The 60,964-nt window shown below is 43.8% G+C and overlaps 5 protein-coding genes across 5 annotated transcripts; 3 read left to right on the top strand and 2 right to left on the bottom strand.

Moving 5' to 3' along the window:
- Positions 1–1,513: 1,513 nt before the first annotated feature.
- Positions 1,514–8,013, bottom strand: LG14H1orf162 (linkage group 14 C1orf162 homolog). The gene is made up of 7 exons (XM_019730553.2): positions 7,892–8,013; positions 7,420–7,547; positions 6,667–6,745; positions 5,854–5,923; positions 2,632–2,729; positions 2,291–2,340; positions 1,514–2,044 (listed from the first exon to the last, which is right to left on the bottom strand). Exons 3-7 carry the CDS (start codon positions 6,701–6,703, stop codon positions 1,889–1,891), a joined length of 411 nt encoding a protein of 136 aa, XP_019586112.2. The 5' UTR covers positions 6,704–6,745; positions 7,420–7,547; positions 7,892–8,013; the 3' UTR covers positions 1,514–1,888.
- A 6,819-nt stretch (positions 8,014–14,832) lies between these two features.
- ATP5PB (ATP synthase peripheral stalk-membrane subunit b) lies at positions 14,833–27,993 on the bottom strand. The gene is made up of 7 exons (XM_019730440.2): positions 27,838–27,993; positions 27,526–27,562; positions 23,632–23,777; positions 21,410–21,573; positions 20,837–20,962; positions 16,233–16,412; positions 14,833–15,250 (listed from the first exon to the last, which is right to left on the bottom strand). The coding sequence occupies exons 1-7, from the start codon at positions 27,875–27,877 to the stop codon at positions 15,173–15,175; spliced, it is 771 nt and encodes a 256-aa protein (XP_019585999.1). The 5' UTR covers positions 27,878–27,993; the 3' UTR covers positions 14,833–15,172.
- Positions 27,994–28,136: 143 nt separating this feature from the next.
- WDR77 (WD repeat domain 77) lies at positions 28,137–36,306 on the top strand. The gene is made up of 10 exons (XM_019730439.2): positions 28,137–28,363; positions 28,582–28,767; positions 29,772–29,913; positions 30,156–30,205; positions 32,396–32,466; positions 32,606–32,660; positions 33,127–33,198; positions 33,896–34,004; positions 34,533–34,601; positions 35,192–36,306. Exons 1-10 carry the CDS (start codon positions 28,249–28,251, stop codon positions 35,349–35,351), a joined length of 1,029 nt encoding a protein of 342 aa, XP_019585998.2. The 5' UTR covers positions 28,137–28,248; the 3' UTR covers positions 35,352–36,306.
- A 3,759-nt stretch (positions 36,307–40,065) lies between these two features.
- Positions 40,066–47,640, top strand: OVGP1 (oviductal glycoprotein 1). The gene is given in 10 exon segments (XM_074318632.1): positions 40,066–40,239; positions 40,852–40,967; positions 41,469–41,606; positions 42,819–42,927; positions 43,025–43,210; positions 45,674–45,811; positions 46,100–46,205; positions 46,208–46,237; positions 47,205–47,399; positions 47,402–47,640. Coding segments are annotated over 10 exon segments (1,431 nt in total).
- Positions 47,641–52,069: 4,429 nt separating this feature from the next.
- Positions 52,070–60,071, top strand: LOC109446812 (pepsin B). Its single transcript, XM_019730573.2, has 9 exons — positions 52,070–52,125; positions 52,614–52,770; positions 53,919–54,036; positions 54,550–54,668; positions 55,558–55,757; positions 57,259–57,381; positions 58,601–58,748; positions 59,615–59,713; positions 59,919–60,071. The coding sequence occupies exons 1-9, from the start codon at positions 52,070–52,072 to the stop codon at positions 60,069–60,071; spliced, it is 1,173 nt and encodes a 390-aa protein (XP_019586132.2).
- The last annotated feature ends 893 nt before the right edge of the window (positions 60,072–60,964 follow it).

Genomic DNA, 60,964 nt, shown 5'->3' with positions numbered 1-60,964 from the left:
GGGGTAAGGGGTGCCTGTTATGAACCCCACTCATAGGTGACCTTCCACATGTTTAAGTAGGATAAATTCTTACAAAGAGAATTTAAAACGTTAGCTATTGCCAAATTGCCTTCCACAGTAGTTGTACCAACTTACTCTCCCACCAGTAGTTATATGTGTGTCTTGGTTCCCCACAATTTTGCCCAGTTTATTAGCAAACCTTACGAATTTTGCTAATCTTATTGATGGAAAGCATTATCTCATTATAGTTCTAATCACTATTTCTCTCATGATGAAATAATTAGTTGAGTATCTCTTCATATGTGTAAAAGCCATGTTGATTTTCTTTTCTGTGAATCTCCCAACCTTACTCTTTGTACTTTTTAAAAATTGTGTTCTTGAGTGTTCTATTGAGTTGTTGAGGAGCTCTTAATATACTAAGAAAATCAGCCCTTTGTCTATGAGATGCTTTGCAAATATTTTCCAAGCTTGCAATTTGTCTTTTGAATGGTATTTCTTAAGTGAAGTCAGCCAATTTTTCTGGTGTCTGGGCTGTGTCATGCATTCAAAAGCATGCTCCATGCTGAGATTATTTTTTTTAATTCTATTTTTTCTTCTAGTACTTTCATTATTTTTTAGAGTTAAATTTTTGATATATCTGGAATTTATTTTGATATAAGGAGTGAGAGATGGATCCAATTTTATTTTCATCTACATGGCTACATGTCTCAACACCATTTATTGAATAAACCATTTCCCCCCCAAGTAATCTGATATGCCGTCTGCCGTCTTCCTCATAGTCTAAATTTCCTTATGAATTGTGGTCTATTTCTGGTCTTTTTATTCTATTCTGCTGATTTTCTTATTCATGAACTATTCACATATTGTTTTAACTAGTGATGCTTAATAAAACAGTACTTTTAGTTAACGTGAGGGCTAGCCTTCCCATTTTGCTTTTATTAATTTGCTCATTTTTATGAATTTTCCTGGATTTTCTTTTTTTGCTTATTGTTAACATAGGAACTTTAGCATAATCTTGCTGAGTAAGAAATAATCTTATTGGTATTTTTTACTGGGGTCAAGTATGGAATTCTACATTGGGATTTGGGAGTGGGGAGAGATTGTTTAGATTAGTCGTTAGTTTCCATATAATGTTATTCACATCACGCTATTGCAAGGAGATGGGCATCCAACTCTGGTGAACACTTTTCACCACAGGGACCTTGTATTTGTGTAAAAACACTTCGACATGTGCAGAGGGCTTCGCTTTATGTTATCTCATTTATTCTCACAATAAGAGGTAAGTGTTATTAGTTCTATTTTCAAGATGAAGCAATTAAAGTTTTAAAAGTTTAGTGAACTTGCCCAAATGAATGTAGCTGGTTAGTGGCAGTGGTTGAGACCTGCGCCTGCATCGATCCTGAACTTGAGTACCACCACCTCCGTTAGTCTTTTCTGGCTGTGGATGAGCTCTGGAACTTTGGCCCTGATATCAGGAGGTGACAGGGACAGACAAATGATGAAGGAGCCAAGATTACAGAGGGTTTGCTTTTATTTGTAATTCTTGCTAGATTGTGCATTTGGTTGACTCCTTTCAAGTTGATCAACGCCACTGGGTGAACAGTCTTGATGCACTGAGCTTGCACCACACATTTTGGAAGGGAACAAAGAGGGGCAGTCTTGGCCCTCAGGGGGCTAACAGGCTGTTGGTCCAAGTGGGAGGGCCAGCAATCTTTTCCTGGGCCAGGAAAAAGACTGGTCCTTGGTCTTCAAAACTGCTGGCTAACATTGTCAAATCACACCCAAACAGCTTCGTTTGCAGTTTCACACAGGTTGTGGTCCAAAATATGTAAAAAGGGAAAGTGATGTGTGAAGATAGAGCTGAGATGAGAGGAACTGGGTTCAAACCTTACTGGAAACAGGGTGAGTCTGTCAGTTTAATTTGAGCATAGACAATGGAGTCAGTGTCTGCAGAATGCTTTGCAGTCAAATAATCTCTCTTTTCATTTGAGATTTTGGAAGTCATGCTGGCCGAGGTAAGTGCCTCATCTGGGACGGATGGAAACTAAACAGGAAAGAAGGAGGAACAGCCAGTTCAATGAGAAGGAATGTGTCTCTTTAGGAGCAAGTGCCTCTTCAGAAGCAACCTGAAAGCTTTGGTCAGAGAAGAGATCAGAAGAACTCTTCAAAGACTCATTTGCCAATGTGTCCCAAAAGCAATACCACTATTCTAGCAGATAGGGCATAGCAGAGAGGGAAATTCCAATGGCAGCAGGCCTCCAGAGCTGCAGAAACAGCGTGGTCTTCTTACCTTAGACAGAGGATCTGAGTGAAGATCCAGGGCTTGGGGACTGCTGTGACCTGCCACAAGTGTCAAGGAGAAAAGGGACAAGTCTCACCAATGGGGTCTGGAAGAATCAGAAGACTCTCCCTTCAATCTTGGGCAAAGGGGTGGGGTGTGAATAGGTGTTGCAGGTGGGAAAGGTGGAGGGTCTGGAGGGCAGGGAGAGAAGTACAGGGATTCGAATCCTCGGCTGCAGAAAGGGTGGCCCGAGCGGGTTTTATCCCCTCCTTCCCGTTAGTCACTCAAGGCTAATTCTGTTCTCAATGGCAGAGAAAGAAGAGCTGCTCCATTTATTGGAGGCCACTTACGTTTTCTGTAGCTCCTTATGATAAGGTAGACAAGACTCGTCAGCAGCAGAGTCAGTAGAATCCCAGCAACAAAGGCTAAGGCCAAATGACGTTCTTTGCTATGGTGGCAAAGAAAGGGAGCAGATGATGTGCTGGGCTTTTTGAAGGCCTTTCCTAAAGACCAGAGTATAACGTTGTCCACCTATGGGTAAACCTCTGAAATAGCTTTCACATTGTTTTTTAACTTTCATTCTCACCCACTTATTTTCAATGTTTTACTTTCGAGTTCCAGATCCATTGGAGGCCTCAATGAAAGCTGTGGGCTCTCTTCCCCCTCAAGAAATGTTGATAATTTTCAAACTATTCAAAAAAACTGAAGAGGAGGGAAGGCTCCTAAACTCATTTTACAAGGCCGCAATTACCCAGATGCCAAAACCAGGCAAAGGTGCTACAAAACAAAACAAAACAAAACAAAACAAAAAAAAGAAGAAGAAGAAGAAAATTATAGGCCAATATCCCTGATGAACATAGATGCAGAAATCCTCAACAATATATTAGCAAACTAAATTCAGCAATATATTAAAAAGATCATACACCATGATCAAGTGGGATTCCTGGGATGCAAGGCTGGTTCAATATCCAAAAATCAATTAATGTGATACACCACATACACAAAATGAAGGATAAAATCAAATGATTGTATCAATAGATGCAGAAAAAGCATTTGACAAAACCCAACATCCATTTATGATAAAAACTCTCAGCAAAGTGGAGATAGAGGGACCACACCTCAACATAATAAAGGCCATCTATGATGAACCCACAACTAATGTCATAATGGTGAAAAGATGAAAGCATTTTTAAAGATCAGAAAAAAGATAAGACGTGCACTTTCAACACTTTTACTCAACATAGTATTGGAAGTCTTAGCTACAGCAATCATACAAGAAAAAGACATGAAAGGCATCTGAATTGGAAAGGAAAAAGTAAAACTGTCATTATTTGCAGATGACATGATACTATATATACAGAACCCTAAAGAATCCACCAAAAAACTATTAGAACTAACAAATGAACCCAGAAAGTAGCAGGATACAAAATTAATATTTAAAACTTGGTTGCATTTTTATATATCAAAAACAAATCATCAGAAAGAGAAATTAAGAAAACAATCCCATTTACAATTGCATCTAAAAGAATGAAATATCTAGGAATAAATTGAACCAAAGAGGCAAAAGACCTGTACTCTGAAAACTAAGACATTTAAGAAATGAACTAAAGAAGATACAAACAAATGGAAGTATATACCATGCTCATGGATAGGAAGAATTAACATCGTTAAAATGTCCATACTCTCCAAAGCAATCTATAGATTCAATGCAATCCCTTTCAAAATATCAATGGCATTTTTCACAGAACTAAAACAAATAATTCAAAAATTTATGTAGAACCATAAAAGACTCTGAATAGCCTAAGCAATCTTCAAAAAGAAGAACAAAGTTGGAGGTATCATGTTACCTGATATGAAACTATAGTACAAGGCTATAGTAATCAAAACAGCATGGTAGTGGCACAAAAACAGATACATAGATCAATAGAACAGACTAGAGACCCCAGAAAAAAACCCATGCCTATATGGTCACTTGATCTTCAACAAAGGAGGCAAGACTATAGAACGGGGCAAAGATAGTACAGTCTCTTTAATAAACGGTGTTGGGAAAGCAGAACAGACACATGCAAAAGAATGAAACTGCGTCACTTTCTTCACCATATATAAGAAGAATAGATGAAAAGGATGGATTAAAAATTTAAATATGTTAATAAGACCCGAAACCATAAAACACCTAGAAGAAAACACAGGCAGTGAAGTCTTTCACATGACTCATAGTAATAATTTTTTGGGCTATGTCTCCTTGGGCAAAGGAAACAATAGAAAAAATAAACAAATGGGACTACATCAAACTAAAGACTTTTTGCACAGCAAAGGAAACCATCAACAAAACAAAAAGATAGCCTATTGAATGATAGAAGATATCTACCAATGATACATCTGATAAGGGGTTAATATCCAAAACACATAAGGAACTCATATAATTTAACACCAAAAAAAAACCACAATCTAATTAAAAAATGGCCAGAGAACCTGAATAGACATTTCTCCAAAGAGGACATACAGATGGCCAATAGACATATGAAAAAATGCTCAACATCACTAATCACCAGAGAACTGTAAATAAAAACCACATTGAGATACCACCTCATTCCTGTAGAATAGCCATCATCAATAAATCAACAAACAAGAAGTATTGGTGAGGATGTGGAGAAAACGGAGCCCTCATACACTGTTGTTGGGATTGCAAATTGGAGTAGCCACTCTGGAAAACAGTATGGAAGTACCTCAAAAAATTAAAAATGTAACTACCATATGACCTAACAATCCCACTTCTGGGTATTTATCCAAAGAAATCCAAAACACTAATTCAAAAAATATGCACCCCTATGTTCATTGTAGCATTATTTACAATAGCCAAGATATGGAAGCAACCTAAGTGTCCATTGATAAACGACTGGATAAGGAAGAGGCGGTACAGATACACAATGGAATATTACTCGGCCATAAAAAAGAATGGAATCTTACCATTTGAAACAACATGGATGAACCTAGAGGGTATATGCCAAGTGAAATTAGTCAGACAGAGAAAAACAGATATATAGGTACTGAGAACAAACTGATGGTTGCCAGATGGGAGGAGGGTTAGGGGGCTGGGTGGAAAAGGTGAAAGGGTTAAGAAGTACAAATTGCCAGTTATAAAAACAGTCATGGGGATGTAAAGTACAGCTTAGGGAATATAGTCAAGAATATTGTAATAACTTCATGGTGTCAGATGGGTACTACATTTACCGGGGTGATCACTGAGTAAGTAATATAAATGACTAGTCACCATGTAGCACATCTGAAACTAATATAATATGGTATGTCAACTATAATTGATAAAATAATGTTCACAGTTGCCCCACACTGCAAATTTTATCTATAAACTTAGGGGATTCATGCATCTCTTGAGGCTTGGGGGTTCCCCAGGTTAAGAGAAACACCATGAAGATAAAACACCGATTTAGTTATTCCACTGTTTTCTGGCCTCTTCCCCAGACTTCCCTCTCCAAGTCCGCAAGGCAAAACTGTCAACACAAAATCAAATGCCACGTGAAACAAGATAGATGGGTGGGAGAACGCTTACTTACATGGGATAGTTGGAGAAACAGGGTACAGGGGTAACTGTTGGGGCTATTGTGGTTTGGATGCTCTGTGCGTCTATGAGAGAACATGAAGGCGGTTAGTGCATCTGCCACTTCTCATGAATCTTTACAGCTTAAGTGTCCCCAGGTGCCCCACTCTCTCCAAGCAACCAGTGGAGATTGATGCTGGGGGCTACAACTCTGCAAACGGACGGAACGCTGTTCCTTAGATCGTGGATCCTTTAACATGAAAATTAGAACTGAAACTTAACAAACCACCAGTGACACAAATAAAAGAAGAGCCTAGTGTTTCTGTAGCCCCCTATGTCCCTTTGACAAAGACATCTCCTGTCTCGCCCTCATAGATTTTAACAGGACTTCGAGGGAGAGACACTCTCCCTTGGATTTAAGCAGAGAATCTCAGAACTAGTGTTTCCCAAGGGCTTTGGGAATCTGACCTTGGAAACTGCTGCGTTTTGGGGGTTTGTTCATTTGTTTGCCAAAGGCAGCCTTGGTTTTTCCCAATGCCCACACCACAGATGGTTGGGGGTAGCAAGGGAAGTGAACTAGATCCCCATAAATTACCAAGGCTGGTCTAATACCGAGCACAGAGCCACCTTTATTCAAGTGTGGAGGGTCAGACAGTTCTCTCTGGTCTCCTTTTTCACTCTTCTTGGCATTAGATTCTGCATCATGGTAAAATCTGATTCTTCCAACTTTGGAAATGTGGTCCCATGACAACCCTCCAGCAGTTTCCAGTTATTTCAGTTCATTTTAACTCAGCAGCAAGTCAGGTGATGGTTTCTGCCCTGAACTTACCGGTGCTGGATTTAGGTTTGGATTGTCCTCCTCCCATGCTGTCTTCTTTTCAGAATACAGAAGTTACTTCTTAGAAAGCCTGGAAAGGAGAGGCAGTGAAGGGGCCAACTGTATCTCTATATAGGAGCAGTAACAGTGAGAGGCGAGTAATGGGTGGGTGCTTTAGTGAGGTCAGCGGTGACAGACTTTCCGTGGTGTGGTTACCGCAGCTCAGCAGCCAGTCCACGGCTTTGCAAATTCAGAAATTTGATCTTATCAGGGCCCCACGAAGTGACTGAGTGTCCCAGAACTAACTCCCACCAACTCACAGGAGACTGATGTATGAACCGGAATGACATAAGGAAATGTTGGTGTAACGAGTAGCATGCTATCTATCAGAACATATAAGAAGCCAGTTAAAACCGTAATTTTGCTTCGTAAGCATTGAATTGAAGTAAGGATGGGAGATGAACGGATGTTTTTAATACTGAGCGTGGCCTAGGTCCGAAGCACCTGCCTGACTCTCCCCTGGCAGTCCTGAGCAAACTCTGACAAACTCGCCGTTGGAGAACCTTCCTCTAGGCTAACACCAGACTCTTCTATTCTGTTCACTTATTGTCTTTTTGAGTAAGCCAATATCTTTCTCTAGGCTATGGTCCTATTTGTTATGGTAAGCTTTCAATATTTTCTGTCTTTTACGTATTCACTTGTACCAAAAAATATAAAGTATTGAAAAGCAGAAAAATAAAACCACCTAAACTCCCACTACCTTACCCGTGGGGAAGTGAAGGCAGAGAGCTTTTCTGTAACATCTGAACCTTCACATCAGTGGCTCTGAACTTACAACCGTGCCAGAGAAATGTCACCACAGCCACCTCGAAAAAAAGTTTGGCCACTCTGCCCTGAAAGACAAAACCATCACACAATGCCACAGGGAAACAGCTACTTACAGAACCCAGCTGAGAAAAGCAGTAAATACATTACCTTTTTTAGAAAACCCACATATTTGACAGAAGCATAAATTAAAATAGAAAACAGTGCTATATATTTTTCCACATTTTCTCCAGCAACGGAGACTCTTCCAGGATTGCCATGAAATCCACTAACTAAATGCAAACTTTCAAACACGACCAAATAAAGAAAAAAAAAAAAAAAAAAAGATAGACATCATAACAATTGGATGACATTTTTCTTTCAGTGAATGATTATTTCATCTAGCTTAAAAGTATGGGGTAAATACATTTACCTTTTAAGAGAAAGTCTGGTCATAAGACGCCATGATCTGAAACTAAAGTTTTCACTTGCTTCCGCGGCTACTCCCACTTTTCAGAAATGATGAAATGCTTACTGCTACCATCAAGCTATGTCGCAAATCTTAACTAAACTCGAGGGCAGACTTCCTCTTTGCGGCCAATACTTACTGTATTTTTAATCCCATAAACTGAGAGCTTCCTTTTTTATCTTTTGACACATGAACACCAGGGCACAAGGGGATAAGACAAGTTTATTTCTAATAAAGTATATGTTAAGTATTTAACCACCATGCCAGATACTGTGGAGGGCACAACAGCAGTATGACATTATCATTGTCACTGAGCATTTTATCGTGTCATTTATTCCTACCATGGAGATGAGGTTGCTAAAGAAAACCAAAGAAGTGTTAAGAGGTAAGCGCCCTTTGTGCAGACTTTCAGTGTGTTAAGAACACGGAAAGTCCCTCAAAAAGAAGGCGAATCATGTAAAAACATTTTTTCATAACACAATATGCATCACCATACTTACAAAATAAACACGATAGGCCATACAGTGGGCTAGGTGCTGTGGGTATTTCAGAAAGCGAGTCAGGAAACTTCCTCATGGAGCCTACTGTCTAATTGAGAAAAGACACGATAAACAAGTGAACAACAGATTAATCACAGGTCCTGTTACAGGCCAAAGGAAAGAAGCAGAATGCCGTTTCCGAGACAGAGTATCTGGTGGAAGAATGTCTTTAGATAAAATGGGTGACCGCGGAAGGCTTGTCCAAGGAGCAGACAGGTACACTGAAAACCACAGGACGGGACAGAGCTGGCCAGGCCGAGAGCCTCGGGAAGACCGACTCTGGCAGAGGGCAGAGCACCTCACAGGCCTTGAGGAAGGGAAGAGCCAGCAGAGCTAGCGCGATGAGGTGAGGCTGTGCAAATAGACCTGTGACTGGGGCCTGGGCCTGGCGCTCAGCGGGGGCCCCTCTGGATGGAGGGAGAGAGTGACTGGGACGAGAGCCTCCAGCCCAACACTGGCTGCTGGGATTCAAGTGATGTATTTCTGAGATACCAGCATGTTTCTAGAACGGGAGTGGGAAGTAGCAAGTAGCTACATAGATGGATTTTAGCCAGATTGTGGAGGTCTTTAAATCCAAGCAAAAAATATATTTTAAGTATAATAAGGAACCGCTAAAGGTTTTTGAATTGGGGTATAACAAACATGGCCTTTAAGGAAGATTCTACCACATCATATGAGATAAATTGTGGGTAGAGAAAGAAACAAGAAAATAAGCTAGGAGAGTGGGGCAATATTTCAGGCATTGAATAAGAGCTTGAGAAGTGTGACTGGGCAGGAACCGACAGGAAACCTGTCACAAGACTGGAAGTCATTAGACTTGGGACCTAGATACAGAGAATGGCACAGCAGGATGAGTCAACGATTACATCAAGTTTTCAACCTCGGTGGCTGACGGAATTCATTTTTCCATTCATTCCAAAATGATTTAGTTAACGTTTACTACGTGCCCTTTTCGAGTCTAAATTCTGAGGATGCGTGTGACGGCCTTTTCCTTCTTTCAAACTGGTCAAGGAGCCTGTTACCACCCAAAGAAATGGTAAATGGCAGCAATTACATGAACTATGAAGGAGCAGGAACCCTCCCCCCGCCCCCGCCTATGACACAGGGAACCAAGAAAGGCTTCCTGGAGGAAAACAAGCCACAATTTGATGTGTAAGTTGGACCAGTAGACCTAGAACACGGGTGGGTGGGGCGGGGAAACGATCAGAGGTAACAGGACCTTAAAATTCAAAAGACTGTGCCAGAAAGGAAGGTAGAAAGTGCAAACAAACAAACTAACAAAAAGCGAAGTGTGGCAATAGCTGAAAGAACAAGGAAGTGGGTGAGAGTGACGCTGGCGTGTTGGGGGGCGATGGATGGAGCACGGTGGGGATGAAGCCGAAGAAACAGAAGGGGCTAGTTCCCCCTGAGCTTTTGCCTTTATTATAAGTGGGTTTATCTATATGAAGGTATTGAAACAAGGTGGCATGATCAGACTTGCATTCTGGAAGAATCACTAAAACTGGGGGGAGAGAGGACACATTGGAAGGCAGGGGAATAGACAGGAAAAGGCTGACTGAGAGCTTGCTGCAGTGACCCAGTGGAGGGATTAACAGTGACGCGGACCAGGCTGCAAATGCATTTGAGACATTCAGGAGAGTGGTAGCAAAAACAAGGGAGGATAAAAAGTCAAAGACAGTGATCAAAGACATCACCAAAGGGCAGAAGGCAGAAGAGCAGCCAGAGAAGGAAACAGCAGTAGCTCAAGATTTAGAGTGAGGATTGACAGGATCGATGACTTATTCAGACATTTACTGAGCACCTACTCTGTCCCAAACACACTGCTACACTCTGTGGTACAGAAGTGTGATGAAACGTTCTAGATGCTACGTTGGGCATCTGTACAGGAAGGAGTGGGACCCAAAACGGAAAGGGCTCAGGTGACACAATAAGAAGGGAAAGTGTCACGAAAAGCATCCTGGAGGAGATGATGTTTGAGTGGCCTTGAAAGATGAGTCACATTTTCTAGGCAGATAGAGGAAGGAAGAGTATTCTAGGCAGAGGGACTGCGTGAGCAAAGGCATGCTTTGTCACGTTCAGGAAAATGCTAATACTTCATTGCTGGTACTCTGGGGAATGAGGGTGGGGTGGGGATGGGGAGGGGCCAGCAAGCGGGTGGGGGGTCCTTCAGTGTTGCCGTGTTCCAGACAAGAAACAGGCAATGATCTGAGGCAATGGCCATGGGGAAGAGGAGGAGGGCAGATGGGTGATGGGTCCAAACTCCCTCTATTTGCTGGACAGATTCATTTCCTTTCAGCTGACAGCCCCAGCTTCTTACTGGCTTTCCGCTGGAGCCTATCTATCCACAGGCCCTAAAAGTCACCTTCATTTTTGTCCTTCTCTTTACAGCCACACTTCTGAACAAAATGCTCTCAGTCAGAGAAGCAACAGCCCTGCGGTTGTTGAGTCAAATGGGTACATCTTGTCCTTATCTTTACTTGACCGCTTAGCATCAGTTTCCAACTCAGACTTTCCTCCTTTGTCTGCCTGGTCTCTATCTAATCTGAGACAGCCTTCTCTCCTCACTTGATACTATTTTCCTAGGATAGAAAGCTGTTCCCTGTTTTACGATTTCTATACCACTGATGCCTTAATTTATGTTTCTAGACATAACTTTTACCAGAACTTAAGCGCATTTCCTACATGTCACCACATGGCCATCTAATTCACTCATTTTCACATATTCAATACGTACTCAATTCAAAAATAAAACTGAATATAGTACCTTCTCCCTTGAAACTTGCTTCTTTCCATCTATTCTCTCAATTAACAGTACGACCACAGCCAGAAACCTCGCAATTTACACGCTTCTCTCAACCTCGTACTCCACTCTCCTCCTGTCTAATAAGCAAGCCCTGACAATTCAGACTGTAAAATCTGTCAAATCTGCTTCTTTCTCATGATCGCCATTCTCTCAAGCCCCCACCAGCTCCCACCTCGACTAATCTGATCGCTTCCTGACTGCTTTTGCCACCCATTCTTACTGTCTTCTACTGTCTTCCATGGATCAGAGTTGTAAAACATAAAACACACACACACAACAGAACATAAAGACAAATATGCAACAGAGACGTATGTGGCTTGCAGAGTCTAAACTATTACTATCTGGCCCTTTAGAGAAATAGTTTGGGGACTGCTACTTTAACACATTACCCATCCCTTCCTCCACTTAAAATCTTTTTACTGGCTTCCTCTTATTTTAAAGAACATAAAATTCTCTAATGTGGCCAGAAAGGTCATAAACCTGCATGATCTGGGCAATGTATTTCTCCAGCATTATTCTCTGCCACCTCCCTTCCTTTTCTATGCTCCAGTGGTGTTTTTCAAGGTACCATGCGCTTTCTCATCTCAGGGTCTTTGTACAAGCTGTTCCCTGTATTACCATCTCCCCACGCTTCCGATATCAATTTAAATATAATTTGCTCCAGAAGGCCTTTCATGATCTCCTAAATTCACTTATTATACTGGGGGTGCCAAAAAAATACACACATTTTAAGAGATGTTATCTATGTATTATTTTTTGAAGTTAAATTGAATTACATAGCAGTGTGTAATATGATGTTCGCTCAAAAGATGGCGCTCATCAAACGAACGCTAGCGTCATCCATTGTATTACAATTTTAAGTTTTTTCCTTTCTTAAAATATGTATACATTTTTTTGGCACCCTCCGTATGTGCCCCTATCGCTCCAGTTTTAACATTAGGAACAAACATTGTTCAATGTCTAGATAGCTAGGCTGTGAGTTCTCTGGACAGATACTGTATTGTGTTACTAACCCTAGTTTTGAGCAGTGACTGACACATACTGTGCTTTTTATGATTGTTGAATGAGCTCCCTGTTTCCCCACTGAAAAACCTCGTTCTTTCGAAGTCCATCTTTCCCTTTCCAGTTTCAATGGGAGAAGTTTCCCTTTAGGTGGAGGCTAATTCTTCCACTTGTCACCTGAACATCCTTCTGCAGCTCAAGGATTTTACTACATCTGTCTTCTTTCACGTTATCTTTTTGTCAGCTTCGTTTTATTGGCTTTTACTTCTCTGCTATTATTTGTTCAAGCCTCTCATCTTAAAACAACCTTCCCTTGAGTCAACCTTTGGCTCCCTCCAGTTTACTATCCCATATCTACTGGGGTGAGGAGTGTTCTGGAAATTATTCTGCATACTCTACTCAAATCTATCTTCTGTCCCTGCCATTCCACCAAAATTACACGAGGAAGGGCCACCCAAGCCCTCCCAGCTACAAGAATGAACTCTAAATGGGTACTCAGTCCTCTTTATCTCCCTAAAACCGGCTCCTCTGACAGGAAACTCCACTATCTTGATTTCATGACACTCCTCTCTCCCGGTTTTCCTCCTCCGACTGGCCAGTCCCTCTTTTGTAAAATCCTGTCATTCCTCCAACACTGATGTTCTTTCACGGCTCTATACTTAGCTCTCTTCTTTTTCCTGAAACACAGTTCCTCCTATATTGTAAATCATGGTGAATGGCACCTCCCTTTGTTTTCTCTCAAGCCAGAAACCTGTGACTCAACTTAATGCATCCCTTGTTCCATATTCTCAGCACCCCTCCTACTATTGCCTTTAGCATTTCTCATCATTCCTTCCTTTCCATCCACACGCCAAGGCGTTTAATTGAGGCCTTCAATGCCCGTTAGCCAACATCCTCTCTCCAAACCACCCTCTATTGTTGCTAGTGATTTTTCTGAAACAAGCATCTCATTCCTCTGCTTAAGGCCTTTTTCATTGGCGTTCTTGTCCTTAGAACAAAATCTAACTTCTAAGCATAGCATTTAGGGACCCTAACATTATGTAACTCCTTATGATTTGTATTTCACTCTTCTTGAGAATTTAAAAATGTGACTCTCCTACATTGGCTCTACAATCACAAACGCTGCTCCATCTGCTGGGCTCTAACCCCCCCATTCTTTGGATTAACTGCCTTTCAAATACCAGCTCAGCCACGACTTTTCTGACCTGTCGCCTTTCTGCTCGCTCCATATTTTACTGGATGCTTTTATTGACTTCTTGGGACTAGGATTAAGTTACTCAGTCAGCTTAACATTTGATAGGATTGCCATGGTTCGTAATATTGTCAACTTGGTTAGGCTGAACTACTTTCCAGAATTCTCTTCCGATGTTCTAGTAAGAGTGAGCCACAAGAAATTCTTGAGCAATTGTAGAGGGCAGATGTGAAGGAGCAACTATTTTGTAGCTCATGCATGTTGTTGGGATGTTGGCTCACCAGCTGTGGCTGGGCCTGCAACTTCCCAGCCTTTCTCTGGATCGGCCTTCAGCTTCTCTGAACCTTTGGTGTCGGTGTGTGTGATAAAGAGCCTGGGGTTTTGCAGGACAATCAAGGTCAGAGGTAATAAAAACTGACAAGGGTTTGTGCTTGTGATTTCCTCATTCCTACCCTCTCCCACTTTACATCCATTTTCCCTTAACTGCCTGTTCTGTGGACTTCCCACTCCTGTATCAGAAACAAAGATAACAGCCTTAGACTGCTTAATCAGCTCCCACAATAACATAAAGTGAAATCCCTTATACGTAAACATGTATCTATGAATAGCAGTTGTTCCTCTGATTGAATGCTGATAGTTATTTGTCCTATTGTCAAAGCTCACCTTTGTCATCCCAAGTCTGTATTGTATCATGCATCCTTACGGCCTTGCCAGCAGATTTTTAGCTCTTTGAGGTAGGGACTTTTCTCTCCATATGATCAGCGCAGGATGGTGCTTAGTATGAACGAGGTGTTTACAATTGTTAAATGAATAATGTGGTGACCCCTGCTGTCCCTGTCAAACTCTGTTAAGTAACAATGAAGATGCCAATCTGATTTCTGTAGGTGAATACACAGCCATCAATAAATATTTACCCAAATGATTGTTACCTAAGTTAAAATCCTAGGAAATCAATGAAAATAGCAATTACCCATGATACATATTTTCAAATATTTCCTACCATGTAAGTTGTCCACTTGTATACAGGTAAATAAATCCTTAAAGTATGGGAGAATTAAATGTAGACAAACCTAAGGGCGGGCAGAATTTTCCCATTTATCGGCTGGATTCTTAAGAGTAATTTTACGACACGTTGAGTCCATATTTTCTATAGACATACTACTAAAATGACGATAAAGTCAATGATAATTTGATATACAATATTTCCTTATTTTAATACTAAAAAGCTTTAAATGTCCCATAATCAGTTAGCCAGAAATAGCTTACCACTAAGAGTCTCATAAACAAGGTTATCAGTTCAATGACATCTTTAATTTTTACCCACGTGACAAAGGTTGAAATATTTGAGAAAACTATACAATTTGAAAAATCTTGTTTCAACTGTCAGTTTATTGCAAGATGGTAAAATTAATTACAAATTTAAACCATAACTTGGTAGTCTTTAGTCAGGTACCAAATTTTATTAAGAGCAAACTGCTTATTCAAAAGTGATTATGAACACCTCAAAATACAGAGCAAGAAGGACAAGAAACATCTCACTGGCCAATAGATTGTTTGTTTTAATTCTTTCACTATGTGAAACTCAAGCATTTCATTTTTAAGTAGGGTAAAGTGTAACTTCAGTAGGCCGCAATACAGAAAGACTTTGTCACATAGTTTCCATTTAGTCAGTCAACTGTTTCTAGCTGTCTCAATCGGCATAGCTGCATTTACATAACTGGCTGTGCTTGGGCCTTCTTTGCAAGCAGCTTTAGATCTGCAATGCACTTGGCAATTGTCTCCTTTTCCTGTGATAAGGAAAGAGAAATCTGGTTAGATCTTTCCAAATCACAGACGGGTATAAACACCATAATTCTAAAGGATCCATCCTACAAGACCTTGAAGTTCCTACACAATCTCAAGATGAGTTACTAGCTTAATATGATAGACTAGTAGGAATTATTTAACTATTTAACAAGGAGAGATGCAACTTATTTTAAGCAAATCCAAGGAATTAATTAAAATCCCCTGGCTCATAGCTTTTATGAGTGAAACGTACAGAGTTCAAAGCCAGATACTCCTGTAACCATGTACCATCGATGTTAGCTTGTACAGCTAACAGCTGCTTGAAAAATACCAACCTAACAAATATCATAATACAGAAACGTTAAGAATGAAAAGAACTTTTAAACTCTTTTTTGTATTTTCCAAGTTTTTTAAATAAGCATATTTATGTAAAAGATAGTTTATTAAAAATAATTTATTAAGTATATTGTATATCCGGGAAAGAAAAAATGACATAAATAGAAAACACCAATTTTTAAAAAAGAAAATAAAGTTTAGGTAAATAATAGAAAACATTTCTTTTCTGTTCAAGACCAATAAATCAGGCAGCTGGGAAGAAGAAATGGAATGAAAATCACAGAATTAGGAATGGAATGGGCTCAAATACAGCCTTGTCCAGTCTCTGTTTTACAGAGAAATTAAGTATGCTGGTTAACGTTTCTCCCAAATGATGGAACTGGACAACAAGTCTGCCACAAACAGTGTTTTGAACCATCTTTCCACCCTTTTAACCTACGAGGTCAGAGACCCTTAACGAAACTTGGAGGAGGAAAGCCACCATGGCAGTAATGCAGCCTTTTCTAGGTTACCACTAGCCAGAAAAAGGAACCAGGGCCACCCCACTGTCTCTAGCTAGGGAATCCTTGCCTATTCGTATTCTAACAGAGTTATCAGCAGATGCTTGCCAGACCCGAGCCAGCTCCAGAAGCTTTAAACACCCCGTACCTGCTGTGCAGAGATGCTCTGTACCACATGCTTCTCCACCCAGTTTATCATGTGCTCTTGTTCCTTTCGCCGCATCATGTTCTGCACAGAGATCTGATAGTCCAGGCGATTCTTTACCTCCCTGTATACTCTATGCAGCCGTTCCCGGTAAGTGACCTCCAAGGCCATCGCAATGTTATTCTGAAGCAAAATTAAGAACGATGAAAAGTATTTGCATAGTTGATGGATCACTTCCACGCTGAGGATTCTGCCAGTTAGAATACCCCACCTTTCTTGCATTTTATGCAAAATTCTTTTTAAATATACACAGCAGCAAGTCTCCTCCGGCCCCACCCCCCATAGGCCACCAACGTCCTGTTTCTTGTATACCTTCCCAGAAATATTTGATAAACAAAATATAGGTATATGCACACATACATCACTGTTACTAATTATGCCATGTAGACCCACCTCAATTTTAAGTTACATTGGATTCTACAACATCGGTGTCCCATAATCCATACTTTATTTAACTAAGCTCTATTAATAAGTTAGGTTACTTACAATTTTTTCTGCTATAAATAATGCTGTATATATTGTATGTCTTTGCACTTACATGTGAGTATTTGCTGGGTCAAATAATAGCTCCCATCTGCTGAGTACCTACTGTGTTCTAAACACTATGTGTCCATTCAACTAGGTCTCGTATCACACCATGGGATAGTTACTATTATTACATGCGTTTTACAGTGAAGAAACTGAGGTAGAAGCTAAGGAACTTGTCCAAGGTTAAAGAGCTAATCTTGTGAAGTCAAGCTCTGAATACAAGAACTTCAGGCTACAAAGCCTATGTTCTTAAAGACCCATTTTAAATTATGATTAACGTTTCCAAAGTCCTCAGAAAAGCTGTACCACTTCATTCTCCTACTAGCAACACAAATGTGTTACTTCGAACCCTGACCTTCGTTTACAAAACTTTTTACTCCCCACTATTCTAAGCAGGGAAAAAAAATCACTTTTAATTGTCATTCTCTATGGAGAAAGTTTACATATTTAGAAGCCATTTACATTTTCTTATGTCTTTATGAATTGTCCATCTCCTATGCCTAGTTTTCTATTGGGATGTTGGGCTCTCTTCAGGAAACTACCCTTTTGTGTCACATGGAATGCATGTATTCCTCCCAGCCTGTCATTTAACTTTGTTTCTGGTAATTTTACATGTAAAATTTTAAAATTTTTATGAGATCAATCCAACAACTTTTCCTCCTGTAGTTTCCACATTTTTATTTTTGAGATATAATTAACATACATCATATTAATTGCAGGTATAAAACATAATGATTTGATATTTGTATATACTGTGAAATAATTACCACAATGAGTCTAGTTAGCATCTGTCACCACACATAAGTTTCTGGATATTGTTGTCTTTATTAGAAAGGTCTCGTCAACTCCAAGGGTATTGTATTTCTTTTCACGTTCTCTTTTTCTATTTGTTATGGTTTCAGTTCTTAGTTAAGATCTTTAATTCATTTGAACTTTATTTTAGTATGAGGTAGATGGTAGGAAACAAACGTTATACTATCTACAGAAGTACTCGTTTATCTTTCCTCCGCTAAGATGAAAATGCCATCCGTCTCAATTGCCTTCCACGTGTAGGTCTCTCGACCTCTGCATCTGTTGTGTCAATCTGACTTTCTATTCACATACTGTACCACACTACTTAAAGTTCCTTACAGTTTTATGGGTGTTAGTATTTGATAGGACTGTTCCTCATGACTTCATTTTTTTCAGAATACTCCTGGATATTCTTTTTTACTTTTTCTATTAATAAGCAGTTTGGCCAATAATCACCACCCCCATCTCTTAGTATTTTCTTTCCAGGAATGTTGTTACATTTAGAGATTAAAGGAGGGAGAATCGCTATCTTTATAATGTGTAGTCTTCCATTCTAAGAACAGGGTTCTTAGAACCTTATACCTCACAAATATTTTACAAAGTAAAAAAATTATACATTTCTAGTTAAGTTTATTTCTAGGCATCTTTTCCTAAAAGGTGCATCTTCTTCCAGTACATTTTCTAATTGACTATTTGTAACAGAATGCTACTGATTTTGATTTTGTTTACTTGATATTAATTTTATATCTAAACACCTTGCTGAATTTGCTTATTGTTTTAAGTTATGTTGACTCTCTTAGGTTTTCTAGGTATATAACCAGGTGATCTATAAGAGCAAGAGTAAGTTTGTCCTTTCTAATTTTTAATACCTCTTATTTCTTCCTCTTCTCTAATAACATCAGCTCCTACATCCAGTTCACCATCATCTTAATGGTGACAGGGACACTGTCATCTTCTAATTCTGCAATGAGATTCCTTACAGGTCTGTTAAATACAAAGGCTTGAGATACTAATCTCAAGTAGGCCCTTAATACTTCTAAGTACATTTCTTTAGTTCACTCACTCTCCTGCTCCTCATTTTCCTCAAATCTCCAATATATCCTTGACTATTTTCATTCAGCAAATGACCTTCCTCCCTTTTCACGGAGAAAAGGAAGCAATAAAAGAATTTCCACAAACTTCCACCAGCACACAAATCAATCTGCCTGAACCCTTGGCCTTCCTTTCTGTATCTATGACTGAACTGCCTACGCTTTTGACGGCAACTCGTGCCCTTGTGAGTTCTCTTCTAAGCCCTCTGGCCTATGAAGGACATCACACCAGCACATTCCCCCCACCCCTTCCTTGCATTCATTTCTCTCTCTACTAACTTCTATCAGATGCTAACATACTTCTCATTTTAAAAAAAAACTCTCTCAATTCCTACATCCTCCCATCCTAGCTACTAATTTCTTTGCCCACCATTACAATACAACTCCTAGACAATTTTGACAGCTGTCTGTACGGACTCCAATGTCTTTCCTTCCATTTTTTTCTTCAACCTACTCCTATTACTTCACGAAAACAGCCCTCACCTAGGTCACCAAGAACCTCCATGTTGCTAAATCCAATGGCAAATTCTTAGGCCCTCTACTCCTTGAACATAAACAGGGCAACTACAAATTGAAATAGTCCTTGTTTTCACCTGTTTTTGCCCTCATGTTCCAGACTTGCAGCTTTAAGTGCCACCTGTAAGCTCATGAGTCCCAAATCTCCAGCCTGGAATTCTCCCCCATCAATTCCAGACACATATATTCAATGGTCTACCCAACTAATGTACTTTGCTAACTCACAGGCATTTCAAACCAATGCACACAAGACCAAAGGCTATTTGCAACAAAGCAATCAGAGTGACCTTTCAAAAGGTAGGTGAGATCCTATCACTCCTCTAAAGGCTTCAATGACTCGCATCAGAACACAAGTCCAAGTTTTTACAGAAGCCTGTAAAACGTCACATGATCTACGCCACAGGGCCACAGGAGCCCCTGGCCGCTCTCTGCCTTGCTTGCTTTTGTTGTTAACCTCACCCATTCCACTTGGACTAAACTGGCCTCCGTACTTTTCCTTGACTATACCAAGCAAGCTGCAATTGTTCTTCCTTCTGCCTAGAATACTATTTCCCCAGAAATCCACACAGCTTACCCCATTACTTCTTCAGGTCTCTGTTCAAATATCACTTTAGTGGCTTTTCTAGACTGTTCAATAAAAAGAGTAACTCCCTCCTAAAATCTCTTTTCCTTTCACACCAGTTTATGGTACATAGAGCACTTATTACCACGTCTGCTCATTTTTTTTTCTGTCCTTCTCTCAAACGTTGGCTAGCAGACTCCATGAAGACGGATTTGTTTTGTTCTCTCTATATTCCCAGTACCTGCCTTGACTGGTGTCTCCACACAGGAAGAACCAAATAAACATCTATTAAACAAATGTTTCATAAATAAATAAAAACTTAAACTATCATTTGATTCTTTTGAAAGAGCTACATCTTCAAAAGCCAGGTTTCGTTTGTGTGTACATATTATATATGAGGCAGAAAGCACTCTCTGGTTGTAACCTAAATATGCATGGAAACAAGTTTTAAAATTTTCTGAGGTTTTCAAACATTTAAGGGCTTAAGAATCTTTAGAGATCTTGTTTTTAAAAATACAGATTCTTGGGTAGCTCCCAGCAGAGGTTCTGACTGATTCCACAGTCTTGCAATGGGGCCAAAAACCTACACCAGACGACCCTGCGCATGTGGTACTGAGACCACACTAAGAAACACTGGCTTAGAGCCTTAATAGTTCAGATACTGACTTCACCTTAGCATCTCATTTTTCACTTAGAGGTGCTTCTATAACATAAAATTGCAATACAGGACATCTCATTTTAAATATCAGGCATAACATACTGGGCTCCAAGTGAATAACAACAAAATACTTGCATATATTCCTCAAGATGTTTGTGTGGATCCAAAATATGCTCTTTTATTCTTTCTAATTTTAGAATAATAATCTAATTATTTATCCACGTGATCGGTCTTAAACGTCTAAGTAGCTGTAACTGCCAACCACCATTCAAATCTTCTCTTTTCTAAATAAAATATGTTCAACCTACTCAACTATTCCTTATATAAGAAATTCTAAATTTTTGTTTTCAATGCACACAAGTGAGTAACTTCATTCTCCTTAGAAAGTTCTGATACCTACCCTCTGGACATCGAAAAGGTAGTGGCGCTTTTGAACCAGTGCCTGCTGTGACTTCTCCAGATTGATTGCATCCTGGATATATTTCATGGAAGCCTGCTTCGCCTCTTCTAGTTGGGCAATTTTTTGCTGCAATTATGATAATTATAACGAAGGTGAGTGAAAGCACCAAGGGTAATAAAAGCAAATTCATTTGCTTCTTCCTCAAAGTTATATCCCTCATTTACAAAAACAACCACATACGCACAAATAGGGAGACAAGAGGAATTGTCTGTAACAACTACACAATATATTGTTGAATGAACGAAACTAGAAAAGCTGGAGAAAGTTTGGTGAATTTTAAAAAATTGATCTCAACTTGTGATTTCAAATTAGTAGCGAACAATAACACCTATATAATGCATTCATTGTAATTAGATTCATTTCTACTTATATATATACTAATAGTATATATATAAATCATATATATATTAAATACACATGTGACTATATCTACATTCACACTAAAAACATCACTTGATGGGCTTGATGCTGTGGCTACAGTCTAAAATGGGAAATAAGATTTATGGCTCTTACCTCATTGAGTTTATCAGCAAATTCCCCAATAGAGGCACCATATTTTTTAATTACATAGACAAGCAACCCTATTGTTGATACGGCAGAGATGGTCTCTGGTGTAACCACATATATTTCTTTGGATAGAAAATATAAGATAAGCCCAGTTCCGAGCACATAGGGTCCTAAAAGAAGAAAAAGTTATTTTATGGTGGATACTTCTACATTTGATTAGCTGATGGCAAAGTTAAGTAATGATTTAAAATAATCAGATTCAAAGACAGATGCAGTATGGTAGAATTGAAAGAACAAGAATCTGGACTCAAGGAATCTGACTCTGCAACTTATAAGAAACTGAGCAATATAAATAATCTCTGAGAATAGTTTTCTTGTCTGTAAAATGGGAACAATATCTTTTTCACAGGGTTGATGAAATAGAGAAATAATGTCTGTAAAGTGACTGGCACAAATGCTCAACAAATAGCAACTATTCTATAACTTTCAGAAATGATTTGTGCAGCAAAATATACAATTTATTGAATGTGAACATTGGCCAGGATGACATTTATCTACTCTTGCCTATTTTTATTGAATAGGAACCTGACGCTGATCATAAGCCAAAAAAAACCCAACAAACAAAAAACTATAGTGTGTGTGTGTGTGTGTGTGTGTGTGTGTGTGTGTGTGTGTGTGTGTATGGAAGAATTAAACATCAGGACTCTCAATTCCTGTAGCATCTAATTCTAATGCTTCAAATATGGCTGCCTTTTTCTTTAACCAGCACGAGCTCGGAAATGACACTAACCACAATGTACATTTCTTTAGGATTCTCCTCTGTGCCTCACAAGATGCTAAGCAGGGACAAAGCAGGACTTTAGGGCAGCATTTTACAGTATTTCTGAGCAACATTAGTACCAAAGGATGCTAGGATGTATTAAGAGAGTAAAAGGATTATACAGCTGACTCTTGAACAACGCAGTAGGAGTGGAAATGTTAGGGGTAACACCCCCCCTCCACATAGTCAAAAATCACATATAACTTTTAAATCCCCCCAAACTTCACTAACAGCCTACTGTTGCCGGAAGTCTTACTGATAACATAAACAGCTGATTAACACACATTTTGTATGTTATATGTTATACTATATTCTTACAATAAAGTGAGAAAAGAATATCATAAGGAAAATACATTTATAGTATTTATTCAAAAAAATCCGCACAAGTGGACCCACGCAGTCCAACCCATTGTTCAAGGGTGAACTGCAGTCTCAGATATATTTCATCCAGTTTCCCATACAAAGTTGCAACAGTTCTTTTTCATTTGCCTTCAATATATAAATTTTAAATGTGAATTTGCAAAAAAGCCTATCATATATAACATTTTAATCATCTACGAAGATCTGAAGACACTAATGGTTCTTGCAATTTCAGTTAGGGAAATGCTATTTTAGGCCACTCCCTGGAGGGTTAAATAAACAATCTTTGGTTTCTAATGTTCCATAGTCATAGCAATATTTGGGTATAGCAAGAAAGGCAGTGTGTATAATAGAAAGAACATTGAACTTAATTGGAGAACCTGATTCAAGTATAATTTAGTCACTAAAGAGAGAATGAATCTTGGCAAATTCTTGGTTTTCTAGTTTTTCTGGGCAATAAAAATGTCTTCATAGGACTGTTAAGGATTAAATAACATTAAATGCAAGCACACTGCAGTATAAAAACACAAGGTTTCAGAACAGTTCATGACTTTTTCAAAGGGGAAAAACTGATAAATATGACCCACTTTCTGTTTTCGTGCTTATACATACAACTTAATAATCTCTATTGCTTTACCTGGCTTTATTTTCATCCACAGCTCTTTCCCCTACCTGACTGTATACAACGAAGTTACTCATTTCTTTACTGTCTATCCTACAATAGAATGGATGTTTCATGATGGCAGGCACCTTAGTTAACCACTGTACGCCTAGAACAGTGCCTGGCAGAGTAAGCATTCAGTAAATCTGGTATATTAACAAATGGAGACAACACTATAAAATCAAGTTAAAATCTCTAAGGAATTTATTCCAAAGCCAAGTTAGAGCAACCAAATCGTTATATTTAATCACTTCCACAATTCACTTTTAAAAACAGCTGACTTAATTTTCGTGGTGAATGTGGAAGAGGTTAAGAGGCCACTAAAATTCTAGGGTAACATAAACTATACCACCCAAACATACGATCAAACGCTGGGCAAATGCTCACCTGTTACACCGGTTTTTGGATAAAGGAACTGAAAGAATTCCTCAGGGATCAGCCCATGACGAACTTTCCCCCCATATTCAGGAAGCGGTGGTACAGGGGCCTGACTCGGCTGCCCAGTGTGAAAGATCCTTGTGGCCTGCAATACCCTACAGGTAGCAATGACACAAATTCAAAGCCTATTCTTTAAAGAGAACACAACGTATGAACAATTAGTAGAAACAATGAATAGGGATGAGGATTGAGGCAGTTTCCCACTGTCATAATAGAAAGAGAACAGACCAGGAACAGGACGGTTAGGGGCCAATAATTAGCTGTGTGACAAGGACAAATGACTTACTTAAACCCACGTGTCACCTTCTACTCAATACTAGAATCCCTTCTAAGTCTCATCAGTCATCTCTCTAGCACCTTCTATGTTTATTAGCACTGAAATACATAAGTACGTAGACTCTGCAGCCAGACTACTTGGGTTCAAATCCTAAACCTGCCACTTGACTTTGAGCAAGGGACAAGCTTTTGTAATTTCCAATTTCTCTAAATAAAGTGGGAATACAGGATATGACCATATAGGATTGTTGTGAGAATTAACTGAGTTATTAACACGTGGAAAGTTTAGAATGGTGTTTGGCATATTTACACGTCCCCTGGGTTGTGAGCTCCTTGACGGGGTTCTAACTAACCACTACGTGAAACGTGTTTTCAGTGTGCGATAGCTCTATGTTCATCTTTGAATTGAACTGCTACGTACGTCCTTGAGACCTCCATCCATTGATTCTAATTTGATTTTTCTCTGTAAGAAAAACAACATTCACGTGTCTGGGTGAAACATCTGCGTCCCCTCACAAGCCTGACTGTCCACAAGGAGCTCTCTGGTTGTTTATAAAAACGAGGTATACAAAACGTAGCACAATATTATAAATACAGCTTGACCAAATCATTCATTCTACAAATACATGTTTTGAACTTGAATTATTGTACTATTATCATGGATTTGCAAATTATTCTTGTATTAAAGTAGCCTAAGATTGCATTTTAGCAGTTATAGCATACAGGTGTCTCATTAAGTTTTTGATGACATAAAATCCTCTAGGTCTTTTTCATACCTGCTGTCAAGCTTAGTCTCCTTCAAATACTCAGTATATTTTTGTCCCCTACCTCTCTACCTGTATTCTTGCAATGTAATAATTTATATTATTTCATTGATTTTGGTTCATTGCTTGTCTTTTAAATGTTACTTCTACCCCACCAACTTTGAAATCTGAGATTCATGCTCGAGATTCTTTCATTGAAATCAGGGTTCTCAACCTCAGCGTTACTGACATTTTAGACCACTGACAATTCTTCGTTGTGGAAAACTATTCTGTGCACTGTAAAGGGATAACTAGAATCCCTGTGGCTTTTATATACCTTAGGGGCTTCTACAGTAGGTAGCATCCCCTCTTACCCACTGGTGACAACCAAAAATGTCTCCAGACATTGCCAAATGTCCGATGGAGGGAAAAAAAATTCCCCCAGGTTGAGAACCACTGATTTAATCATAGCACCACAGAACTTGCTTTAGGCTGACACAAAGCCTCTCCCCAACTTGTTTTATCTCTTGCCTAAACTCCTTAACAATCAAAAACCTCAAATACCCCTTAAATCAGCCCCCTCCCACTGCTGAATGCTTTTAAAATGCAAATCTGACTTTAAAACCCTTCAACAGGCTCTCTCCTGCCTACAGAAAATAAACTACTTAATATAACATACATTTCAGCACCTGTCAAGTTTTAAATCCTCACCTTAACTTATTCTCCTGCCTTCCAACCATATGGAACTACTCAGAGCTCTCAAAAACAAACAACAAAAAACCAAAAAGATGCTTCATGCTGCTCCTTCTGCCTGGAAAGTGATAACTGCCAAATCCAACCAGCCTTCAGAACATCTCAAGTAAATCCTTTATGAAGGCCTTCCAATCTTGGGCTAACATTCAATCACTCCACAAAACATTTACTGACTTTCTACTGCTGCCAGGCCCTGTGAGCACAGCAATCAGTAGACAAAGCCTCAGCTTTCAGCAACACGCTAATGTGAGTGTACAGGTCCATACACAATTTCAGGCAGCTGTAAGTTCTACGAAGAAAAATGGAGCAAGGTAAGGGGGCAGGCAGTAACAGAGTAGAAGAAAGGCATTGTTGGTAGGAGGCCCGAAAACATTTGAGCCAATGACCTGAGGAAAAGAAAGAAGAGCAAGTACAAAGATCCTGAGGCAAAAGTAAGTTTGGACATTTTCAGAGGAACAGCAAGAAGGTCAGTAGGGCTGCAGAATAAGCTAAAAAGACAACGGAAAGAGATAAATCAAGAGGTAGGATGGGATCAATTCATTTGGGGCCTTCTGGGTCATGTTAAGTTGGGATTTTATTTCAAGTGGGATGGGGAGCTCTGGAAGGTTTCTGGGGGTTGGGTGAGGATTGACATACTCCCTATGGCTAGTGTGAGAATGGGCTGTAATGGGACAAGAAGAGAGATGCAAGGAGACCAGCTAAGAGACTACTGCAACAGCCTAGGCGCAAGGTGATGGAGGTTTATACACTCCAGTAGCTGTGGTCAGAGTACAGATTTAATCTGGTGGAAGAGCCCTTCTAATGTATTAGACACGGAACGTGAAAGAAAGAGAAACCAAGATGTTCCTTGTATCATAGGTATGTATTTTATTTCTTGTATTATGGTTATTTACTTGTCTGTATGGAATCTTTTTTTCTCTGATAGTCAATTATAGCCTCACTTTATTGCCTATACAAAAAATTACAGCTAGATTAAAGCCACCTTTTCAAGCCATAGAACAGTTACCAAATTTTGTAAGATTTAAGTTTGGAACTAAAAAGAGAAATTCCAAAGAAAACTGACATGTTTTGTGAAATAATATTAACAATAACAGCTGCTAATATTTAATACTGCACACATTATCTACCAGACAGTTTTTATAGCTTCAGAGGAATCAAGTCTCTTCATTTTCATAGCCCATAATGTGCCATTATCTCCATTTGTAGATGAGGAAATGGAGGTCACACAGCTGGTAAGTGGGGAGCCAGGTGTATCTCTTTCTTCTAGCTGTGGAGTCCTGCCTTCTCTCTAGATTGTGTGTGAGCAATGAAGGCAGGTACTCAGTCTTACTCATTCTCCTATCTCTGCTTATATGGGAGACAAATAAATATCTACTGAATCAATGAATTTCTCTGACTCTAATGATTTGGTAGTAAAAGTCAGGATCTGGGAGACAGACCGAAAACAACATGCTTCATTGTTTCATTTAACGAAACTTGTTAACTCATATGTAGGCTATAAAACAGGAAGCAACAAATGAACAAACAAACAACAGTACGGGGGTTACCAGCGGAGAAGTGGGGGGGTTAGGGGGGAGGATGAAGAGGGTCAAATAAACGGTGCTAGAAGGAGACTAGTCCTTGGGTGGTAAACACATAACGCAATATACAGATGATGTACTATAGAATTGTACGTTTGAAACTTAATGTTATTAACCAATGTTACCCCAAGAAAGTTAATCAAAAACAAAACAAAAACTTGTTCTTGGGTATGCAATCTAGGAACTCTGATTCAGGCTGTGGCAACGACGTACCTTTGGTGAAGGTCACAAGTGAGAGGGGCGGGGCTTACACGACATCAAAACCAATTTCTAGTTTAGTTGGAACACATCACTTGCACGCTTAATCTTTGCCATTAGCTTGTAAGACGACGTTCCGGACAGTTACAAAAGCACAATGTTTGAATGAGGCTTTACCCGTCCCAAAATTACCTAAAGAAAGGTAATTTCCAGCCTAAAGCTAAGAGAAGGTCACCGAGAAGCGAAACGCGATGATAAAACAAGGAAGGGCAGTATTACGCCCTCTCACTTACCCTGGACCGAGGAGGGCTGCGTTCTTCATACAGGGGGCTGCAAACACACAAGGCACAGGTCAGCGAGGTCAAGGTGAAATTTGGTTTCTCCCTTCCTCGGTACCCGCGGGCCCCGATCACGAAGGCCATGCACCCCTCTCTCCTGTCCCCCGAGACCCCAGGGTCACCTTCGGAGCGGCGCTAATCGCTCCTTCACTCAGGCCCAAGCTTCGCTGCACCTTTCTTCACCCCCTTTCCTTCCACTCCTACCACGTAACCCGAGACACGCTTCTTTGCATTCTGATAGCCCCGACCAGGGTTTACACCTCTCACCCGCTGTGGCGACGGTAGAAAGTACCACCCGAGACAACATGGTCAGCGAGGGCCCGCTCGGCGGTCTCTGTGTCCCGGTGACCCGGACAGGGAGTCTATTAGGGGCAGGAGCAAGATGGTCGCTCGCAAGTCTCGCGAGAAGAGAACGTGAGCCCTCCGTCCCTTCAACTTCGTCTTGAATTCTTATTCTCGCGATAAGAGGTACAGATCCCGGCGAACTTGTTGCCCAAGGGCCTCAGCGGGAACGCGGAATGGGAGCGTCGAAGCAATTCTCGCGAGATGTAGAGTGCCTGTAGCCAGCCTCTCGAGAGGGGCGGAGGCCCAGAGGAGTACCACGTGGGGGCTGCCTGAGCTGAACCTCCGACGCGCGTCCAGTTTGGCTCTATTTAGGTTGGAGCTGGGACTGTGGAGATGCGGAAGGAAACCCCGCCTTCCCTAGTGCCCCCGGCGGCCCGCGAGTGGAACCTTCCCCCTAATGCGCCCGCCTGTATGGAGCGGCAGTTGGAGGCTGCGCGATACCGGTCGGGTGAGCCGAGATCCCGGGGCCTGGGCTCCCTCATCCTGGCTCGGGGTGACCCTCCGCGAGCCTGATCCTTCCAGCCCACCCCCGCCCGCATGCCGTCCTGACCCTTGCCTCACGTAGCTGAGCTCAGATCCTGACCCGGCCCGCGTGGGTCTCAGTGCGGTCGCCATGGAGACGAGCCCTTACACTGCACACGCGCTGACAGCTTGTACCTCCCTTAGATGGGGCGCTCCTGCTGGGGGCCTCCAGCCTGAGTGGCCGCTGCTGGGCTGGCTCCCTCTGGCTTTTCAAAGACCCTTGTGCCGCCCCCAACGAAGGCTTCTGCTCGGCTGGAGTCCAGACGGAGGCCGGAGTGGCCGACCTCACTTGGGTGGGGGACAGAGGTATCCTAGTGGCTTCTGATTCAGGTGAGTCACTTTCTCCTCAACCCCACAGGTGGAATGGAGGCCATGGGGTGCAGGTTGGGCTGGGTTTAATCTTTAATGCCCCACAGTCAGTGCTCGCGGGGGCTTGAGGTTGTTGGTCCCCAAGGAGAACTGTGTAGGTGGTAAATACCTTTTCAGAGATTCTAAATTTCTAATAAAATCCACAACAAAAGTAAGAAATGGGTTGGAACCACTCTTCTTCTGTGTAACCTCCGCGATATCCCCCAATCCAGACCAAGGATAATCTTGATCTTAAAATGGTGCTGAAGCCAATCTGTGCTGTCTCTTTCCATTTCTTCCCATTTTCTTCTTTTTAAATGATTTCATTCTGCTTTCTTTGTTTTAAATGTCAGGCTCAGCAAAGGGGCCTCAAAAAAATCAGAATTTGGGTTTTGGCAGGCATTGCAGGGAAGCACAAATGTGGATACTAAAAATTGAGCTTCTCTGACAGTTGAGTTTGAACACTACATATCAAGACAACTTTTGAGGGGTTTTCTGTACTTAGCCAGTCACTGTGTAAGACATTGAATTTTTCAACATTTTTTTAAGACTCTGTAAGACATTTATTCAAATTGTTCAACAAATATTTATTATAATTGGGAAGGTACAGCCTTCCACACTGGACTATGTGATGCACAGACAATTGTGGAGACTTCATCAATTTCTCCTGGGAATTTATTTTCCAATGTTTTCTTACTGGAAGCAGGGTAATGGATTTTACCAGCCGTTCCATCTGTCCCTGTCTTTTTTCTAGAAGCCTTCCCCACCTAATTGTCTGGACTATTATTAGGAAAACAGTAATGCCAGCATAATGCTGAATGGCTTGGAAGATAGCTAAACCCACTAATGATATGGACTCTGGTTTTAGAGGAATAACTTAAACTTCATTAGTTTAGTGTCGATGGACTCCTCGAATCCTAGAAGTGAGTTACTGTCTCGGTCTAATCCAAGCTTGTTTCCCTCCCCCTCCATCCCACCCCTCTCAGGTGCGGTTGAATTGTGGGAGCTGGATGACAATGAGACACTCATCGTCAGCAAGTTCTGCAAGTATGAGCACGATGACATAGTGTCGACCGTCAGTGCCCTGAGCTCTGGCACACAAGCTGTCAGCGGTAGCAAAGACTTCTGGTGGGTCCTTGTTCTCATCGCTGCTGTCTCCAGGCCTTCCGTGGGCGTCTTCACTAGCCTCGTAGCCTCATTAAGTAACGTTTTGGGCTCGTTAAACTACTTATGTCTATAAGAGTTCCTTGGAGGTTTTGCAAGTAGGCAAAGACACAGGACATGTCAGTGAAAGGAAGTTCTTGTAGGAACACGTATTTTTGTGTCGATAGTAGGTCAAAATTAAGTATCTGTTTCCTTTTGCTTCTTAGCATCAAGGTTTGGGACCTCACTGAGCAGATGGTACTGAATTCATACCGGGGTGAGTGGCCTTTTTTTCCTTTTTAGTCCTGGCCTCAACTGTTTTGTTTTTAGTCTCCCCTTTGGGCTCTTAGAACTTGGCTTGGATGTTCGGGGCCGCAGGTCCTGGCTCTCCTGCCTGATAGTTTTCTTCCCAAACTGTAGTCAGGCCCCAACGTCCATCCCTTTCCCTTTTCTGAAATTCCCTACTTCTGTGGATGGCCTCACTACCTTCTTGGCCACGCGAGGCTCAGACTCTCGGTCCTCTTCCACTCCCCCTGCCTCCCCCTATCAGTTGGTCACCTAGTTCTTTTGAATCTTTTTCCATTTGTTCAGTGACCTTCCTTTCCATTTCTTATGCTCCCATTTACGTTCAGGCTTCACCTTACACAGAAGGTGGCACTCAACTCATCTCTCCGCTTGTAATTTTTGGTCTTTCATTGGTTTCCTGTGGCTTGTAGATTAAAACCCCATTTTCTTGTCTGCCCCCCTCCCCACAAGCAACTGCACTCGCTAAACCAAATCACAGTAGATCCATCCATGGCATTCTCCAAGTATAAACCCTGGGGCTTGTGAATCTTGAACTTTTGAATATTCACTTCCATAAAAGTTCCATTTTTTCTGGTGAGAACTATCACTTTCTATTAATGTTCCTTTTTCTGCTTTTTTCATTAACAGTGCTAGCAGCTGACCTTTTTTGGGGGAAGCATTTTTCGTGAAGACACCTTATCTTCATGAAGATAAGGCCTAGAACATTAATGGGTGTGTGGCTAAGGGATGTAGATGCTAGGTGATCACTTGGTTCATTCAATGACCAAGTGCCTTCCTCTGCCAATGTTAACGTCAAAGTGCATGATTCACATACGTCCAATAAAAAAATCACAAACTCATACGTATCCTGGACCTTCAGGGTCACTTGCAAATAGTTAAACAATAATGTTAAAATGCCAAGTCTACTCTACTTGCCGTTTGATTCTTAAACGTATGATGTGATTTCCTGGTCAGTGCTAACTCTTTGTCAGCGCTTCCCCCATTCAAGCTTTTCAATTCGTTCTTCGTGTTAATGTCTTATTCCCCCTACTGAATTCCAAATCCCTTGAAAGCTCAGGAATCACGTGTTCTTCAGATCTTTTGTGTCCCCCCATGGCTTTTTTCAAGTGAGCAATGAATTCGTGTTGGCTTTCCATGGATTCTAGGGCGAGGGAAGAACTGTGGAAGGTATCTGATCCCATCTTTCTGTCTCAGGGCAGAGCCTCATCCAGACAACCTCACAAAGTCTGGTTCTGTGACTTTAGAGAAGGTGGTTCCCACATCCTATAATTAACATGTAGCAATGATCTTCACAATTTTTTAGCATGTAGACCTAAAATTGGCTTCTAATTTAAGTTTAAATAGTTCCAAAGAAGATAATTTCTGACCATATCACTTACTATATATTTGTTTCAAGCATATGTTTGTCAGAATTTGGGATTTGCAGATTAAACCCATTTACACGTAATTTATGCAAAATGTCCACCAAATAAACCTAAGTGGCAAAAACCTTTCTACATGAAGCCAGTTGGTCAAGTTAAACTTAACTTTGTGTCAGACAAGGTTTGACTTCATTTTTAAACTCAAGTAAGCTAGTTAGATGTGTCCTTAGGACAACCATCTGTCATAGTTTTCAAAACTCTCATTATTAGACAGAAACAGAGATAAGCCGTAGAATCACACTTGTGTTTGTGGTGTGGAGGAAACAAGCCCAGCCCCCTTCACTGAATTCTACCCAGATGCTCTTTCTTTTGCCCTTTGGCTCTTAGGGAGAAGCCCCTTTTGTTTTATACCTGTGGTTTTTATACTCCTGAGTACTGTACCATGGTAAGGTTTGGGATGGGGGAGAGAGATGTGTTCCTTCCGTGCAGTGGGAGAAGTGACTGTGAAACCAGAAGTAGGAAAGGAGCACTGACAGATTACAGGCAGTTTCTTAGTTCAATTTTAGGAAAGAACATTCGAGAATTCCCTTAAAACTGTCAGTGTCCCAAACTCCCTTGAAAGTTTGTGTATGCTACCTGAGGCTCTAGGATGTCTTAACTATAAATTCCTTCACTGTTCTTACTCAGCCCCTAATTTCTCTTTCATCATCTTTACTAATTAATTTTTCCCAAACCTTTTTCGGTTTTCTCACTCCACCAACATTTCCTCTTAGGTTTTCTCTACTTTCTCTCCTTTACAGCTCACTCTGGGCAGGTCACCTGTGTTGCTGCCTCTCCCCATCAGGACTCTGTGTTTCTTTCCTGCAGTGAGGTGAGATTCAGCCTCTTCTTCCCTTCCCACTCCCTAACCACACTCAAACCCTCTTGGCCAGGGTCTAGTGTGGAGACCTCCTGGCCGGCAGCTGCTTCTTTGGATGCTGAAGCCTTGTTTTCTGTTCCTCTGCTTCTAGGACAGCAGAATTTTACTCTGGGACACCCGCTGCCCCAAGCCAGCATCACAGATGGGTGAGTCTGAGAGCCAGTGGCGGGCGAGCGGTACTAGGAACCTTCCTGAAATAGGCTTGCCTTTGCCAGAGTCAGAGGCAACGTTGCCAGGTCCTCACTCACTGTGACATAAGTCATCCAATTACTTGCTTTCCCACCGAGGCTCTGCTCACCCCGTTTTGTGCAGTGGGTACCAAGAGGAAGGATTGGTTCCTGGGTGGGTGATTTACTTTGCATTTCCTGGATGGGTGAACAGAGGGACCAGAGTTGTTATCTTCACTCTTATGCTTGAAACTTGCCTGTGACTTGTGTCCAGAAAGGGCAGGAGGCTGATGGCTACGCGTGGGTTCTGAGGGTCAGGATGAGGACAGGACTGCCTCAGCGGGGTGTGGGAAACCGAACCAAAGTGTTCCTGGGCTTTAGAGACACTTTGTCTGAGCAGTGTCTTCCCGGAGCTGGGCTCCGACCCTTCCCCTCTCCTTTGCAGGCTGCAGTACCTCTGGCTACCTTCCTACCTCCCTGGCTTGGCACCCTCGGCAGAGTGAACTCTTTGTCTTTGGTGAGGCGGCACATCCAACTGTATTGACTCCGGGATGGGGAGGGTGAGAGCCGGGGCACTAACGCCGAGGGCACAGGCCCTAGGCTTCGCCTCGTTAGCACACCTGGGCACTAGGTGACGTGTGCCGGTGGAGGCCTGGGGAGGTGGCGTGATCCCAAAGTGGTTCTAGTTTAACTTTGGAGAACACGATGGTTTTTTGCCCAGTAGATTGGAGTCCTGGCTCTTGTTTTCTGGGTGTGGCTACGTCCCTGGGCCACAAAGCCAGTGGATTCCTATGCAGCAGGTCCTCCAATAACGTCGTTTCATCCAGCGTTGTTCTGCGAGAACGTTGATGAGATGCCGTAGGAACTTAGGTCTTGTTTATATCGGCCTGTGGTAAAACTGGTTTTGCTATTTGTCATTTTGCTTAAAGTCGTGGAACCTAACGACGCCGTTAAGTGGGGACTTACTGCGTAGGGAGTTCTGTTCTCCCGTGGGTAGTTGTGGCTGTGCGTGTGGTGACATAGTTTGTGTTTAAATGAATCGCCACATCATCCATTCATTTAATTTTCACCACCAACAATGGCTCATTATCCCGACCTGACAACAGAAGACACTGGTATGCAGAGTGGTTCACTTGTCCTCAATTGCAGAACCTGCCTTCGAATCCAGGTCTGGTTGACTCTTAAGCACTGTGTGTGCTCCTTCTTTTCTGCAGGAGATGAGAATGGAACGGTCTCCCTCGTGGACACCAAGAGTGCACGCTGTGCCCTCCGCTCGGCTGTGCACTCCCAGTGCGTCACTGGGCTGGTGTTCTCCCCACACAGGTACTGTTCTTTGTCACCAGGGCCGGGTAGGCATGAATGGGCACAGCGAGGGGAGAGGCTTACGTTGGCAATGCATTAGCCAATCAGGGAGTTCCTTAAAGCAGACACTGCTCGAGCTGAGGTTTCAGAACGTCAAAGATCTCTTCAGGCTTGTCCTTTTTTGGGTTGTACAGTCTCTGTCCGCCAATGGCTGACACTCTGCCCAACACCCCAAATGTTTAATACTGTGGGCTTCTAGGACTGTGTGGTTGGAAAAGCCTGTGTTTCTGGGTTGTTGCTGACGCTCCTGGAAGGGACCAGGTGGGATGGTTAGTTGCCAGGCTGATTGTCAGCCTTGGCTTTCCCTTGACCCTCATCTTTCCTTGGAACTTGTAATGTGACTTGAGTGGTAGCTAGACCTTAACCCAATGTGGGGATCAGGCCACCTTCTGTGGGTCACTTTAGAGTGGGGGCTGGTGGCCGGCCCAGTCAGTGTTTGTCTTGGGACCTATGGTTTTACCTTTCACAGCCCTCTCCTTCCTCTCCTAGTGTCCCCCTCCTGGCCTCGGTCAGTGAAGACTGCTCACTCGCTGTGCTGGACTCTGGCCTTGCTGAGGTGTAAGTGTGAAGTGGAACCCTGGAGCTCAGGACTTGGGGAGCGGAGCGGTGGGTGGCTGGGTCCTTTTTCTCTTCAGGAATGTGCATTGTCTCTTTCAAGGGGACTGGCTGACTGCTGACCATCTCCCTGTTCCTGGGGCTGACTCACAACCACCTCTGTGCCTGGTAGAGGAGAGCGTGGTGGGAGGTGGAATTGCTAAGTCTGGCATCACGACTGCCTCCCAGGAGGTCACAGTCTACGCTTTTCGCATAAAGAACCACATATGTGAAAGACAACCTGTTACAGGGTGAAAGGTACCAGACAGAAGGCCTGAATTGTGCTTCCTTCTTTACCATGATTTGCTGTCTGATCATCCTCCACCCTCGTTCTAGCCACCATTGCTTCATCTTTGAAAATGGAGCAGTGGATTGTACAATCAATGAAATCCCTTGTGGATAGCTACACTGCTGTCTGGTGACAGGGCTGTGCCTTTGGTTAAGTGTGTGTGACACGCCCCCAAAATGTGCCTTAGAAGTGTTGGGTTCTCTTTCTTTCCCAAGTCACTTTTTCCTCTTGTCTCTCACATGCTCAAACCTGTTCTCTCTTGTAGGTTTCGAAGCCGAGCTCATAGAGACTTTGTGAGAGACGCTACGTGGTCCCCGCTCAGCCACTCCCTCCTGACCACGGTGGGCTGGGACCATCAGGTCATCCACCACATGGTGCCCACAGAGCCTCTGCCGGCCCCTCGGCCTAACAGTGTTGCTGAGTAGATTGGATTTAAGACAGAAAGCAAATCCCCCATGAGCAGACACTCCCGTCGCCCCTACCCTGTCAGTCTGTGGGACAACACAGAGCCTTTTGCAGTATGTCGATGGCACCAGATCTGCAGTTACTGGGCATGTCTCCGCTTGGGGGTGGCAGGATTCTGGGATCCTGTTGTCATAGGGAAGAAAAACTTTTTTGAAAATGGATATGTATGTATGTCTGAGTGTGTGTGTGTAGATACATAGTTTTAGGTGGTGGGGGGGAATAAAAAATCCATTCCCACATCGTTCCCAAGGCCTACCCAGCCCCCCAAAAGAGTTCACAACAGGGTTTTATGCTTCCCATGCAGCTGTGCACAAGGAATTGGCTGTCTGGATGAGGTATGGGGCGTGGGTGTTCCTGGATTCTCGGAAACAGCTCACATACTCCTCATAGAGATTGGAGCAACTTAATAGTTTTATAGAGCTTTGTTGACCTTTATCATGGGCATTGCTTCCATTTGCAGAAATCCAGCCCAACTCTCCGTGAGGAAGAGCCAGGACACTCACCACAGTTTTGTACATCTTGCCATTAAACTAAGTCAGAAATCCATTTTCTGGCCGAAAACAAGGGTGGCTGGTGCCCGTGTGATGCTCCCCTCCCTCCAGCCCCACCCACGTGGAGTTGTGTATATGAGAGAGGAGTGTTCTTCTGTCATAGATGCCACAGAAAAAAGTTTGGGGATGGTGGAGAGCTTAAAAGCATTTCAGTTACATCAAACACTGACACTGGCAGAGAAATGTCTTCCACTTTTTCTACCTGAAAACAGCCTGGGGCCTGATCTCCTACCTCTGGGCCCCTTTCTGTGGATATAGGACGTCTGAATGCTGTTTTTTGTGGGCTCCGAAGATTTAAAATTGCAGCATCAGAGAGAATCGGGAATACTGGCTGGTGAAATAAAAAGTTTAGGCTTTGTTGGTCTGTCTTTTGAAGTGTGTATGTTACGTGCAGTGAGACACATTTCACTTAGGTGAGTCATCAGGTGTCAGTCTTACAGCCTATTATTACTATTATTATCATCATTATTATTACTGCCCCAGCTCCCCAGAGTGGCTAGCTGGAAGCTAAGCTAAACATTGGTCACTCGGGCTGGTGGACTAGACTGTCAGTTAGAAACCACGGATCGATTATTACGTCCTTTTGTGCTTTATATGTTTAAAATCACACGAAACGGGCAGTTTGAAGGAATATGGACAAAATATTTGTGAGCAAAGCTTCCATGCCTCACCGTTGCCAGGCATGAGCTCCGTTCTCACCGTTACCCTTGAGTAAAACACATGGGAACTTGTGGCCCTATGATCTACCTGGTTTGGCATGAGGTAGGAATAAAGCCTTCACTTGTTTACTGTAACTTCTTGGGAGGTAACAGAGTGGGTCAGTAGAAACACGTAAGTTCTTCTCAGAGGTAAAAGCTTCAAATCTGTGGTCAGCTGGAGACAGCAAGGCAGGGACTGAGGTGGGAACTGAATTTGCACAGCCCTGCTCACGGCCTTACAAGTGATGGAGAGAAACCCGAGTGGAAGAGATAACCCAAAGAAATGTGTCTGTGTATAATGGTGTCTGAGAAGGAAAACAGTTTTTGAAGACCTGCATTATCTTACTGGGAGGAAATGTTAGTTTGGATTCAGATCTCTGTGGATGAGACATTCACATCTATTAATGATTGCCACCAAGACATTTGCAAAGTCACCATAGGAATGACCATCACAATTTTGGTTGAATGTGAGCAACAAAGATGGCACAACATAGAAGGTGACCTCAAAATAATCAGAAATGTGGCATCACGTCAAGTTACTAGGTCCTTGACTCGGGAATAGTTTCCGTAGTGTGAACACAGACTTGCTGGTAACAGGTGGGAAGGAACTCATTTTATTTTGTGTGTGTAAAATGATACAAGCAGGTATTTTGCATTTGGTTCCGCTGGTTCAAGTGTCAGAACGCTGGAGTAAGTCCGTTTCCCTGTCTTCATTCTTGCTCGAGTCCACTCACCTGACCCATCTATCCCCCTGCCCATCTCCGGTCCCCAAGGCACAGGAGGCTCACCCCCAGGTAGTACTCGGGCCCACAGCAAACACAGGAGGGCTGGAGTACAGACTCAGGTGGCACTAGACATTGGGCTGATGCCCGAGGTACCTGTCCTGCCCCACATGATAGTAGGGAGGCCGGTTCTTTCATAAACATCTGTCCAGGCATTACTTGGTTCACAATCATTACAGCAGCAAAAGTCACCCAAGGTCTGAGTGCGCTGGGCTTCCAGCCATGTTTCCTCTGAGCAGCATGTGAGGAAGGGCAGGCAATATTGGGGGACTGGGTAGGGGGAAGTGGGAGGGTCTCTGTAGTTTAGTTTTAAAGCATTCAGCTTCAGAGGGCTCCAAAACGTTCTTGCCACGTCTAGACCTCAAAGTAAAAGGCTCTGATCCTTAAAAGATTCTTGTTGCATTTGGACAGCATAAGTATTCTTTGTCTTTCAGCAGTTGTCTGACATAGTCACTTTGTATCTACAAATTAAAGTCATAAACAAAAGATTTGTTCCAAAGTATACTTACATAAGCATTTCTTTCAGTAAGACATGCTAAGTGCTTTGATGTATTCTGGGGATGCTTTAGGGCATCTAAGGAGAGCCAACATACCTGGAAGATGCTGAGAGAATTCATAACCAATCACCATTTGTAGCGAGTTTCTTACAGCCAGCCTGGGTCGCACTGAACACACACACCGTTCTAATCACTTGTGCAGGAAACTGAGTTTGTTTTGGAAAGGGGTAAGCAAGCTCCAGTCTCAATTTTTAGCTAATTAAAATTTCTCAAGATCACCAGCAGTCTGTATCACAAGCGTAGTTTGGGAAAAGTAAAGTGAGCAGACTTGTCTTGGACCCCAAACACATTTTCTTGAGTTCTCCATCACAAATGGGCAATTCTGGAGTTTTTCATCTTCATTATTCATTTTACTGTCGCAGGACTAGTATGATCCAGAGGCTGAGGGAGATGTGAGATCAGGAGAGGAGGGGGTTAACTCTTAAGTTATAGACAGCATGATCCACTATCCTGCAATCTTCATTTTGTGATTTAATGTAGCCCTCAACTTCTTCGGGAAACTCCTTGTCTCGTAAATGACATTCTGCAGCTTTGCTGTGGACTAGAGCATTAAAATAAAGAGTTTAATCTCCAAACAACATCCTTTAACTTTCTGGTGGGAGCCCAGCCAGTGCCATGGGTTGAAAGTTCCTTCAGTGAATATAGACATATTTCACCTGTCCCTTCCATGCTCTGGTCAAGCATTTCACTTTGGGAGGCACCGTGCTGCAAGCATTAGGAATTGCTGTTTCCAACTGAACTTTTCCACTTCAGTGGGTAACCCTTACTGGGGTCTCAAGTGGAAAGTGATGGAGCTGGTTTGGATGTAGTACTTACCTCTACTACTTTATTAGAATATTGTTTTCTTGAATTACCTCAATTTTTAAACTTAATGTCTATGAAATAATGGGTTTTGGGGATAATGTATATTTTCTGATACACATTAAAATAAACACATATTAAACCTAAAAAATCCTCGTGCACAACCAAAAACCATGTTTTATATCAAATGTTGAAAAATACTGCTCCAGTGTATTTCCTTCATTTTAAAGATATAAGACTTTTAAGTTTATACTGATCTGTAGTTTATACACTCTTTGGGTTCTTGTACCATCCAACCAATTGATTTTGTTGAAGTCATTCTCCTCCAATTCATTTACATGACTATCAGGAAAGATTTGGTCACATGCTTTGTTAAAACCAAAATACTTCAGGTCTGTGTTCAGGCCTTTTCTAGCTGAGTGCTATGAAATACGGAACGGGCTGCCCTGCCGTAGGGATTTCTTCAGCAAGCCAACTAGAAGACATTGTAAATGTCTTTTCTCATTTCATGAGAACACGCTAAGCACTAGGGAGGAGTATTTTTAAGTATCTGGGTGGGAGTGTAAAACTGAAAAGCAAACGTTGTATGTTTTGACAGCAGGAAGTCGAGGAGAAGGATTGGGAACAAACAGCAACGGGGCACCCTGGATGAGGGGCATAACCCTCACTCGGCCTCTTACTATTCATCACCTGCTACACACAGAGAGTCACAGTGGCCAACTCTTTGGCACGGTCATCCCTGAGTGCAACAGAAGTCATTCCCAGACATCCATTGTTACATGTGGGCATTCTTCTCAGCATTATCAGTCACATTTGCAGATACAGAAAAGTTCGGTCTGAGGTCTAGCCTTGCCCACTGCAAGAGAACAGGACTGACCCAGGTGCAGATGTGCGGCTTCAAATGGAGACGCAAATTTGGCTCTGTGATGGGTACAGCGTTAATAGCTAGTGTCCCTGGCAGGAGGCTTGGGAAGAAGGGCACAAACTTTCTGGGAAATCTCAGTGCTGTGGAATCTAGGGGGCAGGGGTAGGGGAGAGGCAGGCATTCCTCATCAAGGAAGCCTGAAAAGGCAGCCAGTGAGGCCCCAGCAGCCTGGCAGGACTGAGCCAGGACCCAGGCCCTAGGAAGCAGCTGTAGTGCCTACAGTATACAGAGCAGGAAGAGGAATCAAAGCAGAGACCCAGCAACAAGAATTAGGGCACCTGGGCTGGGAGGAGATGGGAAACAAGTAAGAACACGGGTATTGGACTTGGAAACCACACAGGGTGGGGGGGGATCAAACCCATGGGGCAAGTGGTTGCCAAACCTGGTCCAGAGTTGCTCTCAGGAGGCTTAATTACGTCCCGATTGAGGTTAACATTAGCTCAACGAGTGGAGGGCGGCATTGAACATACACTTGGGACTGGGGACTCAAGTGGCCCCAGTGATGGCACAGAGCAGGAACTGGATCTCAAGTCTGTTGGGCAACAAAACTCATGTTTTCTTCAATGCACCCACCCACAAGAGACAAGAGACAGACATACACTTCTCCAAGAGAGAGAAACACACATTAGCTCTTAATGTGTACACTTGACTAGAAGCCTCTTGAGAGCAGAAACTGTCTTGATCACCACCCACCACCGTATCTAACGCCCAGCAGGGCCTGACACGTGCTCAAGGAATATCTGTTGAATACATACAGGAAGACAGAGGGATGAGCAAATGGAAACACTGTCTCTGTTAAGTAGCTTTCCATCAGCTTTTCCCAGAGTTGCAGTGAAATATCTTCACCCTAAACCCTCGATACCATTTATTGTTTTTATTCTATGATATCCAAGGACTCTGCTGATGAGAAAAGTTGGTTTTCCTGCTTTCTTCATACCGGAAGTGAAGCAAATTCAACCACTAATCATTGTTACTTCCCTGTGTCATGTATTATATTGACACCTGGTTAGCCACAGGCTGTGCCCTCCACAGGGTGGGGACCAAGGAGCTTTGTGGGAGGTCGTGGTTCTGCAGACCGTGCCCCTCGCCTCACCCCTGCTGTCCCCACAGGTTCCCCACTACGCTGTCCACACACCCAACTGAGAGACTTTTATCAATTCGGTTATATCCCTCCTGAGGACACACAATGTCAATGTTCTGGACCTCTGCTTCTTGTACCCTGGACTAAGAGGCAGCCCCATGCATGACCGCGGGACTTTTCTTAATTGACGTACAGCCAGTCTGGCCGCTCCAGAATCCAGAAATGATTCTGCTTTTATCATATCTGGACTCCTGGCATGATAGGAGCCTGAGGCCAGGGGCAAGGGCAGGACCGCTGTAACAGATGTGCTTTTACTGCCAACCCCCTAGAGGTGTTGGGCCAAAGGGCTGCTGAGCAGGTGTCCTGCGGTGGCTCCTTTTCTCTGTCGTATCCAGGTCTTGCTCCAGCCCTCCCGCCTAAGCGATGCCTCCTCTGTGCAGCTTCCTGGACTCCCTCAGGCAGGCAGCCTGAATCCTGTACCACTGAGCCTGCCGGCCACTCTTCTATTAAAACACTTACCACATTGGCTCAAGTCTGCCTTTCTCACGAGCCTGGGGGCTGGGCCTGTGCCTGACTCCCCTTTATGTGTCTAGGGCCTGGCTCAAGGGGCTCCGTAAATAAAGGTTTCCTGGATGATGCTCTTTCCCTGACACTGTTTTGTCTGGTTCTCTGTGTCTGCCTCTTTTACTTCCCTGGAGCTCCTGTTTGCCTTCCAGAAGGAGGCCCTGCTCACCACAAGGCCAAGACTGCTGCTCCCCGCTACTGTCTCGGGGAACCCTCACATCATCCAAACAGCTTATGGCGTGCCCCGTCTAGGAAGGTAAGTGGGTGCTGCGTTGGAGGGGCAGGACACTGAAGGGAAGGAGGCATCTCAAGCTCAGAGCCCCAGAGCTGCCCAAGCGCTCTCCTTGAGCTTTCTGTGCGCCGGCCCAGTGTAGGTACAATCTGGGGCTGAGCTGAGAGAGGTGATGTAGTACCAGCCTCCACAACGTCATCTTGGGTCAAATCTTCTGCCTCGCCCACTGCTGGCTGTCACAGGAGAGCCCCGCGGGCCTGGCCTGTGCCATCCCAGAGCACAGCTGTGGACATTCACTGTGTGGCAGAGGGCTGGCATCAGAGAGGCAGCTGAATTACCAACCACTGCCACAAAACCCAAAATAGGAATGCCCAGTCACGCCCAGTTTTTAGAGAACATGTCTTCATGCAAAAATTATAAAGCCAGACAAAGAATAGTTCAGAACTCTTTCTGGACAGGCCGCCTCAGGACTAATTTGCTCAAACCTCCACCATCAAGTATTTGCAGATGGGGAAACTGAGGCAGATGCAGAACAAAAGAGAGGATGGGGTGTTTCTGTGTGCGGCTACACCAGGGAGAGTGGTTTCAATGTGGGTGGGAAGGCAAGAGACACAGGGGGACACAGAGTTTGTTAATGTTGATATTACAGCCAGGCGGCGTTGGGGGGGTCCCACCTTCACCCAACCTGGTGACCTTAGGCAGATTAGTTAACCTGTTGGAGTTTCGATTTCTTCAGCTTTAAGATGGAGACAGTTATGGTACTTAGATCGAAATTAAATCAGATAATCCGTGGAAACCCTTGTACCTGTGACCGGTAATTGCTCAGTTACACTACTTTGCCATTATGACAGCTCTATGGATGAGATGGGTTTCAATGGTTCCTTGAATGGTAGAAAGACAGAAGCTCTTTTACTGCCTTGGGACAGTGTGATCAGTACTGCTTTACTCAGGACAGTTTTTGCAGACCTCTGTTAGCACTTGGGTCCGGCCGGCGTGTGTTAGTTTTCGTGTCTGACGCCTGCCTATTTCCATGGACACTCTCAGGATGGCATAGGTCCAGAGGTACAGTGGTCCCTAAGCAGCGGTCTGTTCCAGTGGCAGTATCTCAAGTGGAAGGCACAGCTTGGGCAGGTCCCACAGGCAGAAGTGGGAGGGAAGCTTGGGTGGCCACTGCACAGCTAGTTAGCTAGTGAGCACAGTGAGATCTGACTTATCTCCTTCCCCTGCCCTTTACAGACTCCTGGATTTCAGCATTGTCTTGTCTCATGAATTACATGGAAGCTGGGAAACGTTCACGGGACATAACAGCCCCCTGTTCTCTCTGCCTGGAGACGCCAAATCTTCAGTAACAGAAGGAAAGATCTCAGGCGGACCAGACATCTGCCCCTGAGGCTGGGCCATTGCTCTTGGTAAAAAGCAGGGATTTGTGTTCTTACCTGCAGGCATATGCCATGAATTACTGGCAAAAGCTGGGGGCACCCTCAGTGAAGTTACTCTTGGGGTTCCCCACCTATGGACGTACGTTTCACCTCCACAAAGCCTCCAAGAATGGGTTGCAGGCTGAAGCTGTGGGACCTGCATCTCCAGGGAGGTACACCAAGCAAGCTGGCTTCTTGGCTTACTGCGATGTGACAGAAATAGGGAACTCTTCCTATTCGTTAGGGTTCCCCCACCTGCGGCCAGGGCCAGAGCAAGGACGGGGCAAAAGCAAGACTGAGGGCTAGAGACGGGTCAGAGCGGTAGTTTACCGGGGCAAGGGAAATCCACTATGTGGGATATTTTATTTTTCTTCAGGGGAAATTATCTGAGTCCTTTGTAAGGGATGAGGGGCTGGGTAGAGTTTGATTAAAGGGGGGACAAATATTTCATCCCTTAAAAGAATCTTAAATGTCATACAAGTCAATCCTGACTTGCTATATGGCCCAAATAAAAATAATTAATATTTGCAATACATATAACTTCAAACATTTGCAGAAGTAAAAGAATAGTATAGCCTCCCTCTCCCTCCCCCATTACCACATACCCCTCAATCATTAACCAATCCTGGCCAATCTTGTTTCATCTCTCTCTCTCTCCAACTTCCTCCCTCCCCACTACGTACCTGATTATTTGGAAGCAATTTCAAAACATCTTCTACTTCAGATTGTTTCTCCTCTACCCCAATTCCACTTCCTTCCTCTCCATCTCAACAAAGCTTTCTACTGAGTGGAGGAAAGAGACACGGACCCCAGGGAACATAAAACAAGAGAAGACAGTAAAAGGCACAGAGTGTGTGGCTGGTAGGTTTTAAGCAGAGGTTTGAAGCACAGATAGAGTGCTGATGGGCAGGTGTCATGCGGGGTGTCAGGTGGGGTCTGTGCTCCCGCTCCCCACAAGAGAACGCAGGACATGGTGAGGTCAAAAAGGAACACCCACGGAGCCATAGGTAGGGGAGTCATACCACTATATTCTCGCTGGCAGCTGGGTTGGAGACACAGGAAGCAGGAGCCACACTGTCTGCAACCTGCTGTCCACTTCTCTGCAATCTGCAACCCACACTCTGTCGTGCTAACTGTAATCCGTGCTTGCCCACCACCATCTTCTTGCTAGCCCCCATTTTCTGCTAGCGTAGCCACGGCAGTTATATTAGTGGCCAATGGCTCACTGGTTACAGCTGACGGCCAAATGGCCACAGCTGATGGCCATCCAATCACAGTTGATGGCCATTTACTACCTGAGCCAGCACCTTTCTATGTGAGGCCGAGAGCCTGGAAACTGTTTTCTGGGGCTCTGTCCCCACAGCAGGAATGACAAGATAGGAAGGACCTCCCAGGTAGAGGACAGCAGGTACAAAGGCACAAGGTGTATAGGGGTGCCTGATGGAGAGCTGTTTGCCATAGATGGTCAAAGAGGTGTTGGTATCTCTCCAATCGTGATGACCTGGTGGAGATGTTTTCTTGCTAATCCAGAGAATGGGAGCATAGCTGAAATAATATTCTTGAAGAACATGATGGGTCAAAGAGATTTTGATAGAACTTTTGAAGAACCAAACCAAACAAAATCCCAAAAAGACTTAGACACTAACTTCGGCAGCCCATCTTGAACACTCTACTTCTTGGCAGCACGTGGTTCCAGGGCAATGCTGGGCGCCCGGTTGATACTCAGATGCTTGACTGATTGTAAGAATCTAGTTTTCTTTACCTTTGAGACCTTCATATTTATGAGAGGTTGAAAAGCTAGTTTGGCAACTACCTAGATGGGGTAGTTTATGCTGATTTCTAATGAACGGAGGAGAGACTTGTTCATGAAAACTCTGGAAAAGATATAGGCTTGGTCAAGGATCACGTAGGCTACTCTTAGTAGTTTGCCATTAGCATTATTTATCAAACCCAGGTTTGGTTTCTTAAGGAAGTCACTTACTCCTTAGTCTTCTGTCTATTTTCCATCATGGACATTAGAGGAAGGAATGTATAATAATGGGAATTTATTCAGAATAGAGAGGAGGCCATGAGTGTCTTCCCCACTCCTCCTTCGGTCTCTCTTCTTCTCACCTCCTTATGAGGCTGTGGGGACAGAGCCAGGAGTGCAGTTTCCAGGCTCTCGGCGTCATGTGGAAAGGTGATGGCTCAGGTAGTAAATGGCCATCGACTATGATCAGATGGCCATCAGCTGTGGCTAGTTGGCCGTCAGTTATAACCAGTGAGCCATTGGCCACTGATATAGCTGCCATGGCTATGCTAGCAGCAAATGGGGGCTAGCAAGGAGATGGTGGCTGAGCTAGCAAGAGCGGATTGCAGTTAGCAAGTGAGGTTGGTTGGCAGAGAGAAGTGGACGGCAGGTTGCGGATAGTGTGGCTCCTGCTTCCTGTGTCTCCAACGCAGCCGCCAGCGAGACTATAGTGGTATGACTCCCCCATCTATGGCTCCGTGGGTGTTCCTTTTTGGCCTCACCATGTCCTGCGTTCTTATGTGGGGAGCGGGACCAGAGACCCTGCCTGCCGCCCCGCATGACAGAGGGATTCTTGGATTCTTTATTCCTGGGCAAGGAACAGTGTATCTACTGGTGCTTCTTTCCATGGCTTTCACAGAAGTCACCTGTGATCCTCTTGGCAGATATGCTACTTTCTCCAGAGAGTGAAGAAATGATGGATTGATTATCATTATGTCCCATATGCCCACAACGGGGAGAAGTGGGTTGGCTATGATGATATCATCAGCTTCAGATACAATGTGAGAACTTGGTTCTTTCTTGCTCCAGCATACAATTTCCCTCTGGCTACCATGAGCCCCTTGTCTGTCGTGTGTGTGTGTGTGTGTGTGTGTGTGTATACTGGGTGGAGGATGTAAAGGTGAGAGTGACTACATCAGGAAAGTTTCAGGTACACCTGAACTAACTGGGGTTTCCTTATCCCATCTATTCCAACTCTTTCATTTTGAAGAGAAGAAATCTCAGTTTTTCAAGATCCCATAGCCAATAAGTGGTAGAGGCTAGATTCAAATACAGGCTATGCTTCTAACCATCCTGCATTGTTCATAAAGAGAGAGCATTTGCAGGGCAAATGCAGGGCAGGGAGGGCCGTGGTGTGGACATTGGACCTGGATGACGGCAGGGGCACTTTCTGTGTCCCTGGCCCTTCCCCCCTTGTCACATGTTGAATAATCTCCTGGTACAGGCTGGTAAGTAGCTATGACCTGGAAGCTGGGGTTGGAAATTGCATAAGCAGGCACTGGGTGGGTCCCTTGTGTTGGATCCAAAGGCTTTGATGTTTCGCAGGCCAATCTGTTTTCTAACCTTGGTTTGGGTGTGTGCTCCCTTTGACGTCTCTGAGCTTTGTTTTCCGTATCTGTAAAACGGGAATAATCCTATAGTCATGACATTATTGCAAGAACTAAATGAGATGCGGAATGAAAACTGTACTGGCTCATAGCTAACAGTCAATATATATTAGTTTATTTCTCTGTTTGTTTGTGTTTTTTTCTCCTGCTTTCATGGGACAAGGGCCAGAAAAGGAAATGAGCTCTTTGATAGTAGAGCCTGCCCTGGCAGATGGAAAACGGACCCTGGCATGCTAGAGCTGAAACATCCTTGGAGATGGTGTACAGCCCTCATTGTATGGATAAGGAAACTGCGGCTCAGAAAGGTAACCCAGCTAGTCAGGTGTGGATGGGACTCCAATCCACATCTTTACGACATGTTGTCCAGAGCAGCTTCCCTGCCCTCAGTGCTGTTCCCGGCGCCTCCTACATTGGGGGGACACAGAAGGTTTCTCCCTGAGAATTCAGCACATAAGGAATTAGGACTTGGGGGCAAGATCCTGCTGAAGGTGCAGTCAAAGAGGTCAAAACGAGGAGTTAACCATCGAGAAGAGGCAGGTTCCTTCATGGGGTCGTTCATCAGAAATGTATCAAATCCACCGAGCCCCCATGGGTACCTGGGACCATGTTCATGTGATGAAGTGGGGGAGCAGGGCTTCTGTGTGGTGGCATCTGATCTATGTCCTCAAGAGGGCACGTTATGAAATCCTCCAATCTTGGCTTCTGGGAGCAAGTACTTCAGTCCTGGGGGCGTTCTATTCCTGCCAGTCATTCATGGGATGGGAAGGAACAGGTAGGAATCTCATTCGTTTCTGATGATTTTCTCTAGAGTGCAGCTCAACTCCACAATGGTGGCTTTCATCTGCTATGAATTTTTCAAGAACTAGCCCTGAACGGCTGACCGGTGACCAAGGCATTGACCACGGATTCAGGAATTTGTTCCCAGAAAGAGAGGCTGTGGCCACTGAGACCCATAGGAAGACTGAGAATAAGACCACGATTCCCAGAGGTGGGATTGTGAGTCCTGCAAGGAAACTGTGTCTTTTGGAAAGCACATTGTAGCCCTAGAAGGGAACACTGAGACCCCTGGAGAGAAGACCATGGCCCCTGTGGGTCATCAGTCTGTGACCCCTGGAGCGATGACTACGACCTCTGCACCTCTTCAGACTGAGACCTCTGGAGGGAAGACCATGGTCCCTAGAAGGAAGGCTACAGCCCCCGAAAAGATGACTTATCTCCTCTGGAAAGATGACAGTCACCCCTGATGGGGAGACTAAGACGCTAAGAGGAGAGCATTTGACTTCTGAGGTGGACACTACTACCCCACCCCCCAATAGGTTACTTTGGTCTTTAGGTGGAAGCTGCACAGGATGCTCCCCTCTGGCCCTGTCATCTAGCTCCCAGGACACGTCCCCTTTTGTTGCACTGATGGAAACCATTGTTCTGTCAACTTGATAACCCTTTCAACAAGCCCCCTCTCTCTAAAGAAAGAAAACCCAGGAATTTGCTGTGGGTCAAGAAGCCTAAGCTCTGTTGGTGCCAAAAGCTGGGGAAAGCCCTTGTCTTTTCTTCCGGGTCAGCTGACAGCGCCTGCCTATTCCCAGCAATTCATAAGCCATTCATGGAGCAAAGCAGGCCCCAAAGCCACAGTGAGTTCATCTCTTTTCTGTTGAATAAATTAGAAACAACACAAGAACCCATTCGAGTTCTATGAAGTGATTTTCTTGAAGTGACCTGTACAACCCAATATCTATCAGCTTCTCTTTTTCAAGGTCACTTTCCCCTGCTGCTATTTTTGGAGAGGGAGCTATGTCTCGCCTACACTGGTGTTTTCTAGCGTGGATTATGTGCTTCCTTCTCTGCCATGAAACTGCTCACTTCGCCAGAGCCAGAGTCTCTTCTGGAGAAGTTTTCCTCAATCCTCAAGGGAGACTGGAGGAAGGAAGGGGAAGTTGAATCTCCCAATTATAGTCCCTGCTTGGTAAAAGTCTTAGTTGTTTCTGAAAAAACACCCCCACCCATTCTCACCATAAGAAGTGGTTGAGCAGAAGGTAAAACAGTATTTTCGTGTGTTACCTGCACACTTCTCCTGGGTTTTCTCTGGAAACATCAATTCCCGCCTAGTACACATTGCAATCGACCTGTGGACTGTTTCCTGGGCATGACTGACGCTCATAAGTTCATATAGACACAGGACCAATTTCTAGCCCTCCTTCTAGGAGACAGTGATGCTCAGAGTGGGTAAAGGTAACACGCATCACTGATGTTACCTTGTCTTTTAGAAGTGCAGCCTCCAAGTCTTTAAGATCAGGGTCTGAAATGATCATGCCTGTGGGTCCAGGCACCTATCAAAAATGATTTAAGCAGGTGAAGATATTTCTACACGTGTGTGGGTACACGGCCACAGGCCCATGTTGTCACAGCATAAATCACAAATCAGTTAGATTGCATAACAAACCAACCCGAAGCACAGTGGCTTACAAAACAGGGTAGACAGGGAAAGGCTGAAAGCAACCCTGTGGTGTTGGGCTCGGAGGCATCAGTAGAAAATCATGGTTCTAAAAGTATATACATGTAGATCAATATAAAAATTAACAGAAATACAGTATGTGTATACGTAAATATATTTCCTAGCTTTGACCACTGAGAGGGCTTGAAAGCAATGACATTTCAGAAGCAATAAGCACATTTAATGCCCAGATCTTTTTTTTTTTTTTTTTTTTTTTTGGTTAAGGCCGACAGATGTAATTTAATATTATTAAATTCTTTTTGGTTTCAATTACAGTTGACATAAAATATTTAATACCCAGATCTTGATTTCTAAATTTTGTTCTCCAATAAAAGGAACTGGGGATCTTTGAAGAAATGGGATTCTTGTGCTGGAACGGGGAAAGTACAAGAAATGACTAGAATAGCTGATGTTTCCAGAAAGTAAGGAAATATTCAAAAGTGATGGTTCCATGTCCGAGGGAAACAAAAGCCACCTTGGAGGAGCTCCCAGTGGCCAAAACTGGGACAATTTGAGCAACAAAATAATGATAATAATGGATTTATAACCCATAGAACAAAGTAAATAGCATGAGTTCGTATGCTGTTAATACACAACTGAATAAACAGGTGGGGAAGAAGAGGCAGCTTTTCCTCACAGTGGGATGTCAGTTAATAAATGAAGAAGAAAGTGTCTAGAGTGGTAAGGGATTGACAAGAGGCCCGAGGCCAGAGGCACAGATGTGGGACAGGAGAAGTCGTAGGAACCGCGGGCAAGGTGATTGACATGGGTGGGAAACGGGCAGGACACAGGCTCCAACAGGCCCGACTGATGGACAGGCACAAGTTGTCTACACCTAGGGAAGTGAGCCGGGGAGCAGATGCTATGAGCTTTTGTCACTTTCTAAAAGGAGTTTTGAAGCGTCACATGAAAGAGTCCTTTCAATGTTTCGAAGAACTGTTTTTGTAAGTTAGGAATATTGCCACCAGGTGGCAGCAGCATACAGGGTTACAGTTTTCATGTGACCAGGAAGAAAACAGAGTATGAGAAAAGCAATTAGAGTATGTTCCAACAAAAAATGAAATCAAATGTAAATCTCTTGGTCATTACTGTTAAAGTTGATACTTCCATGCACATTGACGCAAAGAGAGTTTGCACACAGCAGGCTTAGAGGGGAGGCTGTGGTTAGACAGCGGTTGAGTTCAGACAAATCAGACTTGAGGGCCCAGCTCGGCCTTTTATTAACTATGCGATCACAGGGGCGTTAAATTAGCAATGATTACATGAAATATGTGCTTGGTTCAAAGTTGGCGTTCAATAAGTGAGAGCTATCACTACAAACATATCCTATACAGTTCTTACGTTTTTCTTTGAGAATTCATCTGTAGGAAGAAACATTACATCATACACGTGAACTTGGAAACTTTGGCTCCATGCATAGCTCAATGGCTTCAAGGGTGGGTTCACGGCAAAGTTCAAGCAAGTTCTCTCGTGCCAGCTACAACTTTCCTTAGGGAATCATTTTGGTAACTGGCCCTTTTTCATGAATGCTTCTAAAAATGCTACAATCTAAAAAACTAGTATAAATGATATATAGAAGGTAGTCAGTGCGTCATTTGCTGGATTTAAAAAACTTTACCGGCTCCTTACTACTCACAGAATAAAGTCAATGCTGCTTTGCGTGATATCTAAGGTCTATCTTACAATCTGTTTATGCCCATGTAGATTCTGAGTACTGTATCCCAGTAGTTCTATCTACAGTGTGTTGTAATTAGTTAGGAGGCATGCCATTAGTAATTTGGTAGAATCATAATTCAAATACTGCATGTACTAAATACGTACTGCTTAACTTTTTCGCTGTGTTAATTGATTTCAAGTTTTTCCCCCAAAATATGTCATAAATCCACAAAAAAACAAAAAGTTGATTTTGTGACTATTTTATGCATTTAATAATAACAATTTGAGCTGCTTTGTATATAAATGACATTATTTTTACGTATAAAAATATCCTGTTACTCATTCTTGAAAAACACAACCAAATAGAAAAATGTACATCTGCTTTCCTAAACTTCCTTTCTGGAAGTTTCCCTCCACAGTTGGCAGATGGAAATATTCATTGGGATATATCCGACCATCGCAGCAAAAGGGTTAATACAGTATTGTAGACCCAAGAGCATTCATAGTTTAGTATTACAGTCCTTCCCATTTCATATGGTTTCTTGAGTAGAAAATAATTGTCAAAGCTACAATTAGCACGATGAGACTTGTGCAGACCCAGTGCAGGTGCTTTGGATGTGTCTTGGCTGACAAGGAGCCACGTTGAGAACTACTCTTCCGGTCTTGTTAGTCACAACGTTCTCTGAACGCATCACACAAGTTCCCTCCTTTGTGCCCCTGATCAAGCTTTTCTTCTCAGCAATGGCTTTTCCACTTCCCTTCCTTCCTCATCTCACATCCTGCGAGATCCTCACTCAAATGTTACCTCTTCTGTGGAGCCTTTTCCATCCCACCAGAAGCCATCACTCCCTGCTTCATGAATACTGTTGTTATCCCTCTCATTCATTCAACACACATTTAAATGCCTACAGTGATCACATCGCCTCATAGTTGGATTCTGTGGCAGTCATCCCAGCAGGAATGCAGACATTTGCATCCAAGGACCATTTCTTAACAACGCTTGCACTCCCAGAGCTGAGTACAGAGGTGTGCACAGAGCAGGCACTCAAGGTAAGACTGATCAGAGGACGAGGGAGGAAAAGGAGAAGCAGAAGAGACAGACTGTAAATCTCATAAAAGCACATGCCCTTTGGAGCTAAAGAACAAATTGTTCCATTGTTCTTGCAGAAGTTGCCAGCACCCATTTCCCAGTAGACACAGGCATCAGAGTCTTTTGTCCCCAGTATACTTTACATTGGTTATCACATGCTATTCTTTAGATTCCATCAGCAAAGCCATTAACTGCTTTTTTAACTTGACCACAGAGTAGATATTAAAGTCCTTGGTGCTTGCCAAAGGGAAAAACAAACAAAATCCATGAATGTGTAGGGATACAAGCTTTTACAAAGGTAGAAAAGCCCACGTGCCTTGAGAGGAGAAGTGCAGGGAGGTCAGGGTATAAGAGAGGGACCCAGCCGCCCTCTGTGTGTCCCAACACTTGGGTCTGCCACTGTGTCCTGCGTGTTGGTGAGCAGTTGGAAACCGGCACCATGAAGTTCCTGGTCTTGGTCTTCGTTTGTCTACACCTCTCAGAGGCTGTGGAAAGGTGTGTACTGGGATTCAGCTTCGCTGTGAATTCCAGCCCTAAGGGAGCATGACAAGCTTGGAGGGGCAGTCAGATTATCTCTTGGTATCATGCACTGAACATCCACTGGGGAACAAGACTTGAAATGGATGGTGTGTGTGCGTGCGTGTGTGTATATAAGGGTGAGTTGGGTGTTTTGTCGGCTAAGAAGGAAGGATGCACAATCCCTGCCTCAAGCTTACAGGAGGGACTGGGAAGAAACAGACATTTATTCTCTGGAAACAATATATAAGGACAAGAACCCAATTATGAGGTGTAGTGTGTTTCCATGCTGGAAATCCTAGGATGACTGCAGAGGTCAGAACTTGCTAAACTCTGGAGGACTTCCTGTAAGAGGCTCTTCTTGAGAGTACTGAAGAGGATTGAAAACTCCAGGTGAGCTCGTTGGAGAACTTGCTTGAATGCGGCGAAGTGAAGCTCATTCTTTTCGTTTACCCTATTTTCTGCAGAATCGTTCTGAGAAAAGGCAAGTCTATCCGCCAGGCGATGGAGGAGCAGGGCATACTGGAGGCATTCCTGAGGAACTACCCAAAGGGTGATCCAGCCGCCAAGTATTATTTCAACAATGACGCTGTGGCTTATGAACCCATCACCAACTACTTGGATGTGAGTGAAACAGGGGTGGGGGTGGGTCCGTAACCCTGGGCTAATAACCATTTTTAAATACTCATTTGTACCCCTCATTAGCTCTGATTTTGGACTAGTGACTAAACCTAAGTCTCACCTTCCTATGGAAAGTATCTGAATAAATTATAAGTTACTACCATCTAATAGGATAGTCGTTCCCCTTCCTTCTTCCTTTCTTCTCATTGCTGGCCGGTTTCTCTAAAACCCCATTTATATGGCTAAGAGATTCATGGTGGGAAAGGTCAAGTCAATGGAGAGATCCGAAGGAAGCCCTAGCAACGTGCTCCAGGGGAAAAAAGGAAAATACACGTAAGGCCACGAGGCAAAATTTCTAATGGCTCCGGACACTATATACCTCCCCTCTTTGGAAAGATACACAGGTGCCCAGAGTAAATATTTGAATGTTCTTGAGGCTACAATGTCAACATACTGGTGTCCTGTGGATTGTCATTGGTGAGATGCTACATGAAGCGTCAGAGCTGGAAGCCACTTTAGGGATCGCCCATTTCAACGCTCACATTTTCTTAAATGGAGGAACTAGAGGCAGGAAAGTGACATGACTGGCCCAAGTTCCCTTAGAACATAAACTATCTCTTAGTGACATTTTCTTCTTGCTTTTCATGCTGCCTCTCATCCTAGACTTTTTAGTCCCCTTTCTAGTACGTGACCAGGAGGGAGGAGAATGGTGGTGGAAGTAGCTAACACTGGAAGAGAAGGGGAGAAGTGTGTGTGTGTGTGTGTGTGTGTGTGTGTGTGTGTGTGAGAGAGAGAGAGAGAGAGAGAGAGAGAGAGAGAGAGGTGGGAGGGTGGATGGATACTTAGAGAAGAGAAAAGCTTCTCCAACCTTGGGGTGTCCCCGCATAGCATGATACTACATCCGTAGAGGTATCACCTTATTGCAAAGTAGAAAACATATTTGCAAGATTAAGTCTCGGCTGGCCAAAGGCTAACAATTAGGGAGAAAACAAAAAGTAAAATATTGAGAGCAGCTGGCTCCACATGGGGTGGAAAGATTGTGGGAGAAGCCTCTTATTCTCCTAAGGAAATGATTCTGGCAAAAGGTGCCTCCAGCGGGTCAACGTCTTTCCCAAGGCTCCTTAATGAGGGTGACACACCTTTCTTTGCAGGCTTTCTATTTTGGGGAGATCAGCATTGGGACTCCACCCCAAAATTTCCTGGTCCTCTTTGACACCGGCTCCTCCAACCTGTGGGTACCCTCCACCTACTGCCAGAACCAGGCCTGTGGTGAGTATAGCACGATCCCCACCCACCCGCTGGATGGGAGCAGAAGGAGGGGCAGAGTCAGCATGGAGCACAGGCTTATATGCCAACTCCAGGGTTCTTGGTGTGTATTCATGATCTCATCCTCCTTAATTTAGGAATATCTGGAAATCTTGCCCTCCGTCTGCATTTTAGAAGTGCTGACAGTTCTGGAAAGAGACAGAAGAAATAGACTAAGACTTCCATTTCTTTCTGCAGTGTCCCTTTACCTCAGCTCTCTCTTACGGGCAAGAATTCCTGGCACTTTTGAGGTGATCCCATCTCTCAGGGAATGGTGGATTCAAAGGAATTCAGGGAATGTTTATTACTCAAGGGGACACATTTGTCGGGGGCTAACACAATTTGTCTATATTACAAAGGATCTGAGACTGAGCCCCATCTCAGACTTGGACTGGTGAGCCCAGGCCATTGAGGGCACGTGGCCTCCAAGTATCTGGGGAAGCAGCGAATGACGCTAATATTCCGTTCTTTCCACAGCCAATCACAACAGGTTCAACCCCAGCCTGTCCTCCACCTTCAGAAACAATGGGCAAACTTACACACTATCCTACGGGAGTGGCAGCCTGAGTGTGGTGTTGGGATATGACACCGTGACTGTGAGTGGTGCTGTAGCTTCTGAGGGTCTGCGATTGGGCTCCCGTGTTCTAGACCAGGGTGTCCAAACTTTTTTCAATGTCTTTCACCCAGGGCCCTATGCGGTAAAATACACAAACAGCCGGGCCACTCACTCGAGGTGAAGTATGGATTGCCTCACCTGGTTTATTTAAGTAAACTAAATATATTTTTGGAATTTGCTGCGGGCCAATTAACAATGGATCATGGGCCGCAGTTGGCCCGCGGGCAGCAGTTTGGACACCCCTGTTCTAGAGCCTTAAGCTGTGAGAGAAATCACGATTACTAATTAGGTACAACCTTCCCCAGAGCTGAGAGCTGGAAAGGACGTCAAAGGCCATCCAATGCAACCTTCCTCCCAAAACAGGAATTTCTTCCACAGCAGTCCTGACTGCAGAAAGCTCTTTACGCTGTCTTAAGGTTATTGTGTTTTCTTGTGACTTTGCTCCCTGGTTTTACCGCTACCCTCTGGAACCACATAGATTAAATCTGCTTCCTCTTCCACACAGTTTCACTCTGGATAATTGAAGACCTGGCCTTTCATTATTTTCTTATTTCTTTACATCTAACATCCACAGTTTCTCCATTATTCTTGCACATGGATTGTTCAATATAAAACCAATTCACTGTCCACAGAAGTGGAAACCACAACTCCAAAGAACAGTCACCTCTACTTCCCCAACACTCACACTTCTTTCCCCCAAAACACACATGATTGAGTGACACTGTTGCCCTTTCCACACCCACACCCATGATTGAACTCAGCGTAAAAGAAGCCCACTTTCTTTCCCCAGGAAAGTTCTAGATTCTGGGCACCTAAGTCTGGGAAGGATTTGTCCACGTGCATTAAGTTCTTCTGTCTGCTCGTCCCAGGTCCAGAACATCGTCGTCAATAACCAGGAGTTTGGCCTGAGTGAGAATGAGCCCAACAACCCCTTCTACTATTCAGACTTTGATGGGATCCTGGGCATGGCCTACCCCAACATGGCGGTGGGGAACGCCCCGACAGTCATGCAGGGGATGCTGCAGCAGGGCCAGCTCACCCAACCCATCTTCAGCTTCTACTTCTCTCGGTAAGAAGCCGTGTCCTGGGAAGAACTCAGCCAACGAGGCTCTGGGGGGGCACTTTCAACAATTCAACATCAGGCAGGGCCCAGAGTGCAAAGCCTTTCAACACAATGACAATCACTTGATGTATACAACCCATATATTTCTGAACATTTATAATCACATTTTGGGGGGAAGTTTTTTTTTTAAATTTTATTGGGGAATATTGGGGAACAGTGTGTTTTTCCAGGGCCCATCAGCTCCAAGTCGTTGTACTTCAATCTAGTTGTGGAGGGCGCAGCTCAGCTCCAAATCCAGTCACTGTTTTTAAACTTTAGTTGCAGGGGGCACAGCCCACCATCCCATGCGGGAATTGAACTGGCAACCTTGTTGTTGAGAGCTCACACTCTAACCAACTGAGCCATCCGGCCGCCCCTCCAGAAGCTTAGTGGCAGCTCGTTGTCTTCAATCTAGTTGTGGAGGGCGCCGCTCCCTGGCCCATGTGGGAATCGAACCAGCAACCCTGTTGTTCAGAACTCACGCTCTAAACAACTGAGCCATCCAGCCGCACCAAGAATTTTTAATTGTGGCCATAAGTAATATCATAACTTTCTTTAAAAAAAAAAGCAATAATCCCTCAATATTTGTTTAGTAAATCTGGAGATGATTGTATTAGATTTGTACCACTGTAGAGCTATAGAACAAACCACATGACCATTTACTGGAGAAGAGAACAATAATGAAATGATAATTATAATAACACCTTTGGTTTTATAAAATGTTCTTCTAGCAAATACTTCAAACGACATCTCAAAAACCCTGTTATTAGCATCATTTTACCAGTGAGGAAATGGAGGCTCAAATAGGTTGCGTATGTTGAACAATGTCACCCACGGGTAGGTGTGAAGCTGAGACTCAAACACAAATGTCTTGATCAGAAACCCAGTGCTTTTCCTACTCTACGTGGCCTTGAACTTTCATGGTCAACTCTACTCCCTGATTCTTCTTTTCTAAACACGTGATCCTCAAGCTACCAGAAGTCCAGATGGCTTTCTTCTCTGACTGGTAGGCTCAGGGCAGTGAGCACAAGAGGCCTAAATCCTGTTGACATTATCTAGTTACCAACTTGACCATGACAGGAGTGTCCCCATCATAGCCCACTTAAGAGCTCTGTCAGGCCCCATTGCAGGTACTCCCAGAGGGGTTCCTTCTTATTCTCAGTTTGCCCCAGGGAGGGTTTCTCTAGGATACTTTCATTGTTTTCAGGTGCCTGGTTTCCAATTCTGTCTTCTTCTTTACAGACATAGTCTGTGTTTCCAATGCTCTGATACTTTGGGTGTTTCTCTGAGAATTTCCTTTCCATTGTACCTTGAGCCAGGTGGAGACTACAGAGCATCTCAAAGGACAGCACCCCCACATTCTGCGGTGCCTCTGTGTCTGAGGGGGGGCGGGAAGGGGAGAGGCAAAAGAGGAACGTCTCACTCATTTGTGTTATGGAAGCTCATGCTCATTTCCATTTCTTCCCAGCCAACCAACCCATCAGTATGGTGGAGAGCTCATCCTGGGAGGTGTGGACACCCAACTTTATTCCGGTCAGATCGTCTGGGCCCCTGTCACCCAGGAAATGTACTGGCAGATTGCCATTCAGGAGTAAGTAGAGAGGACCCTTCCTATAGATTACGGATACTCCTAGGGTGACCATATTTCTTCCAGTGTGACAATATTTCCTGTTCCTGTCATGGCATGAATTTCTTAAAGAATCACCAAACCCTCAGGCTGAGATGGTCCTGGAGCTCAGTAGACTCTGGCATCTACCTTTTGACTGAACATTTTGGGGTCACTGAGCCTTGTCATGCAAGCAGATAGGTCCATTCCTAGACACTGTGACTCCATGTCTTGATTATTTCTCCCAATTGGCATACTCTCTACCACTTCTATCATCAGTAAAAGTAATAGCAGTCCTTGGTGTTTTCTATGTGCCAGACACTATGCTGAATATTTTACATATATTATGGCATATAATTTCCACAACGCTCTAAGGTCAGCAGTATATTTCATTCTATAGATAAAGGAATCAAGGTTCAGAGGTTAAGCAACTTACCCAAAATCATGCATTTCACAAATTTCAAAATCTGAGCATAAGCGTATCCGATCCCAAAATCTATGATGACAAATCAATTACGTCTACACTCAAAGTCCTCAAGAATCTTCATCACATGTAAATGAAAGACAAACGCCTTTGGCCTGTGCTCAGGGCCACATGGAAACTAGGCTCTGCCTGTCAGTACAGCCTTCTCACTACTTTTGATCTGAAGCATAGACTTTGCCGAGCCCTTGCTCCTTGCTGTGACTTTCTTGCTTCTTTTCTGTTGATTGCGTCCCCTGATGTGCCCTGGCTCTCCTTAGTTAGTCATGGCTCAGCGTATTCTGTTGTCTCCTCTTCTTTAAAATAAACTCTTTAAAAACAGTAAGTACAATTTACCTCCTCCTTATAGCACCTGAATCCCCGTAAGAGTGTTTTGCACAGGGTAGGTGCTCAAGAGGTATCTATTAATTGACTACAAGCCCTGACTGTGTTTGGTACTATGTGCTGGGCCCCATATAAGTAGATTTAAAAAGAGAAGATACAGTTCCTACCTTCCAAGAGCTTTCAGCCAGAACTGGAGGGATTGCCAGGCCAAGACTGGGGCTATTACTCCAATAATCACAAAGGCACAGAAGCATTACATGGGCACGTGTCATGGGCAGTGGCCTGGCTTCCAGAAAGAGGCAGCATGGCAGAGCTGCTGGGTTGGAGGGATGAGGGGTGGACACGTATCACGTTTGCAGCAGAGGTACCTGACTCTCTTTGTACTGGTGTCGCCCTCAGGTTTGCCATTGGTAACCAGGCCACTGGCTGGTGCTCCCAGGGCTGCCAGGCCATCGTGGATACAGGGACCTTCCTGCTGGCTGTTCCCCAGCAGTACATGGGCTCTTTCCTGCAGGCAACAGGAGCCCAGCAGGCTCAGAATGGTGATGTGAGTAACCAGAAGCCTAGGGTTTCTCTGCACATCCAGGCAGCCTCACTCAACACAGGAGCTGAGTGTAATGAGCTCATGAGAGGGAGGGAGAAGGGCTGGGTGGGGACCTGAGCCCCTGGAGGACAGGTCAGGGGGGGACACGGCATGGATCTCAGGCATCAACCCTCAATGCAAAGACGGGTAAAGGCAGGAAGTAATACCAACTCCATCAGGTTGTGAGTGTGAGCTGAATGGCTGGCAGGCGGTGCTGCTGGTTCTAGAAGCACATTTCAGCCTGGTCTGACCAGTGTCATTTGACTGCATGAGACAGAAGCAGGACATAACACATTTCTCCCTTCCACTGGGATTTCTTTCTTCGCTAGGAACACACATTTGGGTTTTACTCTGAGTAGCCTCCTGTCCCCACACCGGCTCCCCTTTGTACACTTTATCTGTAGCTTGCTTCTCCTTGCATGCAAGAATCTGGGCCCAGACTAACTCATGGTTCCTCAGGGTGGTGTGTGTGTCCATGGACACGTGCACATAAAGGTGGATAGAAGAGTGTGTGAGAGAATGCTTCGACAGCTGTGTGCCCAAGTTTTGTCTCTGTAATTTGTACTTTCTGAGGTTAGAAATTGTGTTCTGGAATGAACCTAACACCTTACGGCCATATCCATACAACCAAAATCTAAGAGCTGAGATGTGTTTAAGAACACTCAAGAAGCACGAGGGCCTGGGAATCAGGCCTTGCCTTCCATTGCCTGAAAGAGACTCTGTTGGAAGGTCAAGAAGAGAGTCCCACAGGAAAAGGGGGTGGGGCGTGGGCCCCTTTGTCTGGGTCCCGGTCCCCCACGCTCTGAAGCTTTGCATCTTCTCTCTCCCAGTTTGTGGTCAACTGTAATTCTGTACAGAACATGCCCACCGTCACCTTCATCATCAGCGGGTCCCAGTTCCCTCTGCCTCCCTCTGCCTATGTCCTCAACGTACGTATTCACTCCCAGGATCCCGGCAAATGTCACTGGCTGGGCCCACAGCAGCTCACATCTGGGCAGCCATGGGGAATCCCTGGGGCAGGGCTGAGTTCAGAGATCCCCACGGGTGTCATGGAATATAGCGCGGGGGAAGTTCCTGTGGGGAAAGATGTCTGAAGTGCAATTGGTTATATCCTCATGTCCTTTGTCTCTTTAGAACAATGGCTACTGCAGGCTTGGAATTGAGGCCACTTACCTGCCCTCCCCCAGTGGGCAGCCCCTGTGGATTCTGGGAGATGTCTTCCTCAAGGAATATTACTCTGTCTATGACATGGCCAGCAACAGGGTGGGCTTTGCCTACTCTGCCTAATGAGAGGCAGCTGTCTCCACCGTCCCTGCAGGACTGTGGGCTCGCCCTAATGTTTCTGTGGGCTGACAGCAGCATTTTCAACTATCCTGACCCCTTCTGCTCACAAGCTTTACTAATAAATCAGGAAACTACAAACGTCTTTGAAGTTCCTTCCAAAATATCTTTTTGTGTGTTCTGCTTTTAGTAGTTTATTCCAAATTGAAACTTAGCAAGGGCTATTTTAGGGGATCTGTTGATCAATGGGCCAGAAGCCAGGAGAGGGGGTGTCTAAGCGGGGATCTGCAGCACAGATGGTGAGGACGTGGTGGCATCTGCACGAGGAACGCTGGCTGGAAGTCATCACCCCTCCCAGCACTCGCTCCTCTAATGATTTTTCCTCTCTGTTCTTAGAAAAGTACACCAACCAGTGCAATCCTGACTTAAGAAAGTTAGAGAAGGAAAAAGAAACCTTAGCATTTCAAACAGGTGCTCCGAAGCCCAAAGTCTAATCACAAAACAGGTTTTTTTATGGAGGGGAACAGCACAGTTTTAATGAACTTGAATATTGGGCATTTTCACAGTCCCTTTTACTCCCTTCTGGTACTTTCAGGCTGCCTCATATATTCACTTAACTAGCACATAGCTCTTCTGTGATAGAAAATTGGAGAACCGGGGCGGGGGGGAGGCAGGGGGAGAGAGGGAGAGAGAGAGAGAGAAAGATCCTAAAATAACTAAGGGCTGGTTCACCTACAAGCACCAAAAGGCTGGTCCAGCTTTATTGACTGCTCTCTATAGGCTCTGTAGGCGTATTATTAATGCATCCGACCACCAGGAGTAGATGCTGGAGCTGAAGTTGGATTTCTAAGGACCAGCTGGATGGACTGGTGATGGTTCCTATGACATTTATTGGATCT

The sequence above is a fragment of the Rhinolophus sinicus genome, linkage group LG14 (assembly GCF_036562045.2).
Source record: "Rhinolophus sinicus isolate RSC01 linkage group LG14, ASM3656204v1, whole genome shotgun sequence".
Taxonomy (NCBI): domain Eukaryota; kingdom Metazoa; phylum Chordata; class Mammalia; order Chiroptera; family Rhinolophidae; genus Rhinolophus; species Rhinolophus sinicus.
Note: the sequence above shows the minus strand (reverse complement) of the source record. Positions and strands in the feature narration are given on the sequence as shown.

Bases quoted from the DNA above. Each gene is read 5' to 3' on its own strand.
- LG14H1orf162 (XM_019730553.2), bottom strand. From the start codon at position 6,703: ATGGGAGGAGGACAATCCAAACCTAAATCCAGCACCG. The intron at 2,730-5,853 runs GTAAGTAAGCGT...TTGCCACCATAG, and splicing joins TGTTTCTCCAACTATCCCAT to CAAAGAACGTCATTTGGCCT. The intron at 2,045-2,290 runs GTAAGAAGACCA...TTTCCTGTTTAG, and splicing joins ACTCAGATCCTCTGTCTAAG to TTTCCATCCGTCCCAGATGA.
- ATP5PB (XM_019730440.2), bottom strand. From the start codon at position 27,877: ATGTTGTCTCGGGTGGTACTTTCTACCGTCGCCACAGCGG. The intron at 20,963-21,409 runs GTAAGAGCCATA...TCATAATTGCAG, and splicing joins TTGCTGATAAACTCAATGAG to CAAAAAATTGCCCAACTAGA. The intron at 16,413-20,836 runs GTAGGTATCAGA...ATTTTGCTTCAG, and splicing joins ACCTTTTCGATGTCCAGAGG to AATAACATTGCGATGGCCTT.
- WDR77 (XM_019730439.2), top strand. From the start codon at position 28,249: ATGCGGAAGGAAACCCCGCCTTCCCTAGTGCCCCCGGCGGCCCGCGAG. The intron at 32,467-32,605 runs GTGAGATTCAGC...CTCTGCTTCTAG, and splicing joins TGTTTCTTTCCTGCAGTGAG to GACAGCAGAATTTTACTCTG. The intron at 34,602-35,191 runs GTAAGTGTGAAG...TCTCTCTTGTAG, and splicing joins GACTCTGGCCTTGCTGAGGT to GTTTCGAAGCCGAGCTCATA.
- LOC109446812 (XM_019730573.2), top strand. From the start codon at position 52,070: ATGAAGTTCCTGGTCTTGGTCTTCGTTTGTCTACACCTCTCAGAGGCT. The intron at 54,669-55,557 runs GTGAGTGGTGCT...TGCTCGTCCCAG, and splicing joins TGGGATATGACACCGTGACT to GTCCAGAACATCGTCGTCAA. The intron at 57,382-58,600 runs GTAAGTAGAGAG...TGTCGCCCTCAG, and splicing joins TGGCAGATTGCCATTCAGGA to GTTTGCCATTGGTAACCAGG.